Below are 72,089 nucleotides of genomic sequence, written 5' to 3'. Positions count from 1 at the left end.
TGGCTGGCTGCATACTTGCGCTTGCATTCCAAGGAATGGGGTAGGGACAACTGAACGCTGCATTGGGACAAGGACATGGACGGTGATTGTTGCAAGTCTGCAATGACAGGTGCATGGCGGGAGGCATCTTCGCATGCGCCAAGGATCACTTATGATGGGCACACTTTTAGGCAGTGACTTGGGAGTCAGAGATGCTTCCAGAGGTCTTCCCCATGCTGTTCCCATGTCTTCTCAGCACTGTATGCATGTGTCTGATGATGTGTCACACACCACATGGCCAGATAAGGTTCTAAAATGTTAAAATGACATTTCCTGGTGAATGCATTTGTATTGGTTGAAAGTAATGCAAAAGTGCAAAAACGCATCAAAAACGCTACGTGTGAACCTAGCCCAAGGTGTGGAGAAGTATTTTTGTTTTGGTTATTTATTTTGCCTTATATATGTCATTACCCTGGAAAGGATGTTCCTTAACATATTTCTCAGGAAAATCCATTTTGGTTTCGTTTTTGGATGTTTTATTGCGAGTCCGTAAAAGTGGCGTAATACTCTGACAACGTTGTTGACAGCAGTGATCTGGGAGTCAGAGATGCTTCCAGGGGTCTTCCCCATGCTGTTCCCATGTCATTTGAGCACTGTTCCCATCGATTTGGGCAATTTTTAGGCCCTCTGCAGCCTGCCGGGGGGAGCCACCTGAAAAATGCTCGAGTTTCCCATAGACTTACATTGGGCTCGTTGCTCGGGTCGAGCACCCGAGTATTCTAATGTGCTCGACCCGAGCAACGAGTAGCCGAGCATTTTAGTGCTCGCTCATCACTAGTGCCGATCAGGTACGAACTTTCGGTTTAGTTCACGGTAATCACAGCAGAGTCTCAACGTACCGTCCTTCTTCCTAACACAAACAATAGGAGAGGAATAAGACGACTTCGACTTTTGGACCCAACCTCTGTTGATTAGATCTTGTAAATACTCTTTCACTTCACGGTGTAATGATTTTGACACAGACATGTAACTTCTGGTTACTGGGGTCTTGTCTTTCAAATTGATTTTCAATTGCAATGACGGGATACAGCCAATATCAGAGTCATCTTTAGAGAATGAATGACACTCTTCTCTCAGCATCTATTTTGCTATCGCTATATCTTCAGCACACAAATGTTCCAGGGATACTGGGGGATCCCAGGACCCTGATGTGGGTTATGCAATTTCCACCCCTAGGCAACTCTTGTTCCTTGGTGGGGAGACTGAATTCACGGTAGACCCCTGGGCAGGTCCCACGCTGGCTGGATATACCGTTTTAACGGTTTCAATGTGACCTAACACAGTCTTTGGATCCAGTCTAATTTCGTTTTTCATAGTATTCATCACCGGTACTGTCATTCAAGCAAACCCACCAGTAGGAGTCGTAAGCGCAGTCTCACCTTGAACTAAGCCTTCTGGAAGTTCTGAGGAGTCTTTTGGCATGAACGATCTTTTCCGGCCTTTTCTTCCCGGGTCTACCCGGACTCCACACTTCACCCCCACCATTTGGTTCGCAGGGATGATGGTTGGGCGCCAGACTACCTTGACTTCTTTTAGGTCCATTGTATTCTGTTCTTTCTTTACTTTATGAATCATATTTTGCACAACGGCGTTGAGTATGGCCAGTGATCTGGCAATTGCATCCACCAGCAGCGTCCCTGACTTGTGTTTCATGATGACCTCACTGATTACATTATAACCCAGGATAGGATCCTCTGCCACGTTCTGATCACTGGTCACAAGAAAAGGTACCAAAAGCTCAATGGTGTTGCTGTTCTTCGTGGCCCTCAGTTGGAATGTCACTTCCACCCAGCCTATGAAAGGGATTTCAGTCTGGTTGACAGCTTTGCCGTGGAGTTCCACTGGTCCTAAGAGTTCTTTTAGTGACCGAAGGCAGGTATGTGGCAGGTAGCACCTTCTCCATTCTTCATTTAAAAGGCTCGCTTGGGCTACTGTGTCTCACAGTGCTTTTACCAGGAGTCCAGGGCCGGCGTCAGCACCCGGCGCACACGGGCAAGTGCCGGGGCCCTGAGCAGGCAGAGGGGCCCACTGGCGGTCGTGCACCCCACTGGGCTATGGGCAGAGGAGAGCGGTGTCAGCGCCCGCCCTTCCCCCCGCTTGCTCTCCCCGTGCCTCCGCAGATCCGCTGTCTTCCTGCTGTGCGCTCCCTGTGACGTCTCAGGTCATAGGGTGCGGTGACGTCTTTACACCGCGCCCTCCCCTGAGCCGTCACAGGGAGCGCTGAGCGGGAAGACGCCGACAACGCTGGAGTCCGGACCCGAGCAGCGGGCAGCAGGTAGCAGGTGAGGAGGAGGGAGGAGAGTATTTGATTTTTTTTTTTTAATGTATGGAGGCATGGGGCATTATAAAGAGGGGAGGGGGGTGGCATCCTGCATGGGGCATTATAAAGAGGGGGGGTGGCATCCTGCATGGGGCATTATAAAGAGGGGGGGGTGTGACATCCTGCATGGGGCATTATAAAGAGGGGGGGTGGTGGCATCCTGCATGGGGCATTATAAAGAGGGGGGGTGGCATCCTGCATGGGGCATTATAAAGGGGGGGGTGCCATCCTGCATGGGGCATTATAAAGGGGGGGTGGCATGGGGCATTATAAAGAGGTGGGGGTGGCATCCTGCATGGGGCATTATAAAGAGGGGGGGGTGTGACATCCTGCATGGGGCATTATAAAGAGGGGGGGGTGGCATCCTGCATGGGGCAGGATAAAGAGAAGGGGGGGCATCCTGCATGGGGTATTATAAAGAGAGGGGGGGTGGCATCCTGCATGGGGCATTATAAAGAGGGGGGGGTGACATCCTGCATGGGGCATTATAAAGATAGGGGGTGACATCCTGCATGGGGCATTATAGAGAGAGGGGGTGACAGCCTGCATGGGGCATTATAAGGGGGGGACAGCCTGCATGGAGCATTATAGGGGGGGTGGGGGCAGCCTGTATGGGGCATTATGTGGGGGGTAACAGCCTGCATGGAGCATTATAAGGGGGGGGACAGCCTGTATGGGGCATTATGTGGGGGGTAACAGCCTGCATGCAGCATTATATGGGGGCCAGTATCCTGTATGGAGCGTTATAAGGGGACCGGTATCCTGTATGGAGCGTTATATGGGGGCCAGTATCCTGTATGGAGTTTTATAAGGGGACCAGTATCCTGTATGGAGCGTTATATGGGGGCCAGTATCCTGTATGGAGCGTTATAAGGGGACCAGTATTCCGTATGGGGCCTTATATGGGGGCCAGTATTCCGTATGGAGCCTTATATGGGGGCCAGTATTCCGTATGAAGCTTTATATGGGGGCCAGTATTCCGTATGGAGCCTTATATGGGGGCCAGTATTCTGTGTGGAGCGATTCACCAGTTTCTGAGCTATTTTACAATAGATATCACTCATGTAATGTAAGAAGTGAAATCTTTGCATTGTACTATATATATATATATATATATATATATATTTCTCCGCCGAATCTCTGCATCATGAATCGTGGTATGTGTTAAAGGGAATAGCAAAAGGCAATGGTACTCACCAGCCAAGGTTTCAAGAAAAAATGCACACCAGGACACGGCCGGCCCCCTTTTGTTAGAAGGAGGTAACACAGGTGCAGAATGCTAATGAACAATCGCCCTCACTCACTCTCACTGGAGGGGCGACTACCCAGCATTAAAACTGCACACAGATGAAACTTGCAGTAGGGTGCAATTCACACACTCGCGGCACTGTGCCTAGCCAGCATCCTATTACACGCCCCTACTATTCGACTAGGCGGGATGCCCAGCACCCTATCCGTGCATCGCACGGTGTGTTACCTCCTTCTAACAAAAGGGGGCCGGCCGTGTCCTGGTGTGCATTTTTTCTTGAAACCTTGGCTGGTGAGTACCATTGCCTTTTGCTATTTTCTAAAAATTCTGTCTATTGTTCTGGCTATGCTGTCTGTTTTTATGTGTTAAAGGGGCCCACTGAGACTCTATCGCCCGGGGCCCAGAAAAACCTGGAGCCGGCCCTGCAGGAGTCCATCCAGCTGGCACTGTATAAAGCACCTTTCACCGATTAGGCTGATGAGGCTATCTTTACTGACCGAGGAATGCTCCTTCCAGGAGTACATCGTTTGATCTCCGCACTGGGCATTAAGCCACTGATGCCCCTGTCTCTCTTGCAACTGTTATAGATGGGAACATACTTCGGGATAGTACTGAGTACTGATGCAACTGTTTTACCTCATGCGCCGTTCTGGGGTTTGGTGAGATTTGCTTCTGGGGCCTCCTCCGTGTTGCGGTTACCAGTCGCCCCGCACTGGCAACCTCCTGTCTTTTAACCCAAATGACCGTGACCATTGGCATTCCTTGCCATAATGTCCTTCCTCACCACATCTTAGACAGTAGACACACACAGTACTCTGATTTGATGAACGGCACGTTTCACAAGCCGAGTATCTTCTGTTTTGGAACCCACTCCTGTGTCTGAGGGATACAGGTTCTGGCCTGAAACTAATCAACTTTTTCACCTCAATCAACTTGGCTCTGCAGTACTCCTATTACTTCCTCCCAGTCAGCGCTGGCGGTCCTCTCTTTTTTTTTGGTGATTTAAGGTTCCCTCTCGGAGGTGGCACTGGAGGGTCTCCATGATGATCTTCAGACTGGCCACCGGGGGTCTCCAACTTCAGCTGACTCATTTTGGTGATTTTAGGAGCAGAGCCTTTAACTTCTGTTCGCTCTCTGACTCCAAACTAGCTGCCTCATTCATTTTTTCAATTAGGACTTCGTCCAGAATGCCAGGATCTTCTAGGTACTGTTTCAGCTGCAACTTGATGTCTTTGCTGATTAACCCTTCTTCTGGACTAGTCCAGCATCAAACGTCTCCTCCGCTTCTACATCTCTGATTGCAAACAACAGTCTATCCTTCAGTTCAATTGCTCTGAACAAGAAACTTTGGGGTGATTCATTATTTTTCTGTGAGAGGTTAATGAGTCGGTGGAACAATTCTGAAGCACTCTCTTCTTTATAGTGCCCTTTTAAAATCATCTTCAGCTGTTGCAAGGTCAATTGACTCTTCATTTCTAGCAGACTGCAGAGGTTCAGTCTGCCTGATACAGGTTTCTGTAAGCCTGCATCGATCTGGTGCAACAAGTTCATATAAGACAGTTTCTCTTTCTGTTCACACTCTCCAATCTGTCCCAGGATCTTGAATTCTTTCCTTTCTGTGATTTGTGCTGTTAGAGAGGACTGTCTTCCTGATTTATCTAACCTGAGCAGGGTAAAGGTTCTGTCTGAGTCTGTCACCAGTTCAGAGGTTTTGGTTTATTCCTGCAGGGCTGTTGTTAGGGCTTTGAACTGTTCTTTCAATTCCTATAGTTTTGTCTGCGAACGGAGTTTCCCGCTTTTGGTAATTGGTGCCGCCCCTCCATCCTCCAACTTCAACCTGGTTAGAAACTGTGTTAGCTCCTGGAGGAACGTCCCCATAACGTCTTCAGCTTCTTTCTCCCCCAGCTCATCTATTTTTGCAATTATGGCAGCTAACAGTTCTGTTCTTCTGACATCTTTAAATATTCTGCTACTGTTCTCAATTCTTCACAGGTTAACTGAAGAAGCAGCTCACTAATTTTGTCCATTTGTATTTCCACATCCATTGCTGCTAGTGAGTTTTCTTTAGGGCTGGTCCCCTTTAACTGGTGTAGCGGAGTTGAATTGAGGTGCTGTGCTGCTGGGTTTTTCCAGACACTTTTCCTCTTCTCCCTCTACACGCTAATTTCCGCTCAGGATTCCCCATATGGGCCACCAATGTTACACGCACGTCGCTAGGTTCAGATAGGGCGAGACGGGTTTAACTGTTACTCAGGGGGACCATAGGCTGCAGCTTCTCTCAGGCACATGATAGATTCAGTTGCTGACCAGACACATCTGACAAGAGTCTTTTTCAACAGTTTAACAGTGGAATTTAAACTGAAGCACGGCCAGTGCAATTCAGAGATATTACAGCAACAATCTTCATTACAGTACAGTCTAATAAAGCAGGCACAGTAACGTCAGTCTCTTCAGTAGCATAATTCAGCACAGATTAGATCTCTTAGCAGCACACTTCTATGCATACACAACCACAGGCTTTTCCTTCACAAGGACACAGAAGGATGACTCGCCCAGGGGGATGGGGACGACTCGGTACCCGGGCCTTTGCCTGACCTTGGGGATGTCGCGGTGGTCGGCTCCCGGGCCCGTACTCTGGGATCAGCTTTTAAAAAGGGATTGTTTGTTAATTTTATGAAAGTTCGTGATGCCACCCATGGTTTCTGGTGAGAATCACCAGCGTTGCGGCAGTCCACTGAGGCCTGTGATAAGGCAGCTCGATGGTATAGCTCCCCACAGGTGTAACTAGGCCTCAGGGCAGTGTATGGAGAGGGGGATGCAGGACAGACGAGACCCAGCCGGGTCAGAGCAAGAACAGGGACAGACACGATAGTCACTTCAGTACCTTTTACTGGTGGTGATTCAGGCACATCCCGGAGCACTGTAGGGTGAAGGGTGCATATCAGGATCCTCCCCAAAGAGCGGGTGTAGGGCCTCCTGTTTCTTACCTCTGCGTAGTAAGTTTCTGACCTGCCTGGAGCTAGGCCTAACTTTATCTCTGTCCTGCACTGGCTGACGTTGTGGTAGGGCCTTCCCTTGGAGTGCACGCTCCCAGCTTACGGGGCCTATGTGTCTCCTGGCACTGTTACGTATCAGCTTTCTGGTGATCCTGGGACCTGTAGTTCTCCAGGGATTCCGGTTATGCCTTACTGGGTCGTAGAGATCCCGGTAAGCTCGGACCCGGTGTCCGGTATATGTTTCGGGGTGAGCTGGGTAAGCTCCTCTGCCCCCACTGCTACTCATTTTCCACTCGCCTTCGGCCACGCTCGGGCCCTCACTAGGCTACTCACACTAACGGCAGCTTGCCGCTCTTCACAGCTCTTACAGGTGTCGGCACACCTTGGGCTCACTTACTTGAGCTGCTTGAATCTAGCTTGGCCTACCTCTCCAGAAAGACTTCTGCAGTAACCGAACTGAGAACTCTGTCCCTCTCTGGCTGTGAGGAGGAACTCTGTTCTGGCTAGACTGATCTGCCTAGCTCCACCTTCCCTATTTATATCCCTAACGGGCTCCCTCTGCTGGTCTGAGGTGGAAGGTGGAGATGTGTGAATGTTTATGGGGGCCTCTTGTGGAGGATTCCATCAATGTACTCTTCTAGGATCTGTGGCTCCAAGCACAGCTGGGCGCCACAAGGACACAATAGTACCCAGCATTCTTTATCCTGCATGGAGATGGGGGGGGCGGAGGGTTTGATGGGGGAGATGATCCCTGTGACACAATTCCTTCCAGTCCTTATCTTCCTGCCCAATAATACTCTGCACTGTTAGTTCAGGGAGTTTATCTGACCTGTGTTTAGTTTCTCTCCTGATCTGAATCCTGTTCTGTTGCCTTCTTTCAGATCCAGATAACACACCACCTCTCTTCGGCTTCAGCCAGACTATAATAACAAGTTCCCCACAATCCCCCTGGGGCTCTGCTAAAACACTCCCTGTCTCCTGTGGCTGTGTTAACCTCTCTAGTTGCTAGATGCTTCTGAAGCACAACACTTCCTGTCTCCTGTGCTTGTGTTAACTCTTATAGTTGCTGGATGCTTTTGAAGCAACAGCACTACTTCTGCATGTCACATATACAGGGTGGTCCAGGTGGCCAGAAAATAATAACATTTATTTTGATTTATATATACAATTATATTTACTAAAACAAGCATAACATTGACAATTAAATTTTATTCTGAGCAATAATACAAAAGCCCTTAAATTTTATCAACGCCGGTGCTCAAACTGTTTTCCATTACAATTTGCACAGCTTTGAAGTCTGCCTCTTACGCTTCGACAAACTTTTTTGCACAAGTCTCTTTGGGTATTAATTTCTTGAAATGCATCTCTTATATAATTTTTCAAATCACTGACACTTTTTGGTTTTCGGCTATAAACTTTGTCCTTGAGTACTCCCCAAAAGAAAAAATCCATTGGGGTCAAGTCTGGTGAACGTGCCGGCCAATCAAGTGGGCCTCTTCGGCCAATCCATTTATTAGGAAATGTTTCATCAAGATACTCGCGGACTACTCTTGAATAATGTGGAGGGGCCCCATCTTGTTGGAAATAAAGGTTATTTGAATTAGGCTGTTGCTGTAACTGGGGAACAACTTGATTCATTAGAATTTTGAGATACTTATCTCCTGTGACTGTTCCATCAAAAAATATTGGTCCTAAAACACCAAAACTTGAAATACCATCCCAAACATTGACACCAGGCTCATTTAGTTGTTGCGCTAATGTTAAATGCATGTTCTCATCATACCAGTAAATACAATTATGTCTGTTAATATGGCCGGATAATTTAAAAGAAGCTTCATCACTCCACATAATATTATCTAAAATTACTGGATTTTCTTCAATTTCGTTAAGCATAATCTTACTAAATTGCAGCCGCCTGTCTGGATCATCCTCCAATAAACCATGAATTAGACGTGAACGATAAGCTTTCCACCCAATAGATTTCAGGATTCGCATGATAGAAGCTCGTGAAATTCCCAATTCCAAAGAGGCTCTTCTGTGGACTTTTTTGGACTCTGAACAAATGTTTCAGCAACAAGTTGTTTATTCTCTTCTGTACAGACTGTTTTGGGTCAACCAGTTTTTGGAACATTAAGGATTGAGCCAGTGGCATTGAATTTGTCACGAATGCGGTAAATGGTTTGTCTCTTTGGGGCTTGAGTACCAAATGTTGCAACCCAATTTGCTCGAACGGTTTAAGCATTTTGAGATTTCCAATACTCTGTTAAAATCCATTTTCTTTGATCTGTATTTAAATTATTTGCCATTATGTGTTATCTGAATTATCTGAAAAGAAAACAGATTTGGGGGAGATCTATCTGTGAAAACTAGATCTGTGAAACTGGCTCAGTTGCCCTTAGCAACCAATCAGATTCCACCTTTCATTTTCCAAAGAGTCTGTGAGGAATGAAAAGTGTAATCTTATTGGTTGCTAAGGGCAACTGAGCCAATTTCACTTTACACCATGTTTGATAAATCTCCCCCTTCATAACCTTATTACACTTTCTGTCCACCTACTTTTGGACCACCCTGTATATAGTATGATGATCCCACAGCCCCTCTATATATACAGTTATATGAAAAAGTTTGGGCTCCCCTATTAATCTTAAGCTTAATGTTTTATAAAAATTGGTGTTTTTGCAACAGCTATTTCAGTTTGATATATGTAATAACTGTTGGACACAGTAATGTTTCTGCCTTGAAATGAGGTTTATTGTACTAACAGAAAATGTGCAATCTGCATTCAAACAAAATTTGACAGGTGCATAAGTATGGGCACCTCACCAGAAAAGTGACATTAATATTTAGTAGATCCTCCTTTGGCAAACATAACAGCCTCTAGTCGCTTCCTGTAGCTTTTAATGAGTTCCTGGATCCTGGATGAAGGTATTTTTGACCATTCCTCTTTACAAAACAATTCCAGTTCAGATAAGTTTGATGGTCGCCGAGCATGGACAGCCCTCTTCAAATGATCCCACAGATGTTCAATGATATTCAGGTCTGGGGACTGGGATGGCCATTCCAGAACATTGTAATTGTTCCTCTGCATGAATGCCTGAGTAGATTTGGAGCGGTGTTTTGGATCATTGTCTTGCTGAAAGATCCATCCCCTGCGTAACTTCAACTTTATCACATTATTGTCAAGAATCTGCTGATACTGAGTGGAATCCATGCGTCCCTCAACTTTAACAAGATTCCCGGTGCCGGCATTGGCCACACAGCCCCAAAGCATGATGGAACCTCCACCAAATTTTACTGTGGGTAGCAAGTGTTTTTCTTGGAATGCTGTGTTTTTTTGCCGCCATGCATAACGCCTTTTTGTATGACCAAACAACTCAATCTTGGTTTCATCAGTCCACAGGACCTTCTTCCAAAAAGAAATTGGCTTCTCCAAATGTGCTTTTGCATACCTCAGCCGACTCTGTTTGTGGCGTGCTTGCAGAAACGGCTTCTTTCGCATCACTCTCCCATACAGCTTCTCCTTGTGCAAAGTGTGTTGTATAGTTGACCGATGCACAGTGACGCCATCTGCAGCAAGATGATGCTGCAGCTCTCTGGAGGTGGGCTGAGGATTGTCCTTGACTGATCTCACCATTCTTCTTCTCTGCCTTTCTGATGTTTTTCTTGGCCTGCCACTTCTGGCCTTAACAAGAACTGTCCCTGTGTTCTTCCATTTCCTTACTATGTTCCTCACAGTGGAAACTGACAGGTTAAATCTCTGAGACAGCTTTTTGTATCCTTCCCCTGAACAACTATGTTGAATAAACTTTGTTTTCAGATCATTTGACAGTTGTTTTGAGGAGCCCATGATGCCACTCTTCAGAGGAGATTCAAACAGGAGAACAACTTGCAAGTGGCCACTTTAAGTAGCTTTTCTCATGATTGCATACACCTGGCTATGAAGTTCAAAGCTCAATGAGGTTACAAAACCAAAAAAAGTGCTTTAGTAAGTCAGTAAAAAGTAGGTAGGAGTATTTAAAACAAGAAAATGATAAGGGTGCCCATACTTATGCACCTGTCAAATTTTGTTTGAATGCAGATTGCACATTTTCTGTTAGTACAATAAACCTCATTTCAAGGCAGAAACATTACTGTGTCCAACAGTTATTACATATATCAAACTGAAATAGCTGTTGCAAAAACACCAATTTTTATAAAACATTAAGCTTAAGATTAATAGGGGTGCCCAAACTTTTTCATATAACTGTAGTATCATGTCCCTACAGCCCCCTAAATGGAATATGATGGTCCCCACATTTCCTCTCTATATAGTATTAGAGGCCCCCACTACCATATATATATATATATATATATATATATATATATATATATATATATATATATATATATACAGTACAGACCAAAAATTTGGACACACCTTCTCATTTAAAGATTTTTCTGTATTTTCATGACTTTGAAAATTGTACATTCACACTGAAGGCATCAAAACTATGAATTAACACATGTGGAATTATATAACTTAACAAAAAAGTGTGAAACAACTGAAAATATGTCATATTCTAGGTTCTTCAAAGTAGCCACCTTTTGCTTTGATGACTGCTTTGCACACTCTTGGCATTCTCTTGATGAGCTTCAAGAGGTAGTCACCGGAAATGGTTTTCACTTCACAGGTGTGCCCTGTCAGGTTTAATAAGTGGGATTTCTTGCCTTATAAATGGGGTTGGGACCATCAGTTGTGTTGTGCAGAAGTCTGGTGGATACACAGCTGATAGTCCTACTGAATAGACTGTTAGAATTTGTATTATGGCGAGAAAAAAGCAGCTAAGTAAAGAAAACCGAGTGGCCATCTTTACTTTAAGAAATGAAGGTCAGTCAGTCCGAATAATTGGGCAAACTTTGAATGTGTCCCCAAGTGCAGTTGTAAAAACCATCAAGCGCTACAAAGAAACTGGCTCACATGAGGACCGCCCCAGGAAAGAAAGAACAAGAGTCACCTCTGCTTCTGAAGATAAGTTTATCCGAGTCACCAGCCTCAGAAATCGCAGGTTAACAGCAGCTCAGATTAGAGACCAGGTCAATGCCACACAGAGTTCTAGCAGCAGACACATCTCTACAACAACTGTTAAGAGGAGACTTTGTGCAGCAGGCCTTCATGGTAAAATAGCTGCTAGGAAACCACTGCTAAGGACAGGCAACAAGCAGAAGAGACTTGTTTGGGCTAAAGAACACAAGGAATGGACATTAGACCAGTGGAAATCTGTGCTTTGGTCTGATGAGTCCAAATTTGAGATCTTTGGTTCCAACCACCGTGTCTTTGTGCGACACAGAAAAGGTGAACGGATGGACTCTACATGCCTGGTTCCCACCGTGAAGCATGGAGGAGGAGGTGTGATGGTGTGGGGGTGCTTTGCTGGTGACACTGTTGGGGATTTATTCAAAATTGAAGGCATACTGAACCAGCATGGCTACCACAGCATCTTGCAGCGGCATGCTATCCCACCCGGTTTGCGTTTAGTTGGACCATCATTTATTTTTCAACAGGACAATGACCCCAAACACACCTCCAGGCTGTGTAAGGGCTATTTGACCAAGAAGGAGAGTGATGGGGTGCTACGCCAGATGACCTGGCCTCCACAGTCACCAGACCTGAACCCAATCGAGATGGTTTGGGGTGAGCTGGATCGCAGAGTGAAGGCAAAAGGGTCAACAAGTGCTAAGCATCTCTGGGAACTCCTTCAAGATTGTTGGAAGACCATTTCCGGTGACTACCTCTTGAAGCTCATCAGAGAATGCCAAGAGTGTGCAAAGCAGTCATCAAAGCAAAAGGTGGCTACTTTGAAGAACCTAGAATATAAGACATACTTTCAGTTGTTTCACACTTTTTTGTTAAGTATATAATTCCACATGTGTTAATTCATAGTTTTGATGCCTTCAGTGTGAATGTACAATTTTCAAAGTCATGAAAATACAGAAAAATCTTTAAATGAGAAGGTGTGTCCAAACTTTTGGTCTGTACTGTGTGTATATATATATATATATATATATAATTAATATAAATATATATATATATATATATATATATATATATATATGATGGTCCCCACATATATAGTATGATGGCTCCCATATACTGTATATAGTATAATGGTTCCCACATACACTACCATTCAAAAGTTTGGGGTCATTTAGAAATGTCATTATTTTTGATTAAATGAATCAGAAATATACTCTATACATTGTTAATGTGGTAAATGACTATTCTAGCTGCAAACGTCTTGTTTTTATTGCAATATCTACATAGGTGTATAGAGGCCCATTTTCAACAATCTCCACTCCAGTGTTTTAATGGTACATTGTGTTTGCTAACTGTGTAAGAAGGCTAATGGATGTTTAGAAAACCCTAGAAAACCCTTGCACAAGTATGTTAGCCCAGCTGAAAATGGTTTGGCTGATTTGAGAAGCTATAAAATTGAGCTTCCTTTGAGCTAGTTGAGCATCTGGAGCATTACATTTGTTTGTTCTATGAAACTCTCAAAATGGCCAGAAAAAGAGAACTTTCATGTGAAACTCGACAGTCTATTCTTGTTCTTAGAAATGAAGGCTATTCCATGCGAGAAATTGCCAAGAAAATGAAGATTTCCTACAATGGTGTGTACTACTCCCTTCAGAGGAGAGAACAAACAGGCTCTAACCAGAGTAGAAAGACAAGTGGGAGGCCCCGCTGCACAACTGAGCAACAAGACAAGTACATTAGAGTCTCTAGTTTGAGAAATCGATGCCTCACAGCTCCTCAACAGGCAGCTTCATTAAATAGTACACGCAAAACACCAGTGTCAACGTCTACAGTGAAGAGGCGACTCCAGGATGCTGGCCTTCAGGGCAATGTGGCAAAGAAAAAGCCATATCTGAGACTGGCTAATAAAAGGAAAAGATGAATATGAGCTAAAGAACACAGACATTGGACAGAGGAAGATTGGAAAAAAGTTTTATGGACAGACGAAACAAAGTTTGAGGTGTTTGGATCACACAGAAGAAGATTTGTGAGACGCAGAACAACTGAAAAGATGCTGGAAGAGTGCCTGACGTCATCTGTCAAGCATGGTGGAGGTAATGTGATGATATGGGGTTGCTTTGGTGCTGGTAAAGTGGGAGATTTGTACAAGGTAAATGGTATTTTGAATAAGGAAGGCTATCACTCCATTTTGCAACGCCATGCCATACCCTGTGGACAGCGCTTGATTGAAACCAATTTTATCCTACAACAGGACAATGACCTAAAGCACACCTCCAAATTATGCATGAACTATTTAGGGAAGAAGCAGGCAGCTGGTATTCTGTCTGTAATGGAGTGGCCAGCGCAGTCACTAGATCTCAACCCCATTGAGCTGTTGCGGGAGCAGCTTGACCGTATGGTACTCAAAAAGTGCTCATCGAGCCAATCCAACTTGTGGGAGGGGCTTCAGGAAGCATGGGGGGAAATTTCTCAAGATTACCTCAGCAAATTAACAGCTAGAATGCCAAAGGTCTGCAATGCTGTAATTGCTGCAAAGGGAGCATTCTTTGACGAAAGCAAATTTTGAAGGAGAAAATTATTCTTTCAAATAAAAATCATTATTTCTAACCTTGTCAATGTTTGGACTATATTTTCTACTCATTTTGCAACTCATTTGATAAATAAAAGTATGAGTTTTCATGGAAAACACAAAATTGTCTGGGTGACCCCAAACTTTTGAACGGTAGTGTATATAGTATGATAGTCCCCACATATATAGATTGATGGCCCCCACATATATAGTATGATGGTCCCCACTGCCCGTTTATATAAAAAATAATGAACTTTATTCTCACCTCATCCTGATTCCTTGCACCGCAGCCTCAGTCATCTCTTCTGGCCTGTGGAGCTGCATGATGCAATAACATTATCGCGCCATCTGCATGGGTACGCTGATGTCTCATAAGCCGCAGGGTGCGGCTTACAAGTAGACAGACAGTGATAGAACAGGGAGCTTGTGTCTCGCTGCTTTATCACAGGATTGAACCATGTCGGTGACATGTTGATGCTGATACAGTTCAATGCGGCAGTTGCAGGAGATCCGGGCCTCTGGCCAAGCCGTTCAGGGCTGGAGCCCCTGCCACTTCTTTAGTTTGGCTTTTAATACACTGAAAGCCTCAACAGTTTGATCTGATATGGTTCTCTGGTGGTCAATTATCTATAACTACAGAATAGTTACATGCACTGGATCAAAGGCCGATGGTGGAAATTCGATAAAACCATACTCACCTGGAATAAAAATAGTAGCCAAAAAAGCAAGATCATAAACAGAACCAGAATTTATACATATTTATAACTATAGTCGGTGCAGCAGTAGTGGTCCCACATGGGCCCTAGTGCCTTTGTGATTCCAAAGGCTCCTCTGTCACAGAGGACACCAGTATTATAGATGGCTCTTGGTAGATGTTGGTCCCTTTTACAGTTTTATATGGAGCTTGGGAGCCTTAAGTTCTGCCTGTAAACAGGACCAAGTTGATTTATGGTACAGTGGAAAAGCCACACTCAGAAAAATGTAGTACAAGTGGAATAGGAAGAAGAATAATCAGGGACCATCGAAATCCAAAATCAGGGATCAAGGATAAAAATATTTCCCAAAAACAGGATGCATTAAACATTGTTTTAGAGTCTCCAGATGTCATCATATTGGAAATCGGTGGATCTCACATCACAAAAATTCATTAACTACCGATATGCCTTTTCACGGTCGCCGTTAAGGGGCCTTAATACTCAGCGCCGCTTTTTCATGGCACTAAGGATTAAGTGTATACTGCCCCCAGTGAGAGCTGTATATGACAGCTGACACCCTGTGGCATCAGCCCCGACTAGTTTTGAAACCGTTCAGGGCCAATTAACCCATTAAATACCGCTGTCAATCACGACAGCCGCATCTAAGTGGTCACAAGGGGATTAAAAACCTCCTGTGACAGGATCGACCACCCATGATCGTAATCACGGGTGTCGATGGCTGCCATGATACCCCGAAGTCATTTGATGACCCCAGGGTACAGTGCCTTTAAAAACCAAGCTATAAGCCGAGCCAATGACAGATATCATGCACAGCAGTACATGATTATTGCAATGCATGAGATCAGAGATCAAAATGAAAAATATTCATTTCCCACAGTGGGACTAAGTAAAAAACGTAAGAAAAGTTAAACAAAATATGTTAAAAAGGACACAAAAAGTGCACACAAATCATGAAAACCCATTTCACCACTAAAAACGCAGCCTTTGTGTTAAAGCAAAAATAAACAAAAAAAACGTACACATAATTGATATCATTGTATCCGAAAGTATAAAATTGTCACTTTATTTATTTGATAAAAAAAATATTTAAAAAACGTGACAAAAATGTAGCTTTTTCATCATACTGGCATATGTCATAAGTCATTTTTAAAAATGGTAGAAATCAAACCGCCAAATGGTCCTGCAAAGATAAGGTCTAATATGGCTCACTTTGCAAAAAAGTAAAAAAATTACAGCTCTAAGAATATGTAGAAGCAAAAACAAATAAAGTTATAGTTTACAAAAATTAAAGTGTGTAAAAGTAGCAAAGCATAAAAAAAAGGTATAAATGTGGTATCATAGAAACAATGTAATAGTACTGAAAAGAACAAATCGTACTTATCACTTTCACTACATGGTGAACTGCACAGACAATAAAAACATTACTGAATTGCTGTTTTTTGTACATTCCGAGTCTGAAAAAAACAGAATAAAAAATGTTCAAAAAAATGATATGTACTGCAAAATGGTACCAAAAAAAATCTTCAATTAGTTGCTCAAAAAATAAACCTTCATACAGCTCTGCTCGCCAAAACATAAAAAAGTTACAGCTTTCAGAATATGGCAACAAAAATGTTTTTTTTTTATAAAAAAAAAAGCATTTTTTTGTGTACAGTATGATATTAGCAAAACATAACAAATCTAAAAAAATCTGGTATCGCTGTAAACGTACTGACGAGAAGAATAAAGCCAACAAAAAAAACAAAAAAAAAACAGCAGCACTCTTTAAGGGCCAAGATACGTATATGCAGTTGACGCGCCCCCTGGGCCAGTGCTGTTTGGGGATACCCGGAACCGGATCAGATGGGGGTTGTAGTCTCCGAGTGGCGGCGACCCGGACCGTGCCCAGGGTGTCAAACTCAGTGTGTGGCAGTCTTTACAGATGTTATTGGTGTTCTTAATGTCGACTACGCCACCCGTTGATTTGCGGTCAAAAGGCCGCCGCTGCAGAAGGGTCCGCTGAGGCTGGTGGTGTGTGTGCAGCTGTGATAGTATAACCCCCAACGGGAGGGGTATTAGCCTCAGGGGGTCAGATGTAGAGGATGGTGGTTGTGAAGGTGCAGGATGAATCAGCAAGAAGACTCAGAGTCGGGCTGTGCAGTTCAGGGTTTTTTTTACTTACGGGTGTTCTTATGGTCACTCTGGCCTGAAGCGACCACCCGAGCCGTGCTGCGTCCACCAGGTCCTGGACTCGGCCAACCCCCAAGTAATTCTGGAGCGTGGTCCTGAGCTCCCTTTCTGACTTTCCCTCTCTTCTGGCCGTTCTCACTAGGGATCCACTTATGTCCGGCTCCCTCGGGTCTCTTGGTGGGTACACCTCTTCTGGGTTCCCTGACCCTATACTTGGTAGGCCTTCCTAGTGGATTTAGTGAGGGTCGTGGCAGATCCTGCCCACAACCTCCGGTCTCTGGCTAAGGTGTGCTTTTCTCTCTGCCAGCTTGGGATCCGGTACCCTGGGTGCCAACCCTTCACCCTGCTGTTTGTATTCTGGGGTCTTGGGGTTCCTTCTTCTTCTCTCTGGGTCCTTCTGACTCCTCTCTCTCTCTCAGACTTGGCCTTGGAGCTGGGCCCAGCCGGAACCACAACTCCCTGTCAGCCCTTCTGGCTGAGCCTCTCCGCTCTGCTCCTCTGACTCCACAAAGACTGACTCACTCTACAAAAGACCCTGTCCTAAGATGGTGCCCACCTTATATACTCCCTCTATGTGTGAGCTCAGGTGACCAGCACCCAATGAGCTCCTAGCCTTACCCAGACTGCTCCCCCTATCTGCCCCTACACTACTGGGATGTTCCACCCCCCTCCCACTCCAGCCAGGGACAGACACTATCGTACCTGCACATATATTGGTGGGAGTACCGTCGATCTGTCCCCCGGAAATGGGATGTATGTAGTGTATGCAGCTATCTGAGCTCAGTTCCACACTCCATCCTTACCCGGGAATGGAATACCACACCTCTGGCTTGAGGTGCAATACCCCTGTAGCAGCCGAGTCCTCAGGGTGCTACATTCCCCCCTGGTAAATCACAGCACGTCCTCGGGCTGTAAGAGAATAAAAAAAAGCTCCACAAACATACATTTTTTTTTTTCATAAAACATAAACATATAAAACATCATATATTATCAGCATAAAACTTTTTCATATAAACATTTTTGTTCCTCCGGCCACGGTGCAACTTGTGACCGGGTAAAGTGCAACAGTCTCTTGTAGAAAAACAACAGTTTCCTATAAAACCGGTAGGGGCGCCTTAGAAAGCGCAACTATATACAAGGGAAGGTGGCCGCTCTCAGTCCTCGACCAGTGGGGAAAAGGGATGGCTGCTCACAGTCCTCAGCCTGTGGGGAGATGGGACACACTGGAACAGTTCACACTTGTCCCAACGGGGACCTTATTTTAAGTTAGCAGCATGGCATATACCCTGACGGGTAACTATGTGCAGTCTCTTTACCGTACTTTAATGACGGCGTACTCCTGCTCCTCCTTCAGACCCGTCCGGATCCTCTTGCTCCTCTTCACACCGTAGCTCCTCCTCCGTCAGCCGGTGTACATGGAGGGCGTAGGGTCCTTTGGCACACTTGTGCCGGGTGAACGTGACCTCGTCCCCTACATATAGGTCACGACCTCTGTGTCCCTCCGGCAGATGGGACTCCACGTCTCTGCGGGTGACAAAGACGTCGCAGGGGGTGTGATGATCCCTGATGAAACCCCAACCGTGCTGCAGTTGGAATTTAATTACAGTCCCGGTGGCACGGGGACCGTGGGCTGCACGGGGGTTCCTCCTGGTCCGGCTCTTCTGCCCTGCGCTTTGTTCCTGCAGCCGCTGCTCACGGACCCGCCTCTCTCTTCGCTCCCGGTCGAAGACCTCTAACTGCTGCCGGCAGCACTCTGCACGCTCAGCTGCGGCTGCCCGAGTCTCTTGGGTGAATCCCATGAGGTCTCCTCCGGTGGGGTCCCACGCAAACTGCGCTTCCTCCAACGAGAGTGGGGTGATCTTAACGGGCTTCGGAACCGGAATCAGGGGCTCATCTAGGGGTCTTTCTTTCCGGAGTCGGGGATGGTGGAACTCCGGTGGCCACACAAAGGGCTGCCCATCCGGGCACATGTGCTGGGCAAACAAGTCTTCACCCAGGTGCGGCACGGTGGACGTTGAGGGCGCGGTGGTGGTAGCGGCGCCCGGGTTCACTAGGCCTTGCGACCAGGCTTGGGGCACCCTGAAGGTAAAGGGCACCGTGAAGACGGCGGCGCCCGGGGTTACTTGGCCCAGCGACCAGGCCGGTGGCTCAGTGGAGGTAGAGGGCGCTGTTGGTACTGCGGCGCCCGGGGGTACTGGACCTTGCGACCAGGCCGGTGGTGTTTCCTGCTTTGCCGCGCTCAGGGTTGAGGCGCGTGACGTCACAGGGGTCGCGGCCGCGGCTTCTGCTTGAGGCCTTGTCTGGAGCGGTGACGATGCAGCGACGGGCATGGCAAGGGAAGTTTCGGGCTCTGCGACGGGGAGCTGGGGCAGGCACGCGGTTTCTCGGCTCGGGGTAGGGACGTCCCCTTTACCTGCCTCCATCTGTTCAGCTCCCTCCTCGGCGCCGTCTCCGGCCTTCACTCCTCCTGCACCATCCTCAGAGGCGGTCTGTCTCCTCGTCTCGGGTGGCGTGCTTCGCTGGCGGGTTCCAGCCTGCTGGGCCATCTCTCTGCTCCATGCGGCCAGTACGTCCCGCTGCACTCGGGCCATCCTCTGAGTCAAGCCCTCCAGTGCGGTCTGTGCACGCTCCCGGTCTCGGGGGAGCTGTGCCAGGATCTCCACCAGGCCTTCTGGGGTTGTCGCTTGCAACAGGCTCCTGACCACTGGGTCGGTGCTGCCTGCCTCTCCTTCCATCTCCGGGTACGACTTCTCCGGAGTCCTCTCCAGACTTCTTGTCTACGGGTGCGCTCTCTCCAGACTCCTCCAGGCTGCACCCATCTTCTCCGTTTTGTTCTGTCTCCGCCCACATTGAAGGTGGTCCCGGGGCAACTTTGTGATTGTCAGTTCCAGGGGCAGTTCTCTCACGCTGATGGACATCTCCAGCATCACAGTCTCTGTTGGTGGGGGCGGTTTCCGCTTTTGGCGCCATTCCTTGACCTGGCCCACGATGGGAGGTGACCTCTTGCTACCCTCTGGCACGCCCATAATGGCGTCCGCTCTTCCAAGGCGGGAAATCTTCTGGAAATGGCGGGAATCGTCTCCCAGTGGCGGGAAACTCCGTGGATGGCGGGAAAAAGCTGCAGATGGCGGGCAACCGGCGGGAAACGATCCGTGATGGCGTCTCATGGCGGGGACCCTCTGGAACCAGCGGGAGACTTCTTCTTAAGGTAAATTTGAACTTCTCTTCAGGCACGCAGTACCCGGTGGTTGTGGGCACGAAATCCTGCCGACTACGCCAAAGTTGACGCGCCCCCTGGGCCAGTGCTGTTTGGGGATACCCGGAACCGGATCAGATGGGGGTTGTAGTCTCCGAGTGGCGGCGACCCGGTCCGTGCCCAGGGTGTCAAACTCAGTGTGTGGCAGTCTTTACAGATGTTATTGGTGTTCTTAATGTCGACTACGCCACCCGTTGATTTGCGGTCAAAAGGCCGCCGCTGCAGAAGGGTCCGCTGAGGCTGGTGGTGTGTGTGCAGCTGTGATAGTATAACCCCCAACGGGAGGGGTATTAGCCTCAGGGGGTCAGATGTAGAGGATGGTGGTTGTGAAGGTGCAGGACGAATCAGCAAGAAGACTCAGAGTCAGGCTGTGCAGTTCAGGGTTTTTTTTACTTACGGGTGTTCTTATGGTCACTCTGGCCTGAAGCGACCACCCGAGCCGTGCTGCGTCCACCAGGTCCTGGACTCGGCCAACCCCCAAGTAATTCTGGAGCGTGGTCCTGAGCTCCCTTTCTGACTTTCCCTCTCTTCTGGCCGTTCTCACTAGGGATCCACTTATGTCCGGCTCCCTCGGGTCTCTTGGTGGGTACACCTCTTCTGGGTTCCCTGACACTATACTTGGTAGGCCTTCCTAGTGGATTTAGTGAGGGTCGTGGCAGATCCTGCCCACAACCTCCGGTCTCTGGCTAAGGTGTGCTTTTCTCTCTGCCAGCTTGGGATCCGGTACCCTGGGTGCCAACCCTTCACCCTGCTGTTTGTATTCTGGGGTCTTGGGGTTCCTTCTTCTTCTCTCTGGGTCCTTCTGACTCCTCTCTCTCTCTCTCAGACTTGGCCTTGGAGCTGGGCCCAGCCGGAACCACAACTCCCTGTCAGCCCTTCTGGCTGAGCCTCTCCGCTCTGCTCCTCTGACTCCACAAAGACTGACTCACTCTACAAAAGACCCTGTCCTAAGATGGTGCCCACCTTATATACTCCCTCTATGTGTGAGCTCAGGTGACCAGCACCCAATGAGCTCCTAGCCTTACCCAGACTGCTCCCCCTATCTGCCCCTACATTACTGGGATGTTCCACCCCCCTCCCACTCCAGCCAGGGACAGACACTATTGTACCTGCACATATATTGGTGGGAGTACCGTCGATCTGTCCCCCGGAAATGGGATGTATGTAGTGTATGCAGCTATCTGAGCTCAGTTCCACACTCCATCCTTACCCGGGAGTGGAATACCACACCTCTGGCTTGAGGTGCAATACCCCTGTAGCAGCCAAGTCCTCAGGGTGCTACACAAACACTGAGAACATAAGATCTAAACTGCATTATTGCTAAATAAAGCGAACAAAAAATGAAGGTTCTTAGCGCTGTAAGATAGCTCCCGGACACATAGTTGATGGGAGGTATGTATCACAGAGATGGTTGTCATCTGTGATGTAATCCTGGAATGTTGCTCTAGTGCATCTAAGCACTAAGAGGATTGTTTGGTGCTCTGGGCCAGCTTTTATGGGTAGCCGGAGAGGTGGGTGGGTCTGGCTACCTACATACCTCATCTCTGGGTGTGGTTAACAAGTTAAAATGGAGGCTGTTGTTTGGCACATGGTCTGGGTTTGGAGGGAGAAGGCCCCTGTGTGTTGTTGTCTCCAGACTGAGCCAGTGTATTGGACACTATCCAGCCTGTGTGCGCACAGGACTGGCTAACCAGAGACTTTGCCTAAAGGACTGTTTACTTTGTTTTGCCTGCACTAAAGGCTGTTTGTTTTCCTTTTCTATGACAGAATAATTTTTCTCACATGAGGACAGCTTCCTACTCAGGTAGAGAACAGGGTGCTCCTCCCCGTGTATCTCCTGGGAAAGGACTGCTCCTAAACCGACATCTGAGGCGTCTATTTGGAATATAAATTCCCTCTTGAAGTCGGGAGCAACCAGAACCGGTTGCTTATATAGAGCCCCTTTCATTTCTTGAAAGGCCGTCTCTGTGACTCCTCTACTCAGAAAGCCCGTGTTTTACCCTGGGTGTTGGGGGACTCGGTGTCGGGCCCTGTGTTGAAGAGATGGGATGCTGCCGTGGCCCGGGCCCGACCCGTGCTCAGGGCCGTCACATTAGAAAGAGATGGTGTGGGCTTGTCCGGGTTGAGTGGCTGATTAACGACTACGCCACCTGTGGTGCCTGGTGAAGGGTCACCAGCGCCGCTAGCAGTCCGCTGAGGTCCGATGTCGTGGCGGCTAAAGTTCTCACAGCTCCCCACAGGCGGAGCAAGGCCTCAGGGCAGACAAACAGGATTCAGGGGGGTAGCAGTAGCGCGGTAGAGAGTGCGGGCACCGCGTCGCGTGGTATGGCGCGTAATGAACAGTCCGGAGGCCTTAGGGGTGAACTTCCAAAGCTTTACTCACTCAGAGATGTTAGCAGGAAGGCGACTCCCTGCTCCCCGCGGAGTCCTGCGGCCACCAGGAACGGGGGTCCGACTACCTCTGAGGAAGTCCAGTGTTTGGTAGCGACCCTACACCAGAGTGTTCCTGCACTACAGACTTCACCCATTCCCGTCTGTGCGTGTGTGGATAGGCGGGGTCTCCCTCTGAGCTCCTCTCAGGTGTAGGGCTCGGGTGGCAATTCCTCTCCATCCGACGCCCGGTGGGATCCTCAGGGCCTAACCGGGCTTTCCCGTCCTGGACGTAGAGTACGAGGTCGGGTGTCGGGGGCCGGTACCCCTCTTGCAGCCGGAATCCCTCTGAATAGATCAGGTAGACGAGGACAGGTGGCGTACTCTGCTCCGTCTGCATCCTCCCCGGGACCCACTTGCTAGGGAGCCACACTCTAAAGCTCCCGGGCCTTCTTGATCCTGGTCCTCGGCCGGGTTGAGACATTCCTTGTCTGCAACCTACCTCTCGTCCAAAAGATCGGGGTACGAGGGCTGTGTCCCATGCCGGTGCAGGCCCACACAGGATCTGCATTCCCGGAGGGAAGTCACATTACACACAGTATTTTGACAGCACAGTGACAGCCGACAGACTTGCAAAGGCTAGACCAAAAAGAACCAGCAGAAGACCCGACTAACTAGGACCGAAAGACCAGAGAAGAACCAGCAGAAGGACCAAGATCAAAGATGGCATTCTATTAAATATGAAATTTGAAGTGTCACTATCTAGTTGTTCCTCCACCCACACCCACTAACTGGTTCCTACCACTTTGTGTTTCCCAGTCTCCCTGTAACCAGGGGAGCAGCACCTAGTGCATAATAGCTCCCTCTGGTGGAAATGTGGTGTTGGATGCAAAAGGTTAGGTCACAACCATCGCACTGGGCTTACCTCAGAGGAGGAACACCACACTCCATTAAAGAAGTGCAGCATTCCTGTGGCGGTCGAACCCTCAGGGGCGCCACATTTCCATCTCGGCAGACCACTTGGCCATTGCTGATTTCGTCCCCTTAACCCTAGAACGCATGACCATAAAAATGGGTATTTTCAAAAAAGAGTTATTATACCGAAAATGCCTGTAACATAAAAATAAATGAACAACTGGAAATGACAAACAACTGTATACCTGAGGAATACCTAGAGTTTCAAAATTCTAACTAAAGAAATCTTGCAGAAAATAGAGAACAATTAACAGGGCGGGCCTGCGAGGCCCCAGGTATGCGTTCTAGAGTTAAGGAGGTCAGTCAGGGGTGCGGCCATCATGGCGAAGTTTGGGATGAACCTCCTGTAGTATCCCACAATTCCTAGAAAGGCTCTAACTTGCTTCGACAGCGGTCTTCGCCAGGTTTGGATTGCCTCCACTTTACAAATTTGGAGTTTGATCTCGCCTCTACCCACTACATATTCCAGGTATTTGGCTTCTTCTTTCTCCAGGGCACATTTTTTTGGATTTATTGAAAACCCCGCCTTCCTTAGAGCATTAAACACTGCCTGGACCTTTTCCAGATGACTTCCCCAGTCTAGGCTGAAGATCACAATATCGTCCAGGTATGCCATGGCGTAATTCTTATGGGGTGCAAGGATTCGGTCCTGGGATCAGTTGGAGAGGAAGTGTGGCCCTCACAAGGGTCACCAGACAGTCCAGTTACCTGCCGACCATTTACCTTCACGAGATAAGCTTGTGGCCACTCGCAGGGTGGACAGTTCACACTGCAGGCTGGATACGCATAGTATGAACAGCGGCGTCCCAGGCTGCAGTCCATTTGCTCGGGGGGTCAGGGGACAACGGGCGGCTATGTGGCCTGGGCCGTGGCATTTCCAGCATATGATATCACTTGTAGGGACCTTTAGCATTACCTCCCCCGCCCCTTTGGACCTTGGACACCCCACCCCCCTTTGGGCCTCCGCTCCCTGTTGGGATCCCCAGTATGGAGTGGGCTACCTTCCCAAGAAACCCTAAACCCCCTGATATCTCTTGACCAGTCCGATTAGATCATCGGCATTTCGGGAATCACTCTTCGCAACCCAAGTCTGTATTGGCCTTGGCAGGGAATGCACAAACCTGTCCATCACCACTCGTTCTACCATCTGCGCAGGTGTAGATGACTCCAGCTGCAGCCATTTTTGGACTTGGTGCAAAAGGTCAAACATTTGGGAGCGAGGGGGTTTGTCACGGTAATATGCCCAGCGATGGACCAGCTTCGCTCTTACAGTCATCGTCACCCCCAAGCACCCCAGAATCTCAGTTTTTAGCTTGCCATACTCTTTGGCATCCTGCAAAGCCAAGGCATAATAAGCCTTCTGGGGAACCCCTGTCAAGTATGGTGCCAGCACCTCTGCCCACTGCTCTGGCAGAAGTCTCTCCCTCTTGGCAACCCTTTCAAACACCGTCAAAATGGCCTCTATATCATCTCCCGGAGTCATTTTCTGCAGGGCTCCCATTACTGCCTTTTAGATGGAAAAGTCGCCCACTGACCTTGTCGGAGCTGTCGTCGTGCCACAAATCGCCTCTGTGAGCAAATCAATTTGCTGCTGCTGTTGATGGTGCTGGTCCTGTTGTAGCTGCTGCTGAAGCTGGAGCTTCTGCATAAGAAGCTTACTTGTCTCCTGTTGCGCCATTTTTTGCTGCTAGTGCTGCTCCTCCCTGTGCTGCTGCTATAATTGGCTTGTGCTGCTGGTGTTGTGTATGCTGTGCTTGCCCCAGATGCTTAAGCAAGTCCTACATTTTGAATGGCGTCGCTTGCTGGCTTCTGGCAGACTTCACCCAGGACATGCAGTACGTCTTGTAGCAGTCACACATATCTGCTGGGAATGCTGTCTGCACTTCTAACACCAATTGTAGGGTTTCTACTTACTTGGGTGCGTCGGGGGCAAACAGGAAGCGTTTTTCATTTACATGTCCATGTCGGTTTATTACTTCATAAACCATGCATAAGCAAAAGGAAAACAAACAGCCTTTAATGCAGGCAAAACAAAGTAAACAGTCCTTTAGGCAAAGTCTCTGGTTAGCCAGTCCTGTGTGCACACAGTCTGGATAGCATCCAGTACCCTGGCTTAGTCTGGAGACAACAACACACAGGAGGCCTTCTCCCTCCAAACACAAACCATGTGCCAAACAACGGCCTCCATTTTAACTTGTTAACCACACCCAGAGATGAGGTATGCGGGTAGCCAGACCCACCCTTCTCTCCGGCTACCCGTAAATGCTGGTCCAGAGCACCAAACAATCCTCTTAGTGCTTAGATGCCCTAGAGCAACATTCCAGGATTACATCACAGATGACAACCATCTCTGTGATACATACCTCCCATCAACTATATGTCTGTGAGCTATCTTACAGAGCATAAATTGACCAGTTCATGTATGCCCATCAACCACTGAAAGGTGACCTCCCCATGATTGGTAACTATCCTCCTAAACATGCCTCTCTTGGGCTATAAGCCTATAGTTTAAATGGGCAAACATGCCTCTCTTGGGCTATAAGCCTACAATTTAAATTGGCAGGTGGAAACCAGCCCAAGTTATGGTGCAATTTGTGCCGAACGTGGTGATGCCCCATATGTTGTCAGAAACTACTGTTTGACCACACGTCAGGGCTGAGAAGGAAGGAGTACTATTTGGCTTTTGAAGTCCTAGAATAGATTGCGGGCAGCATTTGCAGAGCCTCTAAGATGCCAGAACAGCAGAAAAATCTAGTTGTATTAATTGCACTTCTCAATGAATTCATCTACGGCTACAGTGACTATTTTGTAACATCCACACCAGGCTTTTTTTCTGGAGAATTGCAAACCTGCCAGTTTAGTGCCCATACATTGTGCCCCCCCTACAGTGTAGTGCCCTGCTTGTGCTTCTGGAGACATGTGTAAGGGGTGTGGACTGGACTGTCGCTTTCCTACCCCTGAAGACACCAATCGCGTTATGTATATTGCGTCTTGCATCTTTGTATATATTGTGTCATGTGAAGTGTAATATGTATAGTGTAGTGTAAGTAATGTAAAGGTAATGCATGATGTTAGTAATGTACAGTATAGGGACATATAGTTTAGGGCTTAGTACAAAAGGTAGGTAGTATGAGATAGTTGACTGTAGTTAGGTAGTGACATTATTGTAAGGTAAGAGTTCATGTTTGGGACTCGACCATAGTGGGAGGGGCGAAATGCTAGGGCAAGTGACAACTTCCTGTAGATAGATAGGGACAAGTATGAGTAGGAAGTGTGTGTGAGCAGTGCTGCTGAACTGATTACACTACTGAGGAAAGGAAACTAAGAGACAAGGGAGTAGCGCGACCTGGAATTGACTGAATAAGAGAGAGTGGCCTTCCACAGAATAGCGGTCCTTGGATAGGATGATGTGTCACGAGAAACTCTGAGCTAGCAAAATGCCAAAGGTAACAGACCTAAACAGGACTGAGTTCGTGGGTTTAGTTGGGGTCCCGAGCAGTAGATCCAGGGCACCAGTAGTGGAAGAAATAGGACGTGGAACCGCTGAGCTGGTAGAGAGACTTGCTGATCAGGACTGTGGCGATGCTGTTACGAAGTAGGGCGAAACAGTGTGCTTCACCAGCCCTTGAGTAGACTGCAGGGGAAGGATGGAAAGATACTGTGTTTATGAGAATGCTTTATACTGTGAAGGAAACGTACATAAGACTTTATACCCGCTACCCCTTGCATATAACCCTTGCCAAGTCACCGCTCAGTAAAGACTGTGTTTTAGAACAGGAGTCTCCTCTATTGAACTGCGGAACCTATGGTCCTGGCAGGCCAAAACTACTGACTAAAGGCGACCTGCACGGGCGTAAGACTCTCACAGCATTAACACCAGCACCCAGCCAGGACCCACACTTTCATGTAACTTGTCGGGGCATAAAAGGAGGAGACGAGTGCCTCACCAGCGGCGGTCGGCCTGCGGCATGCTACACATGCATTTCGTAAATTGTAAATTGGTCTCTCCATGCTACAATAATGCCAAACACAGGTCGATTACTGCAGTTTAGGCACAGTGAGGCTCAGAAGGAGGTGGGCATTTGTATTTGGGAGCACAGATTTCACTGGTTTTATTTGAGTGGATGGGAGCAGTGTCGCTAATACAGTCTTTGTTTTACCAGTAACATGGGATCCCCTATATTTTCAACGACAGATGACGGACCTGAGTGTGGGCTTTTTGTGCTTGATAAGTTAGGGTTTTTATTGGTAACATTTTGGGGTACATAACATTTTGAATTACTTTCAATACAAGACTGGGATCACGTTCTTGTGTTCTTTGCTGAGCACTTATGTCAGGGTTTCCGTGTAAATCCCACAAAAATGCGATTCAGACGAAACCCCCGAGGGAACCATTCACTATAATGAGGCAGATAGAAGCACTTTGGACTTCGTTTGGCGTCTGTACCGATGGTGTCCGTCTTTTTAGGCATTCACAGAACTGTGGTCATCCACACTTGTGCGCTAAAAAGACTCCTAAAATAACGTGACACCACCGGAACAGAGACCAGACGAAGTCCAAAGTCACTTCAACTGCTTCATTATAGTAAGTGGTTCCGTAGGATGTTTTGTTTAAATCAGGGTTTTTGGAATTTATACAGAAACCTTGACGTAAGCGTTCAGCGCAGAGCGCTGGATAAATGTGACCCAAGCCTTATTCCAATTTTTGGTAGATAGAATGAACAAATAGACAGCTGCACAAGAATAGTTTTTATTTTTACGTCATTTTTTGTGGGGTATAAATTATTAGATGGCTTTATTCTTCTCAATAAAACAAAAAAACCTGACCAGCACCTCCATATAGTGTGAACAGGTACACACTGCAATGACTGCATAACATACAAAAAGAAAACACCGCAGCACTCTGTAAGGGACAAGATATATGCAAACACTGAGAACATAAGATCTAAACTGCATTATTGCTAAGTAAACTGTACTTACAAAAAATGAAGGTTCTTGGGGCATAAATTGGCCAATTCATGTATGCCCATCAATCATGGCAAGGTGACCTCCGCATGATGGGTAACTATCCTCCTAAACATGACTCTCTTGGGCTATAAGCCTACAATTTTAAATTGGCAGATAGAAACCATCACTAATTAAAAGAACCCTTGGACTGATGGGTGGAGTGGAGAATGCATAACTGTTTTTAGAACACAGTGTCAGCCCAGTCGCCGGCTTCCTGCAGCGGCTCGGCGATCCTGCGTGCCCGCTATTAAAGAGCATGAATATTCACTCCTCCTCTCTCCCATGGGCGTGGAGAGGAGTGAATATTCATTCTCTTTAGTAACGGGCACACATGACTGCCGAGCCACAGCAGGAAGTCGGCAGCTGGGCTGACACTGTGCGCGCTATTAAGGAGAGTAAATAGTCACTGCTCGCCACGTCCATGGTCCCGGCGTGGGGAGCAGTGACTATTCCGGCAGCTGATCTCGGCATCTGAGGGCGCCTGGCAGTGACGTCATGCGCTGCTCACGTGGTGAGATTAGCTGCTGGTAGAACAGGATGCAGCGCTGGAGCAGAGGGGAGGTGAGTAGAATCCTTTTTTGTGTGTGTGCAGCGTGATGGGGATGAGGGGTGCCATGCATACCACGATGAGTGGTTGCCATGCTTACCCAGATGATGGGGTGCCATGCATACCACTATGGGGGTGTCATGCATACCAGGATGGGAGTGCCATGCAAACAAGGATGGGGGGTGCCATGCATACCAGGATGAGGGGTGCCATGCATACCAGAATGAGGGGTGCCATGCATACCAGGCTGGGGGTGTCATGCATACCAGGATGGGGGTGCTATGCATACCAGGATGGGGATAGGGGTGCAATGTATACCAGAATGAAGGGTGCCATGCATACCTGGCTGAGGGTGTCATGCATACCAGTATGGGGGTGCCATTCATACCAGGATGGGAATGGGGGGCACGTATAACAGGAAGGGGGGGCCATATATGCCTGGATGAGGATATTGGCAGAATTGGAGGACATTACCCCTATAACAGTGTGAGCAGAAGACCCCCTCCCCCATAACAGTGCATCGTGACCACATTTTTTGCTTTAATTTTTTTTTTCTATTTTCCTCCTCTAAAACCTAGGTACGTCTTATGGTCCGGTGCTTCTTATAGTCTGAAAAATACGATAGCTCTCCTTCCCATCTGATCCCTGCTCTGTGCTCAAACAGTAGTGTACAACCACATATGGGGTATTGCCACATTCAGTAAAAATTGCATAACAAATTGTCCTATCCATTTTCTCTTATTAACCCTTGTGTGAGTTAAGATTTTGAGGCTAAACTTAAATTTTAGCGGAAAAACCCAATGGTTTTAATTTTCACGGCCCAATCTTATAAAATTCTGTGATATCGTTTGTGAGTTTAATTTGCTCACCACAACCATAGATTAATTTCTAATGGGGTTCAGTTTGCCAAATGGGGTTACTTCTGGGTGTTTCTGATTTTATGGCACCTCAGGAACTCTTCAAATGCAACATGGTGTCCAAATTTGCGTTCCAAAAATTAAACAGCACTCTTTGCTTTCCAAGTTTTTCCATGTGCCCAAGCATTAGTTTGCAAAACAAATTATGGGTTCCATTTTGTAGTATGAAATTCATGAAATTGATAAATTTGGTGTTAATGTAAGCAGGTCACTGGATGCAACATGCAGACAAGGACAAGGCAGAAGTGTGATAATACAGCCTATAATCTTAATAAGCCAGATGTTTAGATTTGTTAATTCAAGAGAAATACACTATTATCTTTGTGTTGATTTGTATATGTATGTGTATTTATGTGCCTGTTATGTGCTTGGTCGAGAAGAACAGACCAGTATTTATATAACCCTGATTGTTGTCTCCTCTTTGATTCTGGAACAATGAATGTTTGCTAATCATGTTGATTAACCTTTGTGGACCCTGTGGCTTATTGACTCACAAGACAGGAGGACAAACTAAGCAAATTCATTAAATGCTCAAACAATGAGACATGAGGCTGCCCTTTCCCCCAACCTGTGGATGTATACTTAAAAAGCACATGTGCTTCTGTAGCAAGGGAGACTTGTCACAGAGATTGAAAAGAGTCTTTACAAGGAGAATCAAAGATCAGACTCTCTGAGACCATCAGCTTGGAAGGATGGCTTTAACCAAAGAAACACAGATTTGGATTTGAAAGTTTCTGTTATTTTCACATGTTGGCTTTGAATAAAATTTCACTACATCTACTTTCACTTGAAGTATCATATCTGCCTGCCGAAGGTTATTATTCTAAAGTGACTTAAGTATTCCTTCAGTGCACCCATCCTTGTATACCGGGAATGCAAAACTTCTGACTATCTACGCAGATGTAAAGTAGACATATGTGAAATGTTACTTAATTACTTATTAATTATTTTGTACAGCATGACTTAACTGGTTTAAGGATATAAAAATTTAAAGTTTGAAAATTGCTAATTTTCAAACTTTTCGCTAAAATTCAGCTATTTTACAAATAAACACAAAACATATTGACCTAAATTTACCACTAACAAAGTACAATTTGTCACTAAAAACAGTCTCTGAATCAGTGGGATCCGTTGAAGCATTCTGGAGTTATTACTTCATAAAGTGACACTGGTCAAATTTCAAAAATTGTGCTTGGTCATTAAGGTAAAAATTGGCTGTCACTAAAGGGTTAATATTGACGTTTGCAATGTCTCATAGATGTGACATATGTGTCTTAGGGTGGAATTGGACTTCAACTCTCATACAAGTTATTTTTAATCAAATTTTGTTGCATAAAACTTTTCCAGAGACTGATTGATTTCACATATCACAACCTAGGTGGTTGTTTTCTCTGCCGCTATCTTTGAAGAAAACAACCAAGTGACTTAATGTTTTACTAATTGTCCGATGTTTTATTATCACAATTTTTTCACTTATAAAACTGACAAAGTCTTGACTGATAACTGTGATATATCTCAGATTTACTAGGTTCATGATAAAGAGACTTGCCGAGTGGCGACAGCAGGCTCCTTCAACAAACACGTCATATATCTATCTTCCTAAGCCTCAGAGGAATGTTAATTATTATCTGATGTTATAAGAGTCGTGAAGGTTCAAAGCAAATAGAAAATAGGTGGAAAAAGGAGCATGACCAGTATATAATATCAATTTAGCCCCCTAACCTCCCACAGCTCCCCCCCCTTAAAAAAATACAGGAGGAAATATTTTACATGAATTTTATAAAAAAAGGAAAAATGGTTTTAGATAGGTGTGGAATAAAGAATGCTGCAATGAGTGATTTAAAAAATATACATGTTATTAGTTTTTATCAATAAACAAAATACAAAATGAATGAACAAAAGAGAAGTGTAAATCAAATCAAAATTTGGTGTGATCTCTGTTTGACTTCAAATCAGCAAACAGATAATAATAATAATAATTTTTATTTCTATAGCGCCAACACATTCTGTAGCACTCTACATTTTAGAGGGGACTTGTACAGACAATAAAAGACATTACAGAATAACAATAATCACATAAATCAACAGATACCAGGAGGAGAGAGGGCCCTGCTCGCAAGCTTACAATCTATGAGGAAATGGGAGAGACATGAAAGGTGGATGGTAACAATTGCTTGTATTGTACAGTTGTAAGGGGGAAGACCGGGGTGTAAGTACTTTCAGAGCAAGGGATCCGGAACTGCCGGGGCCGTGCCTCTGGTTGCAGGGGGAAGACAGACTGCGAGCACAGGAGTCAGGTGACTGGGAAGCTGGGGGTGTGTCCAGAGTGAGAGCTGGGAGGTCAGGTGACTGGGAAACTGGTGGCGTGGGTAGAGAGAGGAAGAGACGAGGACGTTTGCGCGGGAAAGCGGAGCTGGGCCCTGCTCAGCAGAGCAGTGTGAGAGGGTCCAGGCTCCTGGCTCCAGTACTGGGAGCAAGAGCCGAGTGCAGTGGACCGGAGGAGTCAAGCCGACTAGAGAAGAGACGCAGGGTATGTGGAGCCGAGCATGTGAGGTGCCGTGTTATGGACTATGGGCTCAGCGGGTAAAACCGGAGACCGCCCGCTGCCGCCAGAAGACGGAGCATTGTTTGGGTGGGGAAACCTGAAGAAATCAACACCGGCCTCAGCTGGCAACTGCCTTGTGGAGGAAAAGAGTCAGCTAAGTGTAAAAACTGTCGTTTACAGCCAGTTTGACTCTGCTATATCTAGTTAAACTGTGAACTGTCAGCTAAGGACTTTTACCTGCTACTTCCCTTGTTTTCCCGCATATTTTCCCCTGTTACTCCCTGCGTGGAGATTGACCGTGTTATCATAAACCTCCCCTGTTTATTAACCCTGTATTGGCTGCTCTGTGTTTCTGTGTCGCTGCATCTAAAGTACCCGTGTTACACAGTCAACCATCAATGTAATAAATAGGGTACATAATGCTGAATGAACCGGTCACCAACCAGTATGTGAACAAGTACAGACACAGAGGTCTATTAAGTACATGGGGGTGTGAACGGATGATACAAGGGGGCAGCATGGTGGCTCAGTGGTTAGCACTGAAACCTTGCAGCGCTGGGGTCCTGGGGTCCTGGGTTCAAATCCCACCAAGGACAACATCTGCAAGGAGTTTGTATGTTCTCCCCGTGTTTGCGTGGGTTTCCTTCGGGTTCTCCTACCACACTCCAAAGACATACTGATAGGGAATTTAGATTGTGAGCCCCAATGGGGACAGCGATGATAATGTATGTAAAACGCTGCGGAATATGTTAATGTAGCACCCCGAGGGCTCAGCTGCTACAGGGGTATTGCACCTCAAACCAGAGGTGTGATATTCCACTCCCGGGTAACGATGGTGTGTGGACTAGGGCTCTTTAGGCTGCATGCACCACACACACCCCATTTCCGAGGGACAGCTCAACGGTGCTCCCACAGAAGTGCAGGCACGGAGTGGGGAGGGGGAGGAAAACCCAGTGGTGTAGGAGCAGATAGGGGTGGGTCTCTGGGCATAGGTAGGAGCCCATTGGTTGCTAGTCACCTGGGCTTGGGTGTTAGAAGGAGGTATAACGGAAGGCCCCAAGTCACCAGCCATACGGGTGAGCACCACACGGTATACTCAGGGACGTGGGCTACTTCTACCCGCATTGAGCAAGATAGCCAGGAAAGAGTGCAGATAGTCGGGGAGGCCTACAACTCCACCTGGCCAGGGGAGATCCTGCTTGCTCACAGACTGACCAGGCCCCTACTGCTAACCAGTACTCCCGGGAGGGTCTGTCTATTACCATCAGTAAAGACCCTGAACTGCACCACACGTCTCTGTGTTTCATCGCTGCACCAGCACCATCACTACTGGGACGCTCACACCATCACTCCCATCATCCACACTAGCTGCCCTGAGGCAATACTTCTCCCATGGGGAGTTATTCCATACTCGGCTGCGCAAATTACATCAGCCTCAGCGGTCTGCAGCGCTGCGGCGGTCCCCACTGACCGCAATCCACGGGTGGCGTAGTCGGACATTGTTATTACTTAAGACTGCCACTGGTTTGACCGCCCTGGGCACGGACCGGGTCACCGCCACACTGAGACTACAACCAGCGATCCGGCTCCGGGTATCCCCTGCACAACACAGGCCCAGGGGGCGCGTCACATTCAGGACAGATTGAAGAGGGGAGAGTTTAGTAAGAGGGAGACCGATTAGTAGAGAGTTGCAGTAGTCCAGACGAGAATGAATCAGCGACAGTAAGAGTTTTTGCAGAGTCAAAGGTAAGAAAAGGTCAAATTCAAGAAACAGATACTTATTCATCTTGCAATACCATCAGGGAGGCGTCTGATTGGCTACATAATATTCTGTAGCAGGACAATGACCCCAAACATACAGCCAATGTCATTAAGAACTATGTTCAGTATGAAGAAGAACAAAGAGTCCTGGAAGTGATGATGTGTCCCCTGCAGAGCCCTGATCTCAACATAATAGAGTTTGTCTGGGATTACATGAAGAGAGAGAAGGATTTGCACAAGTGACATCCACAGAAGATCTGTGGTTGGTTCTCAAGATGTTTGGAACAACCTCCCTAGTGAGTTCATCCAAACCTGTGTGCATGTGTACCAAGAAGAAATAATGCTGTTTTAAAGGCAAAGGCTGGTCACACCAAATATTGATGCGATTTAGATTTCTCTTTTGTTTATCCACTTTGTATTTTGTTAATTTCTAAAAAATAAGCTATAAACACTTCTAATTTGGAAAGCATCCTTACTTTGAATAATTTTTTCCACACCTTCCTAAAACCTTTGCGCAGTACTGTGTGTTTAATCCATATGACTACTAGCAACATGAAAAAAATGAAAATACAAAAAAAGATTCTGGAACATATGTTTTTGTTCTGTTAGATTTTTTTAATGCCAACTGCTGACCTTATATATGAGTACTGAGCACATATATTTACATGTATATGCAGTATGTTGTATATAAATAAGAAAATGTATTTTATCTCATTTTTTATGTTTATCTTTACCCTTTTTTTTGTTTTTTCCCCCAATTAATTTTGTGAATTTGACATACATTATTGCAATGAAGTTTCTTTAACCTCTTAACGCTCCATAGTGATGTCAGGTGTGATCTCACATAAGTGCTAATAATAAAAATAATAAGTGATCTCACATGGCAGATATGGGGGCCTTCACAAATTGCCTGCTGCTATTGTGGCGCCCCTGCGGGTTCAGTCGTCACAGAGGTACTGCATCTCACCCAGAGGTGTGGTACCCCACTATCAGGTAAGGAGGGAATACTACCCAGGACCCACCCACCTACATCCAACACTACACCATTCCAGACCAGCAGAAGGGGCAAGATGCACGAATCCACTGCTGAGCCCTGTCCCTGGTTGGAAGGGGGGGGGGGCAAGAGAGGGGGAACCATGTATTGGGTGTGGGTGGAGGAAGCAGCTCAGGGGAGCATCGTCAGGAAGAGTATAAGAAGAAAGGCAACTGACGCACCCCTGGGCCTACTTGGTGTAGCGTTGCGCACGCGGGGACTACCCGGAGCCGGGCCTGTTGGGGGTAGTAGTCTCGTGGCGGTGACCCGGTCCGTGCCCAGGGAGTCAAACTGTGTGGCTGAGTATTAGCAGTAGATGTTGGACGACTACGCCACCCGTTGAATGCAGCTATGGAGCTGCCGCTGCAGGGCAGACCGCTGAGGCCGGTGGAAGGATTGTGCAGCGTGGATGGGATAACCCCCAACGGGAGGGGTATGGCCTCAGGGCAGCCGACGTGGATGATGGGGGTAGCAGGAACCACTCAGAGACGATGCGGTGTAGTTCAGGGTCTTTACTGGTGACAAAAATAGACCCTCCCGGAGTACTGGCTAGCGGTCGGGGCCTGGTCAGTCCTTGAACAGATGGGATCTCCCCTGGCCAGGCGGAGTTGTAGGCCTCCCCAACTAGTTGTACTCTACTGGCTACCTTGCTAGAGGCGGGTAAAAGTAGCCCACGTCCCTGAGTGTACCGTGTGGTGCTCACCCGTATGGCCGGTGACTCGGGGCCTTCTAGTGGCTTCCGCTCCACGACGGCGGTGCTGGTCCCACGCGTGTGACCGTGCCTTCGGGTTTCTTGGCCAGAGGACCTGAAATCCCCTGCCGGTCGGTTTCTGCTGCTGGGTAAGGATTAGTCCCCACAGCCTCGGACTCCGGGTCCGGTGGTAACTCTTCAATCAGGGCGAGCTCTACAGCTGCCAGCCCCTGATTCCTTTTAGCACGACTTCCCCAGAGCTCCTGATCTCTCTTTCCTATAGCTGCTTCTCCTCTTCTTAACTCACTAACCCTGCCTCAGCCCCAGTTTTATATAGGGGAAGTTCTTCCCCTCCCAGGACTGGGCAGGAGGTGTGGCATGCATAGGATTCCTGACCAAGAGACCTCCCACCTGCTCTCAGACATAATATTGCTATTACTGTGGAAACCAGACCCCTGGGGTGCCACACAACAATCTTGAAACAGCCAGTCCTGCTCAGGAGAGCAGTGTAGGAGGTCGAGGCTCCTGGCTCCAGTGCTTGGAGCAGGAGTTGAGAGGAGAGAGAGGAGTGGGGCCTAGTAAGAGAGGCCCAAGAGAGAGTGAGAGAGGACAGGAGCAGAGGGAAGGCTCCAGAGACAGAGGGGATCCCAGGGGCACGGTGAGTGCAGGAAGCCACCCGTGCGCCCGAATCTACACGGACGTGGAGGGATCAGGCCGCAGTGGGGACCGGCCCCTAAACTAGTGGAGAATAATCAGGCTCAGCTAGATAACCGGAGGCTGCTGTACTTGCAAGGTGCAGCTGCCAAGCACCACAATTACATTGCTGAAAAGGTGGCCGTGTAGGGTCCAGGGGACTGCACGTTGCCCGACAAGATCTGAGGCTACCGGCTTGGGACACCGATTGTGAGGCGCAGGGCAGGAGGGTGAGAGCCAGCGCAGGGAAGACGACCGAGAAAGGAACATAGAACGGGGTCCCGCTTAAGTACTCCTGAAATACTTGAGAGCTGCTGAACCCCTTCCTTGGTGAACACAGGACGACGTGGGCAGTTATAATCCGGAAAGTGTAACCTGAGGAACTTGACAACTGTGAGTTAAATCTGAAGACTGCACCCCACTGTGTCCTTGAATAATTGCTGCGCCATCACCAGCCCTGCACTACACTCCACCAACAACATCTACCTCATAGCATCACTATATCCTGCCCTGGCGCTAAGCTCTGCCTGTGGAGAGCTGTACCAACTCTGCTGCGTCATCATCAGCTCCAGTGGATCTGCACTGCAGCGGGGGCCCCATATAGCCGCATACCACAGGTGTCATCATGAACATTATCTCTAAAAACTTTATTCCCCTTTTACTTTCCCTTTAATTGACCGCCCTGGGTCACGGACTGGCTCACTGCCACCGTGACATCCCCAGCACCGACCGGCCCGACTACCGAGTACCCCACGGCCCAGGAGGCGCGTCACTATGGCAACTGGTCTCCACCCTGGGATTGCATAACGAGGGGTGATGGTGGCCATCAGAAGTAATGGTCACCATCATGAAGATTTTTAAATGGCGCTGTCATGCTTTAAAATTTAAAGGGTTAAACTGACGTAATGGTAACTATCTCCTGATCGCATCAGTTACTGTCAGGTGTTGACTATATAACATAGCCAGGGCCCATGCTTCATGGAGTGGGCTGCACTCCATACAGTGACATACAGTGAAGATGCACTACAGCCACATATGTATGGTGGTAGTTGCTAACGGGTTAAAGTGCAACATTTAACACATTCATCCCCAGCTCTTGGGATGTTTACGAATTAACATGCATAGAAAAATTGTGCATTCTTACCCAACTTTAGGAAGTATACTTTTATGCTGAAAAATTGGGCTGGCATCATTTGAACCAAAATTTATCATTAAAGTGACTGTGTCAAAAAATTATTAGTAGTAGTTTTTTTAAAGGTTTGAAATTTATGTTAAAAAGTTTATTTATAAAATTGAAAAATCATGGGAATCACCGCTGCAGCATTGGTGCCCGAATCTGGCAATTACTGTGATCTGAGTAATTACATGATGACTCCACTCAGATCACAGTAATTGTACGTTGAACTGTGTATAGTTACGAAGTTACATAGGTTGAAAAAAGAGCTAGGTCCATCAAGTTCAACCTTTCTCCACCAATTATACCTTTTGTCACTAAATTATCTACAGCCCACAATGTTATGTGCAGTGAGGAAATCGTCCAGCCCTTTTTTAAAAGCTGCTATAGTGTCGGCCATCACTACCTCTTGTGGTCGGTATTCCACGTTCCGACTGCTCTGACTGTAAAGAATCCTTTCCTGTTTAGCTGCCAGAATCGCCTTTCTTCCACCCGTAATGAGTGCCCCCTGGTCCTTAGTATGGTCTTTGGAAGGAAAAAGTCATGTGCCAGTCCTTGGTACTGACCACACATGCTTGTATATGTATAGATATAAATGATATCTCCTCTGAGACTTATTTTTTGCTAAACAAGCCCAACTATTTCAACCTCTCATCATATGAAAGGCCTCCATCCCTTGTAATCTAGTTGTCGCCTTTGAACTGACTCTAACTTCTGAATATCCTTTTTAAAATTTGGAGCCCAAAACTGGATACCATATTCCAGATGTGGCCTCACCAGTGTTTTATAAAGGGGTAACAATATGTTGGGATAGCAGGATTTTATTTCTCTTTTTATATACCCTAAAATCTTGTTTGTTTTTGCGGCTGCTGCTTGACATTGAGTACTGCTGCTCAGCTTACTTGTAACCAGAATACCCAAGTCCTTCTCCTGTTCTGTAGTTCGGCGTATACTCCCATTTAATGTGTATTCAGCAATAGGATTACTCCGTCCTAGGTGCATTACTCTACATTTATCTACATTAATCCTCATCTGCCAAGTGTTTGCCCATTCAGACATCTGCTCCAGATCATTCTGCAATATCGTAATGTCAAGATCAGATTTTAATATCCTACATAGTTTGGTGTCATCAGCAAAGACTGACACTTTACTCACAATCCCATCCCCAAGGTCATTAATAAAGAGGATAAAAAAAATTGGTCCTACCACAGATCCTTGCTGCCCCCACTGCTGACTATGTCCCATTTAGAGAATGTACCATTTATGATGCCTCTTAGTTTCCTGTCATTTAGCCAGTACCTTACCCATCTGCATATAGTTCCCCAAGTCCCGGCTTCTGGAGCTTCAGTATAAGGCTGTTATGTGGTACAGTATCAAATGCCTTTGCAAAGTTCAGATAAATCACATCAGCCACATTACCAACATCCAGATTTGCACTTACCTCCTGGTAGAAACCCAACATGTTGGTTAGGCCCGACTTATCTTTCATGAATCCATGCTGGTTGTCAGTTATTATATTATTCTCTGCAATATATTTCTGCAGGTCATCTCTTATAATGCCCTTGTAATGCCAATACTGGCATACCTGTGTTTACCTCTATCTCCTCCCGGCAGGGATGCCAACATACTCACCGCCCCAGTCATGTGGCGGTGTCCCCATTCCCTGCTGTGGCTTCCTGCTTCCATAGGCCTGTGCACAGGTCTCCCAATGGCACGGCTAGTGCATGCGCGCATGCTCCCAAATCTTAAAGGAGCAGCGCGCGCACTTTGGAAATGCCCCCAGCCAATAGCTGGGAGGCATCAGGTATATAAGGCACCCTCCCCAGTAGGGAGGTGCCTGAGCAACCAGTGTCCATCCTGTCTGGAGTTCCAGAATCCGTACCATCTACACGGGCTCTGTTATCTGTTATCAGTATCATGTCCTGCCAGTTACTTCAAGTCCGTGTCTGTGACTGCGATCCTGTCCTGGGGTCAGCTGCTGTAGTACCGGGGAGTGGTACCTGGTGGCCACATGCAGCACACGCCTAACTCCATCATCAGGAGCTATAGCGAAAACCAGGTATCTGCTTAGCTACGCATCTCCTGAGTAAACCCAGCTCATGGCACAGTGGGTACACGATCCACGTATGTGACAGCCCTCAATAACTTTGCACACTACTGATGTCAGACTTACCGGACCGTAGTTGCCTGGATCCACCCTCTTACCTTTCTTAAATATCGGTACCACGTCAGCTATCCTCCAATCCTGTGGCCAATCCTGTTACAAGAGAGTCTAAGTATATGAGATACAGCGGTCTGTCAATTACTGAGCTCAATTCCCTCAGTATCCGTGGATGAATGCCATCTGGGCCGGGGGATTTGTCAATATTTAATTTGGTCAGATGCAAGCGAACTTCTTTTTGTAGGAAAAATTGCTGGAATAATGGATAAAATTGTGGACCATAGTCCAAAAGACAGCAGGAAACTCCCAATACAATTGAAACCATAAAAGAGAACATTGAGTATATAAATGGAAAAAATATAATGAAAAAGCAGTAACAAAACCTATTTAGTAAAAAAATATTGATGTTTTTATTAAAGATAAAAAAATAGGTATCAAATACAAGAAAAATATATAGATGAACAATACCAGATGGTCAGACGGTGAAGACACAAAATATGTGACCACACAACAGGCAACATATTAATAATAATATTGGGGTAGCACAATTTATACAGATGTATACAGTTTATATATACATAAATATGTATCATATGTATTAGTCATAACTCTGTACTGTCTTATTTATCCATAATGGTTTCATTTTATTCCTGGACATTTTATTACCAGGACTTTCTACAGGATTCTAGTAGAATTTCCTTAAACATGATCTATTTACGTTCAGTATCCCCAGTTACCATGACATGCTCCCAGTCTACACGATTAAGCTCTTCTCTTAATTTGTTCCAATCAGCTTTCCTAAAGTTTCAGGTTTTGCATTTCATATTTGAAATGTTTTATTGAATATTACGTTGAAACTTTCCATAATATGGTCGCTGCCTCCCAATTGTTCTCGGGCCTGTAGATCTGAAATTGTATCTGGACTATTTGACAGCACCAGATCCAGAAGATTACCTCCCCTGGTGGGTTCATCTACCAACTGAGAGAGGTAATTGTCCTGAACTGTGGATAAGAACTTGCAGCTTTTAGCACAACTGGATGATTCTATGTCTCATTGGATATCTGGATAGTTAAAACCCCCCATAATAAGGACCCTTTTATTATTTGCTGCCTTTTTAATTTGTTGCAGCATTTCGTCCTGTACCAGTTCAGCTATATTAGGAGGCTTGTAACAAACTCCAATTAGCAGCTTTCCATTATTGTCATCCCCATGTACATTTACCCATACAGACTCTTCATTGTCGCAGCGCCCCCTAATGGTGTCATTGAGCACAGGTCTTAAGTTGGATTTAATGAAAATACACATCCCTCCACCTTTTTTTTATCTTTCCTGTCCTTTCTGAATGTAGTGTAACCCTCTACCTTTGTCACCCAGTCATGGCTTTCGTCCAGCCAGGTTTCCATAATGCCCACCTCATCATATTCTGTGGCCAACATTAGAGTCTCCAGTTCATTAATTTTGATTGCGAGACTTCTTGCCTTTTCCAGCAGACATTTAATACTATTAGTACATTTATTACTCCTATTCACCTCCCTACTTTCCTCCCATGTCCCAGCCCCCCCTAAATCCTTATTAACCCCTATTGTCTCATTCTCTTTGTCTACTCCATCTATCCCCTTATTAGCACAACTACCCTCCCTCCCCCAGATACTAGTTAAAAAGCTCCTCCATCCGTTTTACCATTTTTTTCCCCAGCACGGCTGCACCCTCCCCATTCAGGTGCAGCCCGATCCTACCCTAGAGCCTGTAGCCAACGGCGAAGTCGGCCCAGTTCTCCATGAACCCAAACCCTTACTTACTGCACCAATTTCTAAGCCACTTATTTATCTCCCTAGGCTCCTGCTGTCTTTCTAGTGACACTCGTAGCACCGGCAGTATTTCTGAAAACACCACAGTGGAGGTCCTGGCCTTTAGTTTCTCTTCTAGTTCACTGTAATCATTTTTATGGACCTTCCACCTCTGTCTAACTTTGTCATTGGTACCGATGTACAGTACAGACCAAATGTTTGGACACACCTTCTGATTTAAAGATTTTTCTGTATTTTCATGACTATGAAAATTGTACATTCACACTGAAGGCATCAAAACTATGAATTAACACATGTGGAATTATATACTTAACAAAAAAGTGTGAAACAACTGAAAATATGTCTTATATTCTAGGTTCTTCAAAGTAGCCACCTTTTGCTTTGATGACTGCTTTGCACACTCTTGGAATTCTCTTGATGAGCTTCAAGAGGTAGTCACCGGAAATGGTCTTCCAACAATCTTGAAGGAGTTCCCAGAGATGCTTAGCACTTGCTGGCCCTTTTGCCTTCACTCTGAGGTCCAGCTCACCCCAAACCATTTTGATTGGGTTCAGGTCTGGTGACTGTAGAGGCCAGGTCATCTAGCGTAGCACCCCATCACTCTCCTTCTTGGTCAAATAGCCCTTACACAGCCTGGAGGTGTGTTTAGGGTCATTGTCCTGTTGAAAAGTAAATGATGGTCCAACTAAACGCAAACCGGATGGAAGAGCATGCCGCTGCAAGATGCTGTTGTAGCCATGCTGGTTCAGTATGCCTTCAATTTTGAATAAATCCCCAACAGTGTCACCAGCAAAGCACCCCCACACAATCACACCTCCTCCTCCATGCTTCACGGTGGGAAGCAGGCATGCAGAGTCCATCCATTCACCTTTTCTGCGTCGCACAAAGACACTGTGGTTGGAACCAAAGATCTCAAATTTGGACTCATCAGACCAAAGCACAGATTTCCACTGGTCTAATGTCCATTCCTTGTGTTCTTTAGCCCAAACAAGTCTTTTCTGCTTGTTGCCTGTCCTTAGCAGTGGTTTCCTAGCAGCTATTTTACCATGAAGGCCTGCTGCACAAAGTCTCCTCTTAACAGTTGTTGAAGAGATGTGTCTGCTGCTAGAACTCTGTGTGGTATTGACCTGGTCTCTAATCTGAGCTGCTGTTAACCTGCGATTTCTGAGGCTGGTGACTCTGATAAACTTATCCTCAGAAGCAGAGGTGACTCTTGGTCTTCCTTTCCTGGGGCGGTCCTCATGTGAGCCAGTTTCTTTGTAGCGCTTGATGGTTTTTGCAACTGCACTTGGAGACACTTTCAAAGTTTGCCCAATTATTCGGACTGACTGACCTTTATTTCAAAAAGTAATGATGGCCACTTGTTTTTCTTTACTTAGCTGCTTTTTTCTTGCCATAATACAAATTCTAACAGTCTATTCAGTAGGACTATCAGCTGTGTATCCACCTGACTTCTGCACAACACAACTGATGGCCCCAACCCCATTTATAAGGCAAGAAATCCCACTTATTAAACCTGACAGGGCACACCTGTGAAGTGAAAACCATTTCCGGTGACTACCTCTTGAAGCTCATCAAGAGAATGCCAAGAGTGTGCAAAGCAGTCATCAAAGCAAAAGGTGGCTACTTTGAAGAACCTAGAATATAAGACATATTTTCAGTTGTTTCACACTTTTTTGTTAAGTATATAATTCCACATGTGTTAATTCATAGTTTTGATGTCTTCAGTGTGAATGTACAATTTTCATAGTCATGAAAATACAGAAAAAATTGAAATGAGAAGGTGTGTCCAAACTTTTGGTCTGTACTGTATACCAAGACCGCTGGGTTTTCACCAGCCCCACCCAGCAATCTGTCTATGGGTCCGCAATATGCCGAATCCGAGCATCCGGCAGACAACACACTGTTCGGCATTCATGGTCTCGGCGGCAGATGACCCTGTCTAATATCTAAACAAGCCACTGGCCAATCAGAGGCCATGACGTCACTGCCATGCGCCGGCCTGCCCCCCTAGCCAGCTAGTAAGGAGGAAAAGGACACTGCACATTGTGAGAGTTAGGACAGGTGAGAGGAATCTTTTTTTTTATGTGAAGAGCCACAGGTTGGTGGGCATTATTGCGGGATTGGGGACATGATTACAGTATAAGGGGCCAGGATGGGAGACATTATTACAGAATGGAAAACATTATTACAGGATGGGAGATATTATTACAGGAAGGGGGTCAGGATGGGGAACATTATTATAGGATGGAGAACAATATTACATAATAGGGCCAAGGTGGGGGACATTATTACAGGATGGAGGACATTATTACAGGATGGAGGACATTTTTACAGGATAAGGGCCTGGATAGAGCACATTGTTACATGACAGATGGGAGCCAGAATGAGAAACATACATTTTTAGTTTATGGAGGCAAGTGGGGGACATTACAGTATATGGCCATGAAGGAGACAAGAAAAAGTAAAAAAAAATAAAAATAATAAAGTATAATAAAACAGAAAAAATGTGCCACTAAAAATGTTGCTTTATGTAAAAATTAAAATAAAAAAGTGCATGTTTCGTATTGCTCCGACCAGAACGACCCAAGCTATAAAACTGTACCTTGACACCATAAAGCAAAAACAATGCGACAAAACTGAAGCTTTTTCATTATACTGACTCATAAAATGGAATAAAAAATTATCAAAAAGGTGTATAGAAAAAAACAGGTGTCACTGAAAACATCATCTCATCTCGCAAAGAATGCGGCCTGTCATTTTCAATTTTTTTCTGTATGCAGCCCGGCTAAGTTTGAGACCCCTGGTCTAAACAATGACTCCCCTGTCTTTCTTATATTACAACACAGGAGAGGTGTTATTTAGAATTACCACTGCACTCCATATGACACTGCAACGGCCATCGTAGAAGTAATAGGAATGGAACGCTGATCTGAGTGGAGGAGACTTTATTATATAGGCACAATTACTCTGACACAAAATAGATTTATTTTATATTTTATTACTTTTATTCAATAAAAATGGATATAAAATGAAGATTTTTACCATTAAATTTAAATAATGCATAATGATACGTATGACCCATATATAATATTATGCTTTTTTCTTACGTATTTTAATCCTGAATAATGCCTAATCTGCAATTGGACTCATTTAGAAACCATTTGCTCCACCATGCATGTCAGTTTGGTACACTGGAGTGAATTGTGTGCCCTGCTTCCTGATTGGCCAGGATTTAGATACATTTATGGATACAACTGTTTTCAAAAAGTTGCAAAATTTATGTGCAGCCTCACTTATAGCTTCATAGTTTTTAAGGCTGAAAGTATTATAAAGTCCATCGAGTTCAACCTATACCCTAACATGTTGATCCAGACGAAGGCAAAAACCCCATGAGGCAGAGATTAATAGCTCCGTACAAGGGGAAAAATTCCTTCCCGACCCCATAGAGAAATCAGACTAGCTCCCTGGATCAACGCCCCATCACAGAATCTGGTGCCCTTAAACTGTATTATTATATTTATCAAGAAAGACATCCAGGCTCCTCTTGAATTTTAGTAGTGAATCAACCATTACAACATCATGCGGCAGAGAGTTCCATAGTCTGACTGCTCTTACAGTAAAGAATCTGCATCTGTGCCTATGATTTAACCTTCTTTCCTCTAGATGTAGAAAATGCCCCCTTGTCCCTGTCACAGGCCTAAGTGTAAAGAGATCATTGGAAAGATTTTTATTCCTTTGCCCAAGTGCATGACCTTACATTTATCTACATTAAACTTCAATTGATATTTCTTAGCCCAATCCTCCAGCATACATAAATCCCACTGTAATATTAAATTATCCTCCTCTGTGTTGACTACCCTGTAGAGTTTAGTATCATCTGCAAATATTTAAATTTTACTATGTATGCCTTGGACAAGGTCATTGATAAATATGGTGAAAAGAAGAGGGTCCAATACTGACCCCTGTTGTCCCCACTGTTAACTTTTGACCCAATCTGGGTGTGTTCCATTAATAACCACCCTTTGTTTCCTATCACTGAGCCAGTTGTTAACCCCATTACTATAATTTTATGTACCACACTTTTATATGGCACAGTATCAAACACCTTTGAAAAGTACATATAGACAACATCCACAGCATTACCCTGGACCATTCTGGAACTTACCTCCTCATAGAAACTGATCAAATTAGCTTGACAGGACCAATCCTTCATAAACCCATGTTGATGTTGGGTCAAGAGTTTATTCTTATTGCGATACACTAAGATATCATCTCTTAGGAAAATATTTAGTGGAGTAAAAATTTAAGAAACACCTCTATACATATTTAAAGATGTGACAAACTTATCAGCCCCATGGGACATTTTTTTTAAATATATTGCAAATTATGGCAAAGTTGCCTTCATGATTAATAACCTCCATGTGTCCAATGGAGCTCAATATCCCTCTGCTATATAAGAAAACACCAGAATTGTACATGGCACATGGTAGGTGGGCGACTATAACAGATTTTTCAATGGGGTGCAGTTCCATCTTTGTTTGAAGATTAATTTTACAATCTTTAAAAAAACATCATAAATATCAAATCCCTATTCTAATTTTTTTGTAGTAAGAGTTAAAGTAACAGGTTCCCTTTAACTCTTACTCCAAAAATGACTTTAGGGCTGTGTGCCCGCGATGCATTTTTTAAGTGTTTCCGCAGCGGCAAAAACGCTGCAGAAACGCTTAAAAACGCATGGTAGAAGGTCTGCCATGTTCCCCAATGATAATCCGCATGTGCTGTGCACATGCTGCGGAAATTTCCGCTGCGGATTATCATTGCGGAAAAAAACGCAGCACTACCAATTATTTTGCGGAAGTGCTGCGTTTTCGCCGCCATTGACTTGCATTAGACCGCATGGATTATGCATCACTGCATATGTAGATGCGCATTCCATGCGTTTTAATGTGCGGATGGTACCCAGGCCTAGAGAAGAGGAGACTCTCCTCCGGACCTGGGTACCATAGAAAACTGTAAAAAAAAGAATAAAATAAAAAATAAATATATACTTACCTTCTGGCGGCCCACGCTGCGCTCCTCCTTGCTTGGCGGCAGTTCGCAATGGAATGAAGGACCTGCACTGACGTCAGAGTCATGTGACGGGTCACGCGATGCTGATATCGGCAGGTCCTTCAGTCTACCGCTGCCGGCAGCCGGGACGGTGAAGAAAGACAGCGCGGGCCATCGGAGGGTAAGTATATATTTATTTTTTTATTTTTTGACATTCTCTCGGTCAAACTATATAAATCTATGCCGTTTGCATGGATTTATATAATGTGACCAAGTTCACAAGCACTTTCCTAGTGATGCTAAAATCACTTGGAAAGCGCTTGTCAACCCGCATGCCGATATGCATGTGAAGAACGCTTCACTTCCGCATGTCGCTGGCAGGAAAACGCATGTACAATCCGCATGTACAATCCGCATGTACAATCCACATGTACAATCCGCATGTACAATCCGCATGCATTTTTTTCTGCCAGGGAGATGCAGAAACGCTCAGGAAAAAATCCTGAGCATTACTGCATCGTGGGCACATAGCCTAACAATGCCCCTGATAATAGATGACCCCATAAATCAGCCAAATTACCTGGCAGTGGAGTGAAGAGCACAGTCCACAATTTGAAATTAATTTTTTTTTGCATAGATGCGCAAACATTTTGAGACTTTTGCCAATTATATGCCATTCCCGACCAGCATCACCAACTTTTTCAAAAATGGGACGAGCTATGTGGGAGGGATGAGGTCAAATGCAGCTGACCAATTTATCACAACTTTTACCCACTAAAGTGATTTAAACTCTGACAGAGATACATACCTAATAATGACTGGAGTACTATTATTATGCTTGTGACGACAGCGGGGAGATGCACCAAATTTACTAACAGGCACAAGCCTATAAATGAGTTTGGCATATCTTATGACCCACATCCTTCATCAAAACTGGGGCCAAAAAGCCATTCATAATTTGTATGTCTTTTTTTCATGGCACTTTTCTTTTTTCAAAATGGTGCAAACGATTCATAAATTTTGCACATAATAATTTTTTTTTGCCTTCAACCTGTTTTGTGACTCTTTAGTGCAAAAATTCACACATTTTGCAAAATTAGCGCAAAAAGTTTTCCATACATAAAACCACTTCAGGGGGAACTGGATGACATTTGTGCCAACCTTTTATGGCTTTTTAAAAAGTCACAATTTATTGAATCCGCCCAAAACTTCTGGTAACCCCATATCATGTCCACAAGGATGAGCATAAAAAACACCAAAAAAAACAGGTTAACACGAATAAAAGAGACAAATTAAAAAAATAATAAAAATTAAAAGCAGGCAGAAAAAAAACATGAAAAACTAGACAAAAAAGTGCAAATGTAATAATGAATCGGATCCAAAATGTAAGTCTTGATAAATTGAGTCCCCTTGTTTTTTTTACTGTCAATATTGGGAAATTTGGCACTTCTTTCTATAGAGCAAATAAAAGCAAAAACCAACATGTGAAGCTCCAGTCTTAGTAAATCTCATCCATAAGTTGCAGAATTTTCCATTATTTAAGACTTTTCACATGGTAGAAAAACGGCATTACAAATATGTTTTTAGTCCAAATAATTCTTGTTTTTTTTTTAGAGCTAATATGGTGTCACAATCAATACTTGCCGCAGGGGGCCAGCACCATTAGGTAATTACAGGATTCTACCTAATCACATAAAGCAATGTTTCAATATTTGTCAATCTTGTAATTTGTATTATGTAACTGATTCCTCGTCAATGAAGAAACTGCCATGTCTGAGCTCTTGAGTCCAGTGTACACATGCGGATTAGGTATATTTACATTCGACATAGAAACTGGAAGAGCAAGACAACACTACCGCAACATATGAATGTAACATACTTAATAAATGACCTGCGGTGTGTGATGATTGTTACTACAACATAAAGCAGCAGGTAATGACATGAGTGCAACCAGCGTACTACATCCAGTAGTGTCTGCCCAGAATACTTACACATGTAGCAGAACTGAGTTATTTACATTTATGATTTTATGTTAATACAATTTAAAAAGGACATTTCACCTCTCTTGACACCACTGTTGTTCCTCAGGGAAACGTATAAATAGATGTGCAACCAGATGTCCAACCCTCTTGCCAATATCGTGTTTGTTACGCACCTATCCTGGATCCTTGCTTTGCTTCCCTTACCCTGGTTCGCTAAACTCTGTTGTGCTCCATGTCGGGCTTTGCAGGTGGCCCGGCATGATCCCATGTGAATATCTGCCCAACCCTGCATAAAGCTCACCAAGACACACACATGTTTCTTGGTATTAAGACTTCAGTGTTCCTAAGACTTTCAGTTTGTCAGTGCACTGCTCCTATCTCCCTGCGGCTTCCAATAACTCTGATACCTGTCTGTGGTCCCCAGTACTTCTCCTGTCCGCCTGCGGCTTCCAGTAACCCTGCTACCTGTGTGCAGTCTTCAGGACGTCTCCTACTTCCAGTACCTCTGTTGCCTGTGTCCTGCATGCCTCACCCTCTGCTGCACCAACAATACGCATGACCCGTGTGCCCACTGGAACTTTCAGCTTGGAGGATCCACCTCACCAAGTGAGCCTAACAGTGTCAATGTCACTGATTGGACCCTGTCAGACTGTGTAGAGACACACCCTATTTGCAAGAGGAACCGAAATTGTCATAAATTTCCAGGATGAATAACAGAGGGACAGCACAAAGCAGACTTCTAAAAAAAATACTCCAAAATTTTAATGAAAGGTGAATTTAATAAAACAGATGTGTCAGAACAGTGGACTTGTCTTCTTTAAAGAAAACATTGCAGATTTACTCAGGTTATTATAGAAGGGAACCTGTCATTAGATCTCCTGTTATTAAGTTATGTGCCTCCGAATTAGAATCCTAACAATTCCGTCATTGCACCCCTACAGCCGAGCATACCTTTAAAATGACCATTATACATTGTTCTCCTTGGCAATCAGCATAGAGCGGTCAGATAGGCATGAACGAATCAACCGCAACACCATCAACCATGAATTAGCAAGCTAACAGAAGGAGCCAAGGTTGGTCAGTAAATGCCCTTCCGTGCAGTGCCATACAGGGAGAGCAGTGTATAAAGATAATTTTTAGTGGTATTTCTGTTTGCAGGGGCTCATTGAACAGATTCTGATTAGGCGGCAGATAACAAGCTGGCAGCAGTTTACAATTGTCCAGAATGTCTTGGTATGCTGGAAATAAGAGACTGAGGCCGACTGCTGAGGAACAACCCATAACATAATTCCTTCTCCACCAAATTTTACAATTGGCACAATGCAGTCAGGCGGGTAACCTTTTTCTGGCATTCACCAAAACCAGACTTGTCCATCCGATGCCAGTTAGGGAAGTGTTATCCGTCACTCCAAAGAATATGTTTCCACTGCTCCAGAGTCCAGTGGTGGCTGCTTTACATCACTCTATCCAACACTTGGCATTGTGCTTGATGATGTAAGGCTGCATGCAGCTGTTCTGCCATTGACCCATGTCATAAAGCTCCCAGTGGGGAAACAGTTTTTGGGCTTATTTTAATACCAGAAGAGGTTTGGACTCTGCAGTTATGGAGTCGGCAGAGCGTTAGTGACTTTTATGCCCTCTGCTCCTCAGCACTCAGTGACCCTGCTCTGTAACGTTAAGCCACTTCATGGCTGAGTTGCTCTGATTCCTTCGATTTCTCAATGATTCAAATCACAGGTGATGGGTGTCATGAATGTGCCGCATTCTGCTTGGACCTGTTGTACATCTGAGATTAGAAGATCGCGCCATTTAGCTGAGCACAGGTCCTCTTTAAATCTACACGGCCATTCATGAGTCAACAGGCTTCTTGTGGCATGGAAAGGGTTTTGAGTTCCTCGTTTCTATTGGCTGTGCTGCTTATTAGAACTATACGCTTCCATTATATAAAGCTGTGCCTGGCTTCCCTCCATGCGAGTAATAGAATCTTCATTCTGTTGTTGGCTTCATTAGAGATGGTGTACTGGAGAGTTGCTCTTGTTGTCTTGAGATTGTTGCATATGGTTTATTATGAATACCTGTTCCTTCCCCTTCTGGCGTTCTTTTGTGTTGCTTTTCTGCCTCTTTACTGTGCACCCATTTTCCCTTTGTATGTATTTTATCCTGTGTGTTTGTTGTTTAATTGCGCCTTGGTTTCCCCCCTGTCTTTCCAGCCTGTGTTACCCTTTTACTCCTGACCCTTTCCTCTCTGGGGGGAAAGTGGAAGTTGCGTAGGATTTTATAGGAGCACAGAACGGCACGTGAACCAGGCATCTCCACCTTCAGGGGTAACCCCAGGGTTAAGGATAGACTAGGGCCCCCCTAGATTAAGGGACAGTAAAGGGTCCCTGCTTTCTGTCTTTCCTATGGTCACAGCATGACAATGGGGGAATATTTAGGAGGGAAAGAAATTATGACCTGACTTGTTACACTGGTGGCTCTTATTACAGGACCACACTGGTACCAGTGAGCTCTTTACCATGAGCCACTCTATCACATGCATGTAAGTAAGGGCAGACAACATAGCGTGGGGCTGTTATACACTGGGACAATGGGGCTGGATGTTATATGTGGCACCCCAGGGGTCTGGTTTCCACAGTAATGCAATATTATGTCTGAGAGCAGGTGGGAGGTCTCTTGGTCAGGAATCCTATGCATGCCACACCTCCTGCCCAGTCCTGGGAGGGGAAGAACTTCCCCTAGATAAACCTGGGGCTGAGGCAGGGTTAGTGAGTAGAGAAGAAGTAGAGACGAGAAACAGTCATAGGAAGAAACAGCAGAAGCTCAGTGGGAGCAATACTACTACGAGTCAGGGGCTGGCAGCTGCAGAGCTCGCCCTGACTGAGAAGCTTTCTTACCGGACCCGGCGTCCGAGGCTGTGGGGACTAACTCTTACCCAGCAGCAGAAGCCGACCGGCAGGGGATTTCAGGTCCTCAGGCCCAGAAACCCGAAGGCACGGTCACACGCGTGGGACCAGCACCGCCATCGTGGAGCGGAAGCCATTAGAAGGCCCCGAGTCACCGGCCATACGGGTGAGCACCACACGGTACACTCAGGGACGTGGGCTACTTATATCCGCTTCTAGCAAGGTAGCCAGAAGAGTACAGTCAGTTTGGGAGGCCTACAACTCCGCCTGGCCAGGGGAGATCCCATCTGCTCAAGGACTGACCAGGCCCCGTTCGCTAGCAAGTACTCCGGGAGGGTCTATCGTTGTTACCAGTAAAGACCCTGAATTACACCCCACCGTCTCTGAGTGGTTCCTGCTACCCCCATCTTCCACGTCGGCTGCCCTGAGGCCATACCCCTCCCGTTGGGGGTTATACTATCACGCTGCACAATTCTACACCAGCCTCAGCGGTCTGCCCTGCAGCGGCAGCTCCATAGCTGCAAATCAACGGGTGGCGTAGTCGACACTCAAATAACATCTATCAAGACTGCCACACACTGAGTTTGACTCCCTGGGCACGGACCGGGTCCCCGCCACTCGGAGACTACAACCCTCATCTGATCCGGTTCCGGGTAAGCCCCCGTGCGCGAGACGCTGCGCGACACAGCAGGCCCAGGGGCGCGTCAACTTTGGCGTAGTCGGCAGGATTTCGTGCCCGCAACCACCGGGTACTGCGTGCCTGAAAAAGAGACTTTTAAAACTTACCATCCGTGAAGTTTTCCCGCCATCGGTGAAGATTCCCGCCATCCGGCGCCATTTTCAGCCTTCTTCCCGCCATCTGTGAAGATTCCCGCCATCCGGCGCCATCTTCAGCCTTCTTCCCGCCATCCGTGGAGTTTTCCCGCCGTTGGACGCCATCTTGAGGACGCCGCGCGGGAAGAAGAGGGGCGTGGACTCCGAAAAGCCCGCGAGAACTGAAGCCCCGCCTCACGTCCGGACGTTGCGTAAGGTCCTGGAAGGAGCCCAGCAGACGCCGACGTCACCGGAGCGCGACGGAAGGTCCTCAACCCTGACGATCCACTGCGGAGCCGCGGCCTACGGAAGAGGATCATCGCAAGGTAGGCCACGGTCCACTAGGGGGGAGAAGGATGTCGGATACGGAGGAGAGCTTCACCGCTTCAACCCCCGCCAGCGCCACCGCTGTCGCGGTCATGCCTTTCACCATGCCCTATATCCCGGGGGCAGCCTAGCTACCCCAGTACTCAGGGGAGTCACATACCCTGCAGGACTTTAGAGAAAGGCTGGATAGCCTCTTCCAGGTGTACCCCCTCACAGAAGAGCAAAAAGTGAGCATCCTGGTGGCCCAATTAACCGGAGCAGCCCGAAGGGAGGTAAAGTCCTGGCCACCTGGGGGGAGGACTGTCGCAGGGATACTAACCCGGCTGAGGGACACCTTTGATACCCGCACCTCAGCCGAGATCAAGCTTAGATTCTACGGGTGCAAACAGCGGGCCCATGAGAGTATAAGGGACTATGCCCTGAACCTACAAGAGGCCCTGAGAGCCGTTAAGCAGACCGACCCTGATGGCGTGGGAGACGAGGACAGGCTGTTGACTGAACAATTTATAGAGGGTTTATATTGCAATGCCCACCGAACCCAGTTGCGGGCAATGGCCCTACAGGACCCTCATCTGGGATTTGCACAGTTCAAGGACAGAGCCATCCGGGTGCTCCGAGAACCGGCACCGGATGGCGTTGTGACCCACAGGCGCCCAGCTATCACTTACCACCAGGAGGCGGCGCCCTTGTCGGCAGGGCCTGTAGGGGCTGATGCGCAGGCTTTGAACAATGACCCGGCTCCAGACCTGCACCATCAGGTCCAAGAGCTAGCTAAAAGCGTTGCTGCGTTAACCCGAACTGTGCAGTCTTTACAGGCTTCCACTCCAGGGAAGATCCAGCTGGCATCCGGACCGGAGAACATCCCGTGGCGTCGACCAAGGAGGACCCCACCGGCCAGAGGAAGACCCAGTGACCGGTACAACGAGGACGGACGACCCATCTGCCGCCGCTGCAATCAACCCGGACATATGGCAAGGTACTGTCCTTTAAACTGGCACAACCTGGGGGTAGAGGGCCAACCCCCAGGAAAAAGATCACCAGGCCCATCGAACTGGCGCGACAAATATGTCGGAGGACGTCCAGTCTTGCCTGTGGTACTGGATGGCATCCCTATGAGTGCCCTACTGGACACCGGGTCACAGGTCACCACCATCCCGTACGTGCTCTTCAAGCAGTACTGGAATGACTCGGATATAACCCGCTACCCTGACGACGACTTGAGTATCATCGCCAGCAATGGTCAGCCCGTGCCACAGATCGGATTTAAAGAGGCGACCATTAAAATTGGTAGAGTCGAGCTGGCAGCACAGGGACTGATTATTGTAGACATTGACAAACACGAGAGTCACCCAAAGATAACGCTAGGAACTAATGTAATTGAAAATTGTCTTGCAGAGGTGATTTTCCTTTTACAACAGGTTGCCAAGAACGCCAGCTCCAGCGAGCAGCGAGTGCTCCAGAAAGAGATCCGGGCACTGATGCGACGGCAACAGGTGGAACTCTCCGGCGGTGAGATTGGTAGCGTAAGAATGTGTGACCCTTTCCCTATTGCCATGCCCCCAAAAAGTGAAATGATGATTTGGTGCCGGGCAGCTATTGGTCCGAGAGGTAGGGATTACCAGGCAATGGTAGAACCAGTTTACTCAGACAGTAGGCCCACCATTTTGACAGCACGGGGGTGGTTAATGTACGCCATGGGAGGGTGCCCGTTCGCCTAATAAATATCGGGAAGAGGGAAGTATACCTACCCCGGTATGCCACGCTAGCCAAATTATATACCATCAACCAAAACTCTATACAGTCTGTGGAACCCTTGCCTCCATCTCACCCGGAGGAAGGTAACGGCTCTAAGAAAGTAATGGAGGATTGGTGTCAGCAACTACACTTGGGAACTGACTCCACTCCCTCCCACCAGAAACAGGGAGTCTACCGGGTGGTTCAAGAGTATGAGAGAGTGTTTAGTAAACACCCGTTAGACTTCGGGCGAGTTAAGGGGGTAGAACACCGCATCCCCACGGGAGATCATCCTCCCATAAAAGAGAGGTATCGACCCGTACCCCCTGCACATTACCAACACGCCAAGGGGATGCTTAGAGACATGAAGGAGGCTGGGGTAATCCGGGATAGCTGTAGCCCCTGGGCAGCCCCACTAGTTTTAGTCAAAAAGAAAGACAACACTATGAGGATGTGTGTAGATTACCGGAAAATCAATCGTATCACACACAAGGATGCGTACCCTTTACCAAGGATAGAGGAGTCTTTGGCTGCTTTAAGATCTGCTAACTTCTTCTCTACCTTGGATCTCACTAGCGGGTACTGGCAGGTTCCTGTAGCAGAGGCGGACCGGGAGAAGACCGCATTCACCACCCCGATGGGACTTAGCGAGTTTACCTGTATGCCGTTTGGACTTTGTAACGCACCCGGAACCTTCCAACGATTAATGGAGTGCTGTCTGGGACACAAAAACTTCGAGACGGTCCTGTTGTACCTGGACGATGTCATCGTATATTTCAAGACTTATGAGGACCACCTGAAACATCTGGCGGAAGTGTTCGAAGCCCTGGCAAGTTACGGCCTGAAGGTGAAACCCTCTAAGTGTCACCTCCTGAAGCCAAAGGTGCAGTACCTGGGACACGTGGTGAGCGCTGACGGAGTGGCTCCCGACCCTGATAAGATCACCGCAATTAAGGAATGGCCAAGTCCCTCCAGTATAAAGGAAGTGCGGCAGTTCCTTGGGTTGGTAGGCTATTACCGCAGATTCATCCCCGGTTTCACCAAAAAGGCAGCTCCTATGCAGGACCTCCTGATAGGCCAGTCCCGGAAGGCCAAGAACCAGAAGCCGCCCTTCAGATGGGAGAAGTTAGAAGAAGAGTCCTTCCGCCAGCTGAAGATGGCCCTCACGGGGGATGAAATCCTGGCGTACCCCGATTACAGCCAGCCCTTTATCCTCTACACTGACGCAAGTAACATCGGGCTAGGAGCTGTGCTGTCCCAGATCCAGCAGGGGAAAGAACGAGTAATCGCTTACGCCAGCCGAAAACTGTGACCCACCGAGAGAAACCCGGAGAATTACAGCTCCTTTAAGCTAGAGTTCCTGGCAGTGGTGTGGGCAGTCACCGAACGCTTTAAGCACTACCTCGCTTCTTCCCGGTTCATCGTGTACACGGATAACAACCCGTTGACACACCTGGACACAGCAAGACTCGGTGCCCTAGAGCAGAGATGGATGGCTCGTCTGTCCAACTACGAGTTCACAATCAAATACCGGGCAGGACGCTCCAATACCAACGCGGACGCCCTGTCCAGGATGCCAAATCTACCGGACGTAGGAGAAGATCCAGAGGAACTGGAAGAAGTCGAACTCCCTGCGTTCCACCGTCATGGGACTATCCAGTGTTCCCACCGGGTAGGGAGTAAGCAAGCCGCTACGTTTAACCCCTTGCCTCACTACAACTGGGCGGAAACGCAAGACAGCGACCCTGCCGTCCGGCTGGTCAAGGAGATGCTGACTCGGCCAGAGGCTCGCCTTGACCCAGACGCTCCGGAAGAAGCCAAGCAACTGTGGGCTGAGAAGAGTCGACTGTTCCTTTATAAGGGGAAGTTGTGCCGCCGAATGGTTAACTCCCGGACGCATGACTTAATCTGGCAAGTAGTGGTGCCACGAAGAGACGCAGCCATGGTGATGGAGGCATACCACGACGGGGCTGGACACTTCGGATGGAAGAAGCTGGAGTTCCTGCTACGCGGGCGGTTCCACTGGGTAGGCATGAGGGGAACCATCGAGAGGTGGTGCAGAGACTGTGGCCCGTGCAACCTAAGAAGGAAGGACCGTGCCAGCCAGAAAACTCCCCTGCAGTCCATCGTCACCCGGCAGCCGTTGGAACTGGTAGCCTTGGATCATGTAAAACTGACCCCAAGCAGAAGTGGCTACGTCTACGCGCTAACCATCGTGGATCATTACTCCCGGTTCTTGGTAGTCGTCCCCGTCAAGGACTTAACGGCTCAAACAGCAGCTAGAGCCTTCCAGCAGCACTTCTGCCGTCCACACGGGTACCCGGACCAAGTGCTGACGGACCAGGGACCTGCCTTTGAAGCAGAGATCTTCCAGGAATTCTGCAATCTGTATGGCTGCCGGGAGATAAGGACGACACCCTATCATCCGCAAACTAATGGACTTTGTGAGAAAATGAACCAGGTGGTAATGGATCTTCTGAAAACGTTGCCCCTGGAAGAACGCAGTCTGTGGCCTGAGAAGCTGCCCGATCTGGTGGACCTATACAACCACATCCCGGTAGGTTCCACCAACTGTACCCCGGCTTACCTAATGAGGGCGAGACCTGGTAAGTTACCTGTTGACCTGGAAATGGGAGTCCTGACACCCGAGGACACTTCACCAGAAGCAGACTGGGACACAGAGAGGCAGCAGCAGTACCGGAAAGTACAGGAGAGTGTGGAGCGAAGTCTCTGTCAAGCTAGGGAAAGACAAGAGAAAACTTATAACCAGTATGCTCCCGCTGTTCCCCTGGTACCCGGAGAGCAGGTCTTGAAGAGGAAAAGACGGCTCCACAAGTTGGACGACCAGTGGGAGAAGGACCCGTACACCGTACTGCCCTCAAGCCACGAGAACCCGAAGGTCTGTACCATCAGTAAAGACGGAGGGGAAACCATAGCCATTGTATCCCGGGATCACCTGAAAAAGTGTCCTGAGCAGCTACGGAACCCTGAAGAGGAACAAGAAGACCATCGACCCGTAGAGGAAAGGGAAGATATGGTTAGTACTGTGCTCGGAGACTTCCCTCGGTCTTGGACTCAAGTCAATGGTGCAGTTGTGGTACCCGTACTCACCTTCCTCCAACCATCATCCCAAGTACCTACGGAGCAACCGGTAGAGCTGGAAGAACAGCCGGTCCAGGAGGCAGAAGACTCTACACAAGCAGACCCGGAAAATCAACCCTCTGCTTATAGTGAGCCTGCCATACCCCTAGTGAGCCAAAGGGCCCGTAGACAGCTGCCCAGTTTACCCTTGACAGCTCCTACACCCTGTAGTTCAGGGCCAGACAGTCAGCTCCGTAGGTCCACTAGGGCCACTAGAGGCCAGTTACCCGCACGTTGGAGGATCTAAATGTTTAAGTTATTTTATAATGTTTACCTGTTTATAGTTGCTTGTGTGTAATTTTATGTTTCTAGTTATTTATAGGAGTCTTTGGTGGATTTACCGGGAATCCTTTGTACATAGCTGGAGCGTAACCCAGGACGGACTAAAGACTGTTAAGGACTCGGGGCAGGACAGACCCCTACCTGGTTACGTCTCCCTGTTGTGGTGAAATGGACACCTTGCTTTCTTTAAAGACTGCACCCGGTTACGGACATGCCGTGACCACCTTTATGTGTTTCTTTATTGTAATGTTATTGTTATATCTTGTTATGTTTTTCAAAAATTTGTTTAGTCCCGGAGTACTAAATTTCACTAGGGGGGAATGTGGCACCCCAGGGGTCTGGTTTCCACAGTAATGCAATATTATGTCTGAGAGCAGGTGGGAGGTCTCTTGGTCAGGAATCCTATGCATGCCACACCTCCTGCCCAGTCCTGGGAGGGGAAGAACTTCCCCTAGATAAACCTGGGGCTGAGGCAGGGTTAGTGAGTAGAGAAGAAGTAGAGACGAGAAACAGTCATAGGAAGAAACAGCAGAAGCTCAGTGGGAGCAATACTACTACGAGTCAGGGGCTGGCAGCTGCAGAGCTCGCCCTGACTGAGAAGCTTTCTTACCGGACCCGGCGTCCGAGGCTGTGGGGACTAACTCTTACCCAGCAGCAGAAGCCGACCGGCAGGGGATTTCAGGTCCTCAGGCCCAGAAACCCGAAGGCACGGTCACACGCGTGGGACCAGCACCGCCATCGTGGAGCGGAAGCCATTAGAAGGCCCCGAGTCACCGGCCATACGGGTGAGCACCACACGGTACACTCAGGGACGTGGGCTACTTATATCCGCTTCTAGCAAGGTAGCCAGAAGAGTACAGTCAGTTTGGGAGGCCTACAACTCCGCCTGGCCAGGGGAGATCCCATCTGCTCAAGGACTGACCAGGCCCCGTTCGCTAGCAAGTACTCCGGGAGGGTCTATCGTTGTTACCAGTAAAGACCCTGAATTACACCGCACCGTCTCTGAGTGGTTCCTGCTACCCCCATCTTCCACGTCGGCTGCCCTGAGGCCATACCCCTCCCATTGGGGGTTATACTATCACGCTGCACAATTCTACACCGGCCTCAGCGGTCTGCCCTGCAGCGGCAGCTCCATAGCTGCAAATCAACGGGTGGCGTAGTCGACACTCAAATAACATCTATCAAGACTGCCACACACTGAGTTTGACTCCCTGGGCACGGACCGGGTCCCCGCCACTCGGAGACTACAACCCTCATCTGATCCGGTTCCGGGTAAGCCCCCGTGCGCGAGACGCTGCGCGACACAGCAGGCCCAGGGGCGCGTCATTATACACCGGGGACAATTGGGCTGAATGAAAAACCTGAATTCAATGATTATGATGTGTATCCCAATATTTTTACTCTTATACAGTATATCTGAGCTTATGCTTACCAAATGATGCATGACATTGCAATGCACTGTGAATTCTCATTCTTCTCGCTCGCAAATCTAGGGTTAAGTATATATTGTGACAGGGTCACTGGTAATATATGTGAAGGGAGATATTGTATGTATCACGAAGGTTGTTATAGTCCGCGATGTGAATCCCAGAGGGTTCTCTCCAGCATGTTATGTGCTCAGGGGGTTAATCAGCCATGACAGGGTTGGGATTTTTGTGAGTAGTTGTAAGAGATGGGAGGTAGTGATGAGCGAGTATGTTTTGTTAACCCTTTCGCCCAGTATACTCGGGCGAGCACCGAGTATTTACAGCGTGCTCGGTGATATGTTAGAATCATTCCCATGTGCATGATTTGCGACGGTTTGACAGCTTCAATGCATGTGAGGAATGTCTATTTCTTACACATTCCTCACAAGTATTAAAGCTGTCAAAACATCGCAAATCATGCACACGGGAGTGATTCAAACATATCACCGAGCACGCTGTAAATACTCGGTGCTCGCCCGAGTATACTCGGCGAAAGGGTTAACAAAACATACTCGCTCATCACTAATGGGAGGGAAGTCTACTCACCATATCTCCACTAGTGATGGGCGAGCTCTAATATGCTCAGGTGCTCGTTGCTTGGGTGGAGCACATTGGAATACTCGGGTGCTCGACCCGAGCAACGAGCGCAATGTAAATCTATGGGAAACTCGATCATTTTTCAGGCGGCTCCCCCCGGCTGTCTGCAGAGGGCCTAAAAATTGCCAAAATCGATGGGAACAGTGCTCAAATGACATGGGAACAGCATGGGGAAGATCCCTGAAAGCATTTCGGACTCCCAGGTCACTGCTGTCAACAAAGTTGTCAGAGGTATTAAGCCACTTTTGCGGACTCACAATAAAACATACAAAAACTAAACCAAAATGGATTTTCCTGGGAAATATGTTAAGGAACATCCTTTCCAGGGTAATGACTTGTATATAAGGCAAAATAAATAACCAAAAACAAAAATACTCCTCCACACCTTGGGCTATGTTCACACGTAGCGTTTTTGATGTGTTTTTGCACTTTTGCATTGCTTTCAACTGTGACAAATGCATTCACCGGGAAATGTCATTTTAACATTTTACAACCTTATCTGGCCATGTGGTGTGTGAGACATGATCAGACACATCCTGTTTCATTTATGAAGGAGGGACTCTGAAAGTCACAAAACCTATTTTTATAGGGCCATCAGGCGGCCTTTACTATTCTTAAAGGGCCTGCAGTCGGCCCTCGCTATTCTTAGAGACCCATCAGCCGGCTATGCTTTGTTGTTCCCATTACAAAAGAGTGGGTCTCCTATACTGTTATTGCGTATGCAGAGAGTGGCAGGTTTGCCCAAAATTTGGACTCATCCCAATAACCCTTTGAAAATTTGGACCCACCCCAATACCCCTTTGAAGAGACTTAGAGGAGGGCCTCCTGAAAACAATGTTCCCATTATTAGGAAGTGGGTCTCCCATACTGTTTTCCTATGCAGTGAATGCAAGGGCTGCCAAAAATTTGGAGGCACTCCAATGCCCCTTGGAAGAGACGTGGAGGTCAGAGGGCCTCCTGAAAACAATGTTCCCATTATTAGGAAGTTGGTCTCCCATTGTGTTGGCTTATGCAGTGAATGCAAGGGTTGCCAAAAATTTGGAGGCACTCCAATGCCCCTTGGAAGAGACGTGGAGGTCAGAGGGCCTCCTGAAAACAATGTTCCCATTATTAGGAAGTTGGTCTCCCATTGTGTTTGCCTATGAAGTGAATGCAAGGGCTGCCAAAAATTGGGAGGCACTCCAATGCACTTTGGAAAAGACGTGGAGGAGGGCCTCATAAAAAAAATGTTCCCATTAGAAAGAAGCGGGTCTCCTATACTTGTAATGCCCATGCACTAAGTGTATGGGCTGACAAACATTTACCCCTGGGGGATATACATGAACATACTGTATAAAATGCATCATAAACACCCTTTAAAAAAAGTGGGTGTTGCATCACAAACCACGGTCACCCTGGTGATATGGTGGTAGAGGATGAGGATGAGGAGAAGGAGGAGGACAAGAGCAAATAGCCAAAATAAGGAAGCGTATACCCATGTGTGGGTGTGAATAGGTGCATGGGAATACACCTCCCAAAAAAAGACACTGGATTTGAGTTTATGCTACGCTGCTATCATATCATTGGTGTTGAGAAGTCTGGGCCAATCCAGCCCTTGTTCATTTTTATAAGAATCAGCCTGCAAGCATTTTCTGTTGACAGGCGGATGCGCTTATCAGTTATAATTCCACCAGCAGCACTAAAAATCCGCTCTGACAAAACGCTAGCGGCAGGGCAGGTCAGGACCTCCAAGGCATAGAGAGCCAGTTCATTCCACGTGTCCAGCTTGGATACCCAATAATTATAAGGCACAAAGGAATCACAGAGGATGTTGGTACGGTCGGCAAGATGCTCCCTCAGCATCTTCCTAAACTTTGCACTCCTTGTGAGAGTACCCCGAGCCTCAGGGGCTGTGCGATGGGAGGGGCTGAGAAAACTCTCCCAGAGGTTTGACGGTGTACTGTCGGCTGTACTCCTTGGTTGTCCAACGAACTGTGACCTCTGCCGCCAGCATTTTCAGATGGGAATTTTTTTAATAGTTCCGCAACAAGGGTCTTCTGGTACTGCCCAATTTTTGTAGACCTATCTGCCTCAGGAATAAGAGATATAAAGTTCTCTTTGTAGCGTAGGTCTAGAAGTGTCGCCAACCAGTAATGACTGTCGCCCAAAATTTTGAGAAGGCGAGTGTCACGGGAAAGGCAGCATAAAATAAACTCAGCCATGCATGTCAGACTGCTAACAGGCAAGACTTCCGTGTCCTCACCAAGAAGACGACTGGCCATGCTCTCCTCCTCCTCCCTGTCCTCAGGCCATCCACGCTGAACAAATGGTATGACAGTTGTGCAGGTAGTACTGTCTACACCGTGTGCAGAATTATTAGGCAAGTTGTATTTTAGAGGATTATTTTTATTATTGATCAACAACTATGTTCTCAATTAACCCAAAAGACTCATAAAATATCCAAGCTTAATATTTTTGGAAGTTGGAGTGTTTTTTTTTTTAGATTTGGCTATCTTAGGAGGATATCTGTTTGTGCAGGTAACTATTACTGTGCAGAATTATTAGGCAACTTAATAAAAACCAAATATAATCCCATCTCACTTGTTTATTTTCACCAGGTAAACCAATATCAGTGCACAAAATTTAGAAATAAACATTTCTGACATGCAAAAACAAAAACCAAAAAAATTAGTGATCAGTATAGCCACCTTTCTTTATGATGACACTCAACAGCCTTCCATCCATAGATTGTCAGTTGCTTGATCTGTTTTCGATCAACATTGCGTGCAGCAGCCACCACAGCCTCCCAGACACTGTTCCGAGAGGTGTACTGTTTTCCCTCCCTGTAGATCTCACATTTTATGATGGACCACAGGTTCTCTATGGGGTTCAGATCAGGTGAACAAGGGGGCCATGTCATTATTTTTTCTTCTTTTAGACCTTTACTGGCCAGCCACGCTGTGGAGTAGTTGGATGCATGTGATGGAGCATTGTCCTCCATGAACATCATGTTTTTCTCGAACGATACCGACTTCTTCCTGTACCACTGCTTGAAGAAGTTGTCTTCCAGAAACTGACAGTAGGTCTGGGAGTTGAGCTTCACTCCATCCTCAACCCGAAAAGGTCCCACAAGTTCATCTTTGATACCAGCCCATACCAGTACCCCACCTCCACCTTGCTGGCGTCTGAGTCGGAGTGGAGCTCTCTACCCTTTACTGATCCAGCCTCTGGCCCATCCATCTGGCCCATCAAGAGTCACTCTCATTTCATCAGGCCATAAAACCTTTGAAAAATCAGTCTGAAGATATTTCTTGGCCCATTCTTGACGTTTTATGTTATGTTTCTTGTTCATAGGTGGTCGTTTTTCAGCCTTCCTTACCTTGGCCATGTCCCTGAGTATCGCACACCTTGTGCTTTTTGATACTCCAGTAACGTTGCAGCTCTGAAATATGGCAAAACTGGTGGCGAATGGCATCTTGGCAGCTTCACGCTTGATTTTCCTCAATTCATGGGCAGTTATTTTGCGCCTTTTTTGACCAACACGCTTCTTGTAACCCTGTTGGCTATTTGCCATGAAACGCTTGATTGTTCGGTGATCACACTTCAAAAGTTTGGAAATTTCAAGACTCCTTCATCCCTCTGCAAGACATCTCACAATTTTGGACTTTTCAGAGCCCGTCAAATCTCTCTTCTGACCCATTTTGCCAACGGAAAGGAAGTTGCCTAATAATTAAGCCCACCTTATATAGGGTGTTGATGTCATTAGTCAACACCCCTCCTCATTACAGAGATGCACATCACCAGATTTACTTAATTGGTAGTTGACTCTCAAGCCTATGCAGCTTGGAGTAGGACAACATGTATAAAAAGTATCATGTGATCAAAATACTCATTTGCCTAATAATTCTGCACACAGTGTATAGCACATGAAACTAGCTCCTGTTCTTCCTCCTCCTCCTCCTCTTCCTCATTGTCAACCAATCCACATTGGGATCAGATGAGGCTGGGCTGTGTGTAATTACCCTGTATGGTTCCTTGCTCCATCTCATCGTGCTTCACCTGCAATGCATCCTCTTTGATTGTGAGCAGAGAGCGTTTCAGAAGACAGAGAAGCGGGATGGTGACGCTAAGTATGGCGTCATCGCCGCTCACCATCTTGGTGGAGTCCTCAAAGTTTTGGAGGATGGTACAGATGTCTGACATCCATGTCCACTCCTGAGGTCTTATGTGTGGAGTCTGAACTGAATAACGACGGCCTTGTTGATGCTGGTAGTCAACAATTGCCCTCTTCTGCTCACAAATCCTTCCCAACATCTGCAGTGTAGAGTGCCAACGCGTGGGGACATCACACACCAGTTGGTGAGCCGGAAGCTGCAAATGCTGCTGAAGCACGGCAAGGGAGGTGGAAGTTGTAGCTTATTTTTTAAAATGGGCACCCAGACGGCGTACATTGACAAGCAGATCTGGCAGCTTTGGGTAGCTTTAAGAAACCGCTGAACCACGAGGTTAAGCACATGGGCCAGGCATGGTACATGTGTGAGCTTGCCTCGTCTCAGAGCCGCCGGGTTCAGGCCATTGTCACATACGACCATGCCTGGCTGTAGGTTCAGCGGTGTCAGTAACATATCTGCCTGCTCTTTCAGAGCTGTCCATAACTCTTCAGCACTGTGCGATTTGTCACCTAAGCATATTAGCTTCATCACAGCCTGTTGACGCTTGGCCGAGGCAGTGCTGCAGTGCTTTCAGCTTGTGACTGATGTGGTCATTTCAGAGATGGAGGTTGAAGAGGAGGAGGAGGCTGAGGAGAATGAGGTGCAGGAGCTGTAGACTGTGGGGGCAACTCTGATTGACCTAGTGCCCGCAATCCTCGGAGTCGGGAGGATGTGTTCCATCCCAACGTCCGACTGGGTCCTGGCTTCCACTATGTTAACCCAGTGTGCCATCAACGAGATGTACCGTCCCTGCCCACAAGCACTTGTCGGTGGTTAGGTGGACTTTCCCTGTAACTACATTGTTGAGGACACGGCTAATGTTGTGGGACACGTGCTTGTGTAATGCGGGGACGGCACACAGGGAGAAATAGTGGCGGCTGGGGACCAAGTACCGAGGGAGAGCCACCGCCATCAGGTTGCGGAAAGCTTCCGTCTCCATGAGCCTAAAAGGCAACATTTTGAGCGCAAGCAGTCGCGAAATGTGGTTATTTAGTAGTGTGGCCTGTGGGGCGTTGGCTGCGTATTTGCACTTGCGTTCCAAGGACTGGGGTATGGACAACTGAACGCTGTGCTGGGACCGCGTACCGAGGGACGGCCGCCGCCATCAGGTTGTGGAAAGCTTCCATCTCCACGAGCCTAATAGGCAACATTTCGAGCACAAGCAGTCGCAAAATCTGGGAATTTAGTAGTGTGGCCTGGGGGGTGTTGGCTGCGTATTTGCACTTGCGTTCCAAGGACTGAGGTATGGACAACTGAACGCTGCGCTGGGACAAGGGCGTGCTTGCTGATGGTGTTAGTCGACAGGGGATCGGCGTGCACGCACAATAGCGGAAGAAGCAGTGATGTCACCCGCAGACACTGTTCCTGGACCCTGGGGTTCGGCCCACAAAGTCGGGTGCTTTGCTGCCATGTGCCTGACAATGCTGGTGGTGGTCAAGCTGCTGATGCTGACCTGGCAGGTGGTGCAAATGGCCTTTTTGGGGTTATCGGCAGAGTGTTTAAAAAACAACCAGACTTGGGAAAACCTAACAGTTGTACTGGCAACGTCTGTCATGTTGGTATTACAGAAGGCAGTTGCACGCCTTCTGTCTGCGGCCACCATTCTGCTTCTTCCTGCCTGTTGGGGTGCTCTGCCTCCCTCCCCTGTGTGCTGCTGTCCTCACTCTGCATGTCCTCCTGCCAGGTTGGGTCAGTTACTATATCATCCACCACCTCGTCTTCCACTTCCGCACCCTGGTCCTCCTCCTGACTTTCTGGCAATTGTGTCTCAGCATTGTCCACCTCTTGTGAAACTTTCCCACCGTCGCCTTCGTATGACCGTGGCTGCTCAAATATTTGGGCATCGCTACATGCGATCTCCTCTTGCCCCGCTTCAAGTGGACCAGGCGAGAGGCCCAAATCTATAAATGGAAACGTGAACAGCTCTTCGGAGTGTCCAAGTGCGGGATCAGTTGTCTCTGGGCACTCAGCATGGTGGGAGGAAGGAGGATCAGGGTGAGGAATATGCGGTCCAGACTCACGGCTACTGAGACTTGACCGTATGGAAGACAAGGTGGTGGTGGTGGTGGCTAAGTGACTGGAAGCATTATCTGCTATCCAACCAATAACCTTTTCACACTGCTCTGTGTTCAATAGTGGTGGTCTGCGGTCCCCTATTAATTGGGACAGAAAGGTCGAGTGAAAAGATGTGGGTGTTTGTTGTGGCACAATTTCAGCTTGCCCACGGCCTCGGCCTCTGCATGCACCATCACCATCACGTCCAGTTCCCCATCCCTTGCCACGTGCCTTGCCCATTTTAACTGGAGGACAGTATCTTCCACGCTCACTACAAGTGGCTGAACTTGGAGCAAACTTATATGTGATCCGTGTGATGGACAAACCACAGTTTTAAATAGCTGGCCTGTAGGTAACTATTTTTAACAGTAAACTGGTGTCAATAACTTCACTGACACACTGAAACAAAATTTTAATGGAGGCCAGAAATGGCAATATTTTCAGCGCAATTATATGTGATCCGTGTGACGGACAAACCACAGTTTTAAATAGCTGGCCTGTAGATAACTATTTTTATCAGCGCCGACCTCGTGTCAATCAGTTCACTGACACACTGCAACAAAATTTAAATGGAGCCCAGAAATGGCAATATTTTCAGTGCAATTATCTATGATCTGTGTGACGGACAAACCACAGTATTAAATAGCTGGTCTGTAGGTAACTATTTTTAACAGCAAAGTGGTGTCAATAGCTTCACTGACACCTTATCTTGGCTCAGGCATTAATTTATTGTTTACAATGATTAAAATGACATTGCTAGACAGACTTTAAATTTCTTTTTTGTTGTTGTTAAAAACATCACTTTGATGGCAGCGTCTCTTCATATTCTGTGCCATAAATAATATTCTTTCAAATAATTTTTTTTTTTTTTTATAGCTTTATTCTGAAAAAAAATTTCAATGGAGGCCACAATATTTTCAGCGCAATTACATGTGATCTATGTGACGGACAAACCACAGATTTAAATAACTGAATTTTTAGCGCTGTAATATGGAAAGAATCTGGCTGTATTCTGCAGTGCCAACAAGCAAATGACACAGATAAATGTTCTCTGGATTGCTTTTTAAGCAAATAATCAGGATTAAGATAAAAAAAATATTCCTGGCCCCTGATACCTGGGCCTATTTCTACGAATATCTGTAAAAGCACCAGCAAACAGAACTGGAGTGGACCCTCTTGCTATGTGCACTGCAGTCTGCTATATACCCTGCCTGCCTGCCTAGCACTAATATCTCTGCTGCTGGATTAGTCCTCAGAAGGACTGTTAGTTAAGATGGATATGTGTCTCTAATATAGTCTGGTATACCTATGACTCGACAAGGGGAATATGGGGGACTCGGTACCCGGGCCTTTACCTTCCTTCTTGGGATGTCAGGGCAGTCGGCTCCCGGGCCCATACCCTGGGGTCACTCTTTAAAAGGGGGTTTGTTGCTTGAAGGAACGAACAATAGTTCTTGCCTCGTGACGCCACCTGTGGTTCCCGGTAATGTGTACCGGCGCTGCTGCAGACCTCTGGAGCAGATGTTAGGGCAGCTTGGTTGGTGCGGCTCTCCACAGGCAGAGCACAGCTCCAGGGCAGTGTAGGTGCAGATGGTGATGCTGGGCGTTGTAGTGCAGGAGCGACAGCGTGGTAGAAATAACTGACAGAAACAGTGGGGTGCAGTCATCCGAGTTTACTCACAGTTATTTAGGTTCTTCAGGTGGCACTGTGTAGCGCTGGCGTCCCTGCCCTCTGCTAGGCAGGGACGCTGTTCCCCTCACCCCTCTGCTCCGAGCCCGGCGTCCTCCTCCCGCTCTGCTGGCTGCGCGCGCTCCTTCCCGGCCACTGTGCTTAGGGCGCGCGCGCGCTCCCTCCCTCCCTCTTAAAGGGGCCGCGCGCGCCGTCCTAAGGAGTCCCCGGCCAATGGCCGGAGGACTTCACCATATATAAGGCACCTCCTCCAAAATGGAGGTGCCCGAGCAATGTTGTTGCACTGTTCACTACTCTGCTTCAGCCCTCAGGTCCCGTTGCCAGTTACCTGCCAGATTCCTGCCAGTTTGCTGTCTGATTCCTGCTTGATATTCCGTTTACCTGCCTGCTAGCCTGAGGTCCGACGGTCTGCCTACCGACTCCTGTCAGTCTTTCTAAGGACCAGCTTGCCCGCTCACCTGGGAGCGCTCTTCTGCTACCTGCCTGCTAGCCTGAGGTCCGACGGTCTGCCCTCCAACTCCTGTCAGTCTGTCTATGGACTAGCTTGCCCACTGACCTGGGAGCGCACATCTGCTACCTGCCTGCTAGCCTACCTGGAGGCTCCGCCGTCACGTGCTGTGACCACCTGCCATTCCAGAGACTCCTGCCCGCTCACCTGGGAGCGCACACCTGCTACCTGCCTGCTAGCCTACCTGGAGGCTCCGCCGTCACGTGCTGTGACCACCTGCCATTCCAGAGACTCCTGTCCGCTCACCTGAGAGCGCACACCTGTTACCTGCCTGCTAGCCTACCTGGAGGCTCCGCCGTCACGTGCTGTGACCACCTGCCATTCCAGAGACTCTCGCTTGCTGACCTGGGAGCACACATCTACCATCTGCCTGCTAGCCTACCTGGAGGCTCTGCCATCACAGGTCGTACCTACCCTTTACCCAGAGACTGCCCCGGTCACTTGCCGTGACCTCCTGCCCGTTCATCCAGAGACTGCCCCGGTCACTTGCTGTGACCTCCTGCCCATTCATCCAGAGACTGCCCCGGTCACTTGCCGTGACCTCCAGCCCGTTCACTCAGAGACTGTCCCGGTCACCTGCTGTGACTGCCTGCCCGTCTTCCCTGGTCGCCACCCGCTCCCTTACAAGGACCGCCCCCTTGTATAGTAGCTCAGAGGTTCCGCCTCCCAGACCCGTTACAGTTTGCTCGGGCCATGGAACCCGGAGGCACCCAAGCTCCCTCACTCTCGGACCTGTGTCATGAACTGTCCCGTCAGAGGTCCCAACAGGAGTCCATCCTGGGTCACCTGCGGAATGTCAATTCTCGCCTGGACACTCTGACTGCTCCACCAGCAACCACCGCCAGTGCCATGACTCGTAATCCGGCAGCTCCGCTGCCCACCAATACTATGGTATCCTACCCCGGACCCCGGCTTTCTGCACCTCCTCGCTTCGGAGGCGACTCCGCTCAGGCTCGGGGCTTTATAAATCAGTGCACCCTGCACTTTGAACTCCTGTCCCACCAGTTTAACTCCGACCGGGCCAAAATTGCCTTCATCATGTCCCATCTCACCGGGGAGGCCCTGGCCTTGCTAAATCCTCTATGGGAGAGAGGAGACCCCCTGGTGTCCGACTTGCCTGCCTTTCTCATGGCTTTCCGGAAAGTCTTCGACGAACCTGGACGGAAGACCTCATCCGCATCATCTCTGCTACGCCTCCGTCAGGGAAGTCTCACCGTGGGCCAATATGCCATACGGTTCCGTACCATTGCCTCGGAGCTGGCCTGGGATAACGACGCTCTGGTATCTGTCTTCTGGGAGGGTCTGTCCGGCCGTATTAAAGATGAACTTGCTGGTCGAGACATTCCTACCACTCTCGATGACCTAATAACTCTTGCCACCCGGATTGACCTACGGTTCCAGGAGCGTGCCAAAGAAGTCTCCCGTGAGAGGAGGTTCCCACGTCTAGCTCCTACTTTTCAGAAATCCATCACTCCCTCCGTTTCTCCCCAGGAACACTCTCCTGAGCCTATGCAGGTCGACCAGACCAAGATGGTCAAAACCCGTCAGGTGTTACGCCGTGCCGAGGGGAGCTGCTTCTATTGTGGCAGTAAGGAGCACCGGATCCGTACCTGCCCGGAGAGGTCGGGAAACGCTTGTCTAGGTTCGCTCAGAGAGGTCGACCTAGACAAGAATAAATCCTCTCCATCTCTGCTGCTGTCAGTCTCAATTATCTGCGGGGAGAATCGTTTTTTCGAACTAGCCCAACTTGACTCTGGAGCGGCCGGGAATCTTATTTCACAGGCCCTGGTAGAAAAATACCGCATTCCCACCAAACCTCTGGCTATACCATTATCTGTCGCTGCTGTGGATGGGGGCCTCTTTCCACGTCCCATCCAACTCATCACCGAATCCGTAACTCTGCAGGTGGGAATGCTGCATTCTGAGAGCATCTCTTTTCATGTTCTGCCTGGACTCTCTCACGCCCTCTTACTAGGTCTACCTTGGCTCCAGAGACATGCACCCGTGCTTGACTGGCAGACCGGAGAAGTCCTTCACTGGGGACAGGACTGTCATAAGACTTGTTTGGTTCCTGTTCATCCCGCCCGTCCTTCTCCTACCCCAACTAATCTACCTGGACTTCCGATTCCCTATTGGTCATTTGCTGATGTCTTTAATAAAAAGGAGGCAGAGACATTACCCCCTCATAGACCATACAACTGTCCTATCGACCTGTTACCCGGTGCTACGCCTCCCCGTGGGCGTATTTACCCATTGTCCGCTGCTGAGACCCGGTCGATGTCCGAATATATTGAGGAGAATTTGGCCAGGGAATTCATCCGGAAATCTACCTCCCCGGCGGGAGCAGGCTTCTTTTCCGTAAAAAAGAAGGACGGCTCTCTCCGTCCCTGTATAGACTATAGAGGCCTTAACCAGATCACGGTGAAGAATAAGTACCCCCTTCCACTCATTCCAGAATTTTTTGATCGTCTGAGGGGGGCTAGAATCTTCACCAAACTGGACCTCCGTGGGGCGTACAACCTGGTCCGTATCCGTCAAGGGGATGAATGGAAGACCGCATTCAACACCCGGGACGGCCACTATGAATATCTGGTAATGCCCTTTGGTCTCTGTAACGCTCCTGCCGTCTTTCAAGAGTTGGTCAATGACATCTTCCGGGACCTTCTCTACTCCTGCGTAGTGGTGTACCTGGACGACATCTTGGTCTTCTCTCCGGATCTCCAGACTCACCGGAGAGACGTTCGTCAGGTCCTGCTCAGGCTCAGGCAGAATCACCTCTTCGCTAAATATGAGAAGTGCCTCTTTGAGCAGACCTCGCTTCCGTTTTTGGGCTACATTATTTCTCAGACCGGCCTACGAATGGATCCAGAGAAACTGTCTGCCATCGAGAAATGGCCCCGACCGGAGGGGTTGAAGGCCATTCAGCGGTTCCTGGGCTTCGCCAACTACTACCGCCTCTTCATACCGCACTTCTCTTCCCGGACTGCCCCAATTTCCGCGCTCACCCGTAAGGGCACTAATCCCAGAGAGTGGCCGCCCGAAGCAGAGGAGGCCTTTCTTTCCTTAAAACAGGCCTTCTCTTCCGCCCCGGTGCTGCATCGCCCAGATGGCAACAAGCAGTTCTTCCTGGAGGTTGACGCCTCCTCCTCTGGAGCCGGAGCGGTACTTACCCAAAAATCATCTTCCGGGAGAATGGTAACTTGTGGCTTCTTCTCCAAACTCTTCTCCTCTTCTGAGCGCAACTATTCCATTGGAGATCGAGAGTTATTGGCCATCAAGCTGGCATTGGAGGAGTGGCGTTACCTGCTCGAAGGGGCTCTTCACCCGGTAATAATTTA

The sequence above is a fragment of the Phyllobates terribilis genome, unplaced genomic scaffold (genome assembly GCF_046119375.1).
Source record: "Phyllobates terribilis strain yellow unplaced genomic scaffold, ASM4611937v1 Scaffold_2__4_contigs__length_985480577, whole genome shotgun sequence".
Lineage (NCBI taxonomy): Eukaryota > Metazoa > Chordata > Amphibia > Anura > Dendrobatidae > Phyllobates > Phyllobates terribilis.
Note: the sequence above shows the minus strand (reverse complement) of the source record.